At 40.7% G+C, this 66,871-nt stretch overlaps 1 protein-coding gene across 1 annotated transcript; it reads left to right on the top strand.

The window, feature by feature from the left end:
• Positions 1-7,590: 7,590 nt before the first annotated feature.
• ETNK1 (ethanolamine kinase 1) lies at positions 7,591-35,427 on the top strand. Its single transcript, XM_074168569.1, has 8 exons — positions 7,591-7,857; positions 19,365-19,624; positions 20,476-20,616; positions 22,157-22,299; positions 28,921-29,004; positions 31,327-31,487; positions 34,066-34,139; positions 35,355-35,427. The coding sequence occupies exons 1-8, from the start codon at positions 7,702-7,704 to the stop codon at positions 35,425-35,427; spliced, it is 1,092 nt and encodes a 363-aa protein (XP_074024670.1). The 5' UTR covers positions 7,591-7,701.
• The last annotated feature ends 31,444 nt before the right edge of the window (positions 35,428-66,871 follow it).

The following is a 66,871-nucleotide window of genomic DNA, read 5'->3' as shown; positions in this document are numbered from 1 at the left end:
CTGAATCTGCTGCACAAACCGAAATATTTGAAGGGAAGATGAGAAAGCAACAGAGTTTAAGGAAAGCTGGTAATGATTAAGAATGTGTTTGCTTACACTGCAGTGGGGCTTCCAGTTCTCTTTCAAGGTGTTTTGATAAAACTTAAACTCTGAATTCCACTTGCACTGGGAGCTCCTAGTAAGACACGATGTTCTTGCAGTAGCAACTTTGTAGTAACAGCTCTTGCAACCTTTCTCCTTGATGACCCTCCGGCTTGCTTGCTGCCTGGTGTCCAAGCTGGCAGGAGCCGGGGAAGGAACTCTCCTCCCCTGCAGTCCTCTGTGCTGCTGTGGCCGTTGAGCTCTACCACCCCATCGAGGGGAAGACAGAGACTTTGGCAAATGTTTGGCCCTTTACCCTTGGCATATTTGCAATTGGTTTATTATATTGTATTTATTTTTTATCGTATTACTGTTTTACTTTTCCGATGGGAACACATAGCTTTATTATCCCTAAACTTGAAACGTAATTTAATTAATGTTCCAAGCTCTTCCTTAACAAAAATACAAATGAAGCTGACTAATTCAGTAATTTCCCATGCTTAGCAACAGTTGCAAACAGAGAAGTCTGTAAAAGATATTTACAGGCTATGATTAAATATCAGGCTGTTCTGAGACGTTCTTCTCTTATGCCCACTGTACTTCTTATTGCATCTTAGGGGCCTTGCCAGTCTCGGGAGTAAACAAAATCAGTAGGATAAATAAGGAAATAAACAATATTGAAAACAATAAGATCTGTAGGAGTCTCAAAAGCAGCTTGAGATGGTGACCTACAGCTTGTGGGTTCAGAATGGAAATGTGAGTCTGCCCCTCTGGAAGTCAGCTTTGCTTTTCCTCTACCCCCTTGAGAGCAGGCTGGTCTGCTCCAGGGTGGAGGCAGGGGGGGGCTGCTGCCAGGCCCTGGGGCTCTCACGGGCTTTAATGGCCCTGCCCAGCTTCCCCAGGACCCCATTTCAACCAAGCCTGCCCTGCTCCTTGGCTGGGATGCTGGGTTGAGCCCTGCCCTGATGCCCCGGGGGGAGTCCCCATAGCCCCTGGGCCCCCAGGGCATCTCCGGCCAGGCTGCACCCCGAGGGGTGGGTGGAACGTGCACCCTCCCTGGGTGCAGGGTGATGGCAGCGAGGGAGCAGCGCTCCGCTCTGAACTTTAATCCGAGCTCATGTGACTGTACAGACGTACGTAGCCTGTTTCACTCCATTTGGCTCCTGATGGAGTGAGCTGTGGTTTTCCTGGTGACGGCAATGGAAGCTGAATGCGCTGCTCAAAGGTCTGCTCCTCCGGCGTAACTGAGTTTAACCAGGTCGGTATACAACCGAAGAAGACCACAAGGAAACAGGAATCGGCTAAAAACACCCCCCCACCCTCCCAACCCTGAAAAAAAAAAAAAAAAAAGAGCAAAAAGAAGCGTGTCTGTTATAGAACAAAAAGAGCAGCTCCAGAAAAGGAAACTTACCGCAGAGCCGTGGACTAATGTGGGGTGCCGATAGTTGTTCCTTGGATGCAGCGCAAGTGCCTCATTAAGGAGCTATGTACTTCACTCTACCAGCGGGAGAGGACCAAAGCATGAGGGTGCTAGATGAGAAACAAGGCAGGGGGATCAAAATAAAGAAAAAAGAGGCAAAGTCTGAGCAGGGGATACCAAACAACGTTATACTAGTCAATTTTAATCCAGAGAAACTGGGATTATGCACCTTTCAAAAGTGGAGGGACCTCTCCATCCCACCCAGCTGAGAGGTGGCAAATACAGGGACGTAAACCAAACGATTTACTTCATCGGCAGCAAGAAAATGGATAAAAGCTTAGCTCGACTGTCCTTTCTTTCAGTGAGAAACAGCAGTGATTCTTTCCACTTATTCAGTAATTCCCGGTTACAGGATTTAAAACTATCTTTGGGATTGAAAGTCCCAGTGAAATTCTAAAGTCGCTCCTCCTCACGTTATTGAGGGAGGGCAGACACAAAGTCTGGTCACGTTAACCTTAGTTCTGTAGGAAATATACCATAAACAAGGATGGAAGTAAGGCTTAGAGAAAAGATGCACACATGGGCATCAAAAGAAACCATCCAACTTGGAGCCTACCGGGCACACGGGGCTCGGAACACAAGCTCGAATACTTACAGAAAGGTTGCAAGGACGAGAGTCTTTCAGATTCTCTATCAACTTGATGTAAAGGAACTAGATATAAGCACGATAAAGCAGCAAAACTTCTATGGTTTTTTTCAGTCCTTGACTTCTTGAAACTACCAAGAAAGCTGTTGGGAATGGTGTTTTGTGAGGAAGATACTTACACCAGTTTAGTAATTTCTTCTCTCATTGACACAGAATGACGACCATTTCCTGTTCTTTCCTTCCCTTTCTCCCTCTCATCTCCCCTCTTTGCCAACCTTCTTTGCCTTTCCTCCTCCTTTATTATTGATTCACGTTGAATGTGAGTTGGCAGTCATTTATATGTGATAACCGTACTCTCAGTCTCTCAAGATAATTCTGTACATATTTTCTTAATTGTTTTAATTTAGTTCAGCTAACTCCCCCTCCATCCTTTTTATGCTATAAAATTGATTAGAGGTTTCACTGGAGAATAGAGAATGGCATAGTGCCTTAAAACCAAGGAAAAGTATTCTAGGCTTCTTTTACAAGCTTACATAACATTTAAATGCATATTTGATATTGTCTTTGTTCACAGAGAATGTTTCACATTGCTGAGGTTTATAACTTTTCTTCATAGGAGGACGTTTGATTAGTCACTAAAATGTTAGAAAAGCTTAAATTTCTAAAAGGTGTAAAAGCCGTTAAAATCCTCCTCTTATATTGCTGCAGGTGAATTTATTCTTGCATGCGAGGCATCCTAAACCTGCTTAAGTAGACGCTTTTTGGGTACTTATACAGTATGTGCATTTGTTGCCCTTGAGAAAAACACCAGGACGTGGTAAATCATTGGACGTGTGTACAGTTCAAGTTTAGTCAAGGATCAGTCAATTTGTAATTACTTTTCATATTTTAAAATACAGAAGTGTCTGTTAAAACAAACACAGGCGCTGACCTTAATTATGATTTTGTACTGCTTTATTTAACCTGTATTTTGAGTAGTTTAATTAGTACAAAGATTTTCTCTTCTTTCTTTATGCCCGGTAGCTATAACGTTTTATAAATAGCCCTAAACAAATGTACACCGGCATGGAGACATCACAGAATTCCTTGCTAAACTGCACATTTTGATTTAGCACCTGCTTACGCATAAGCCTGACTTAAGCAGCTTTTGTCTCTTCACTGAACTGAGATTAATTAACATGCATGTTTAATTGTTTTGCTTAGTTTGCTTAACTCTCCTGCAGGATGTTTGACAGGTAACTACTCATGGGCGTTCAGCCTACAGTTCGTGGGCTCGGAGCCAGCGACAGGCACATAGGCAAGATACCTGTGTGATCATCTGAGGGGGCCTTGGGGGCAACCAAACCCATTGTCACAGGTGGCCAGACTTCCACTAGAAACTTCTGAGGTTTCCAGGTGAAAGCCTGAAAAGCTGAAAGCCCTAAGCTATTCCACACGTAATCACATCTGTTATCACATTACATTACACACTGCACCTCTCCCGTCTTGGAAAAAATAGGGGCTGGTAGTCAGGATCTAGGTTATCACATGGAATGTATCCAATAAGTGTCGCTAATTGGTAGCCCACTAGAAAATTAAGCCATAATACTCCAGTGAGCATTGAGGCTTTTACTCTGCTACCATATGTAGCTTTCAAAACATACTTGAAAAAGCTATAACCTATTATTCTGTCAAGCAACTTGCACAAGAGAAGGGTTTTTACCATTTCAACAACGTACCAAGCAGTATCCATCTTAAGGAAATTTGTAACCTGTCAAGATTTTTATAAAATAACCTATTTCAAGCTAGTCTTCACCAAGATTAAAATTAGATCTGTTTATAGAGTACAATAAACAAGACAGAACTATCAACTTTGTGTGTTGAGAGTTGTTGCTGGCAAATCAATATGGATGCTAGGGCACCAGGCACTTTAAAAATCAATATAATAAATAAATAAATATAAGAGTTGAATTACAGTTTAACACTGTGTGTACAGAGATGTGATTCATCTTGACACAAATAATACATGCTGGATAATCAACAGAGATGACATTCTTTAAAGCACTGAAGAAAGCCCACGATCAAAGGACTAGACTGGAAGCCAAAAATTATTTCCAGGCTGACTGGTCTCACGGCAGGTTTAACCTTCTGGTGACTCAATTTTTGCCTTTGTGAGATTAGGACAATAGAAAGTATTTTGAGACTCTCCGCTATGCAAAATGTTATTAAAATGAATTATGGCTTGAAGGGGTACCTTTCCCATTTATAGTCACATTTGTGCACTGAGTTCTTCTGAAGCAATTACCGAGTTACTGGGTTTGGAAAGCGGCCAGGAGAACCGCACCTAGGAAGTTAAAACTGGTTCCGAGCCTGATGTTGCTCTTTCCTTTGCACTATTTTTTTTTTTTTTTTAGGAGCTTATAAAGCATCCAGCACTGACCTAAAGGCAAGGTGAAAAACATCTAAGAACGAACGAAATGTCACAACCTGGTTTCTGATTAGCAGAAGAAGGAAAAGAGAATGGCAGAAGAGTGAGGATGAGCGGGTCAGACAGGCTGTGTGTAGTCAGTACCCAGAACCGCCTGGGAGAGCAATAAAGCCCCCTGTTTTCTTCAATTCCACGTTGTACACATGTACGGTCAGCCTTAGGATGACTTTAATTTAGTATGGTGTACCTACCGTATATATCAGGCATTAAAACACATTCTCTTTATTCCTGAGCCCTTACGTCATGTAATATCAGGTCTAAGAACAAGTCTCCAGCTGAGCTGAACACTTTGTAGCCTGTCAGGAACCCAGTAGAGTTCTCATTAATGAATTTTACAGTTTTGTAGGGTGCAGGTGTCAGGAGGGTGGAAAGAAAAAGAAAAAGGAATTTTTCAAAAGGGAAAAAATATTATTCTTGGAAACTTGAGAAAGAGCCCCAGTCTTCAGAAGATATTTTCTGGGGTTTGATTTGAACACAGCAAATACTTGCAGGAAACAAAAGGTAAGAAGGAAAGGAAACAGGGTGAGTAGCTGGCTATAACTTTTATTGAACAAATATTCCTATTTATTAAAATAGGAATTAAGAATTCCCAATGCATCATGAGGACAATCAAAAAGTATGTGTCTTTATACCACAACCAGGAAAATGAAGGTGCTACTGCCTAAGTGTTCTTGGTTCTTTGATCTATTTGATAAATATTTAGTAGGCAGAAGTTCAGTTCCCTTAATTCCCAAACAATCTAAGCATGATGACTGCTCCAACTTCCCCACTTTTATGTTTAAAAGGTACTCACAGCCAGCTTCTGGAAATTTAATCAGACTTGGGTAAGTTAGCAAGGCTTCTCAGAGTTAACAACTGAAAGTTTCTGGTAGGAGTATTATGTTCAGCATTAGCGAGATTGAATCTCTGTTTAGACCAGTTCTTGTTGAACTTAACATACAGAAGCTGGGGCATTTAACCTTTGACATTTCATTTCAACAAAAATGTCACTTTGCCCTTAATCCATAAAGAAGTCTTAGTTTATCATCTACCAAACTACTGGAGCAGAAGCAGAGGGCACCGAGTATCACATGCTTGATCAGACAGAGCGATATCCTACTGCTATGGTAATACCAACCTACAGGACTCAACAATGTATAAAGCTGAGTGTGTTTAAAGAAATAGGTTTTCAAATAAAAAAAAAAAGGGTTTAACTTTCAAAGTGTCCTTACGTTAAAGGAAGAAAAAATGTAAATGGGCTAATGGAAATCAGGTGAGATGTAGAAAGCATTTAAGAAAGTGGTGTATATATAAAAGACAGACACAAAAAGAGGGTAATAAAACTTGAAACAGTTTCTTCTAGTGAGCAGATTTAAACAAAGGCAAGCCAAAGCGTATCACCACCAGAAATGTACTCAAGCTCATTACTCATTTAGATCCGGGAATTTTATGATATTTTAAAATTGGGTTCAGACTCCCATAGTCTTACCCTTTCAATCCTTGGTAGAAAAAGGCTATTAATGTAGAATAACATGTTTACACTAGTAACACCAACCCATAAACATTGAATTTTCACTTAAAATACAACAGAAGAAAATCGTGTTTATTGAACTCTCACAAAGGTAGATTCCTGGCTCTAAAGATTTTAAACACTTGGTCTGAACCAAAGTTAAATGGAAGAGAATACTAAGATTAATGATTATGACGAATAAGAGAAGAAAGATTTAGGAAGGAAATTACTTGAAAAATTGTTGATGGACTATTCCAAATGTTCAATCGTGTCTGAGGGGAAAGGCATACAGGTGAGCGAACGAAGAAGAAATACTGGGATAAGGTGAGGTGCTCAATGGAAATAACAGGAATGGAAGTGATGATGCGCTGATGTAGTGAGGTCACGCGAAACCCTTTGGTGACATGACAACAATTCTTGGTGAAAGACAAGACACATTCACAAGCAGATGGTGGTGGATGACACAGTGGAAAGGGTATTAATGCACTGCACTTTTAGAGAAGCACATCTATGAGATTAATGAGAACTGAATCTGTAGAACTAGCTGCTTCCCCCCTGACAGGGTTCATTTTGAGTGTAAATTATGTCCCTTTCCCCTGACCTGGCTCTGAATAGAGTAACAACTCCTCAGGGAAGAGACCGGCCACGATTCTGTTGGCGTGGTTTTTGTGTCTTGGGTTAACCCAATAAACTTGCTTTGTAACAGAGGAACTTCTTGAGTCTGCCACGTTTCCTATGTGGGAAGATCAGAGAGCATGACAGGAGGATGGTAGTTGTAGGAATATTAGGGATAGCATCAAAATATTTCTAAAAAAGGATCACTTCTTCCTTTTTGTTTTCGTGACTGGTAAAATGCACTGGTATAGACTGGGGTCTTTTTTTTTTTTGGCTGAAAATAGCTCAACTTCAAGGCAAGGTTTTCAGCATAAAACAGGAGAAAAAAAAAAAAGAAAAAAGGAACATAGCTGCTGATGAAAAGGGTAACCTTTATGAGATATTTAAGTCAGGGTGTAGCAGGGGCCGGTCCCTCCGGGCCCACAAAGGGCAGCAGGCGGCAGAGCGCACAGCCCGCGGGGCGAACAAAAAGGGGGTGTCGCGAAGGCTGGCACTGAAATTAAAGACAACAAAAAAAATTAACCGCAGCAAATAAACTCAAAAGCCTGATTAAAATCAGTCCTTTGCCCGGCCATTGACCGGGCGGCGGCGCCGCGGCCGCATTCCTTCACGCCCCGCTCGCCCGGGGGAGCGAGCGGCAGCCGGAGGGCGGGCGCTCTCCCGGCCGCCTTCGCGCCCTCCCCTCCGGGGCCGCCAGGAGGTTTCGCTGACACCCCCCCCACCCCAGCGCCTCAGGCGCGGCGGCCGCAGGGCGCTGAGGGGAGGCCGCGCGGGCAGGTGAGGGGCCCGCGGGAGGCGGCGGGGCGGGGCGGCAAGGCCCCTCCCGCTCTCCCAGGCTGCTCCGCGCAGCAGCTGGGGGGGGAGGGGGAGGAGGAGCCGCTTTATCGAGAGCCGAAGTGGAAATTTCCCCCCTCAGTTGCCGGCTCCGCCGCAGAGAAGAGCCCAGCCAGAGCCGCCCGCCCGCGTCCCACCCGCCGCCCGCCATGTCCAACTACATCCACGTCCCGCCCGGCTCCCCGGAGGTGCCCAAGCTGGACATCACCGTCAGCGAGCAGGAGGGGCCCGGCTGCCGCCAGGGCGCCCTGCAGCTCCTGCGCCGCCTGCGGCCCCACTGGAGACCCGAGGAGGTGACGCTGCAGGTACGAGGGAGGCTGGGGGCGTCGCGGGGCTTCGGGCCCGGGTCGCCGGCGGGGGATGCGGCACCCCCGCCGGGGCTCGGGGAGGGAGAGAGGAAGGAAGGGGGGGGTGGGGGAGGGCGGGCGGCCATTGTGCGGGGGATCTGCCGCCTCGCTTCCTTCCCCTCCCCTCCCCCCTCCCGGCTCTCCCAGCGCAGCCCCCTGCCTCCAGCCCCATTTGCCAGGCGGGCTGGCGGCGGGGCGTGTCGCCGCGGCAGCATCCCCGGCCCCCCTCCCGGCCTCCTTCCCTATCGCTCGCTTTCCTCTTCCTCCTTTACTACCCTTCCCGCTGAAACTTGCCCCCCCGCCCCCAGCTCCCCCCGTTAGCGGAGAGCTCTTCCACCCGCTCTCGGCCGGCGGGCACGACGCCTGCTGCCGGCCCGGGGGCTGAGGGCTGCGGTGCCGGTGAGGGAGGGGAAGGGAAGGGCCCCGGGAGGTTCCCTCTCGCCGGGTCCGCGCCGGGCGGGGCGTGTTCGTAAAGCGGTGGGGGGGCTTGCCCCCTCCCCGGGGCAGAGGAGGGAGCGGCCGCTGAGGTAACGGTCGCCGCGGCGCTGCCCTGCGCGCTACCGGCCCCGGAGCCTTTGGTGGGCTCCCCCCCCCCCCCCCCCCCGGCGCCATAATCAATAAATGTAAAGGGATGGCTTGGGTTCGTCACGGGGTCTGGTTTTCAGGCTGGCGGTGTCGCAGTAAGTGTCAGCCCCGTTAACGTCCTTGGCTCGCCTCGGCCGCCTGCAGGAGCCTCGGCGCTCGGTCGCTGGTATCCTCTAGGTGAGCAGTGGTTCGTGTTTGTGACGAGTCATCTGCTCGAGGATTGGCTGCTCCTGTGCTTCTAGAATATACTTAACCTGGCCCCCTACGAATATTCCTCGATTTACCTGCCTAGAATAGCCGGTCGGTTGCAGCCGGTGTGTAGTTGAGCGTTTTGTTATGTGCTCTTAAACTGTGTTATTCAGTGGTTATTAACGTGTGGAAGTGTCTGATTTCAGGGAAGTTCCTCTGAAGAGAGCTGGTGGAACTAATTTGTGTAGGAAAACCGAGCACGTTGGGGTAATAGCACGTAAATTGGCTGATATTTTCTGAGGTTCCTTTATAGGAAAAACAACTTGACATATGCTGGTCCACTTAGTATGAAAATAAAGCTAATAAGGTTTTCCTGAGTCACTCCTTTGAGGGCTGTAGCCATAAGTTAAGCACAGTCCCAACATCTTGAGGCGTCATGAAGATAGCTTTATAATATGTATTATTAAACAAGGTTGTTAGAGTTCATAGAGTATCTTGAGTTGGGAGGGACCTGGAAGGATTAAGTCCAACTCCTTGCAGACTACCTAAAATTAAACATGTTTTTGCTCTTCTCTCACGAGGGTGTTTCTCAACAGAATTTTTTTTTTTCTTTCATACAGGAATGCTAATAAATGAAACCAAAACACTTCCTTATTAAGGAGGATGACTCTAACCGTTTGATAAAGTTCTAGTAGGTTTAAGGAAAAAAAAAAAAGCTGCTTCCTTCCTCTGTGACCCTCTTCAGAAGATGCAATTAACGGAATAAAAACCGCCCTTACCATTGGTGTGGAACAGGGACTCATTTGACTGGTCACGCAATAGTAAAGTAATAGACTGCTGTCTGTGGTCAGAGGTTTCTGTCTAAAAATTGTCTGGGTTTTTTCTCAACCAAGTTACTATAAGACCAAAACTTCTCAACTCACTTGTTTCCTTTTCCTCCTTTTGAACAGCTGCAGAACATCCTATTCATGAAGCTCTTCAGTGGCCTTTTATTTTTAATGCTTTAGTCTGTTTGAACTGCCGTGTGTACATAACAAGCAAGAATGCATGTGGTTTGAAACTTAACTGTATTGCCACCATTGCTGCTGCAGTCTGTTACACATGCAAGTTACATGTGCATCACATACAGTAAGATGCTGAAATGAAAGATGACTTTGTGAAGAGGATGGAGTGAACAGAAGGTCTGCTTTGGAGTCCTCTCATTAGAGGGGCATATATTTAGGAGGGAGATGAAAATGAGAATCATGTATTGCATGGAAAATATGCTTGACTAATCTGAAACAGCAGCATCGTAGCCGAGTAGACAAAGAACATTGATGGGTGGAATGAGCTACTACTTCCTCTGCTGAACTCTGCTGTTAGCTACCTTTGCTCTTAGTACTTCTTGAGTCAGAACAATTAGTAAGAAGAGTCCAGAGTTTTACTTTAAAAATCAATTAACCTCTCTTGTAAAAATTTACTGTTGTGTGTCAAACTTAGTCAGCTAAACAATTTTGAAATGGTGGTTTAAAAATTTCAATGCTTAATCCTCACTTTCTGAAGATTTGCAAGTATCTAAAATCATGAATATATTTTAGCATTTTTAAATTTTTTTTGCCTCATAGCATAAAACATAATTGTAGGACAGAGAATGAAAATAGTGTAAATCTTCAGCGCTTAAATTATTTTATTGCGTTATTTATCAGAAGTCTATAGAAGGCATAAGCATTGCCAATTATCTGCTGAATCACAGGCAGTTCTACTGTAATGTATCCTCTGTCTCAAGTTATATGTGAATATTATCACTACAGACCAGTACAGTTATTCCAGTCCTTTTGCATTGGTAAGGAGAAAGAAAAGTTTTCTCTCTAAACACTGATCTTCATGTACATACTTTGTGCAGTTGTCATCTGAGGATGTACTAGGAGCTGTGTAGAGCTGGGTGTTATATTTTCTCTTAAATTCTTGGGGCTTGCTTTCTCTGCTTTACAGTAATACAAAGCAAAGTCATTAAAACAAAGCTGCGCTTTTTGCAGTAGTCACTTTTGATTCTGTAACGGCTGATTTCAGTAATAAAACCGTAGAGTAGTTCAGGTTGGAAGGGATCTCTGGAGGCCTCTCCCAACCTCCTGCTGAAAAGCTCACTGCTTGCTAAATGCAGAAATTGATTGCAGTGGACATAATAAATTTTTTTTTATTTCATAAACAAAAGTGCTCTTCAAAACTCAACCCTTCTTTGAATTAGTGAACAGCTTAAATTGTGACAGTGGATATTCCGATTTTTATATTTTAAGTAGTACTTTATACATGAAAGATAAGAACTTCATTGTTTTAACTATTTACCTTCTTAAAGAAGTTGTGTCACCCTAATGTAAAAATACAATCGCAGTTTGGAATCTGTTGCCCATATTAAGAATTGTTTTAGTTTTTCCTCTTTTATGGAGATTCATTTGTGTTAGTATTTGAAGGAGAATTTGGTTACAATATGGGAAGGTTAGTTACCACTTCAGTAAGTGCAGATTCAGGATTCCTTTCTCCCATAACCTACATCTTGTAGGTCTGGTGATAAAAATTCGGTAGATTAATGTAATGAAGTGTAATGTTATGGTACAGGAAAAAAAATGTTATTTCTTTCCTTTCTGAAGTAATTTTTAACATTGAGAATAAAAGCTGCTTGTTTTTACTGGTGGAGAGACTTATTAGTGATAGTGCTAGTTTACACCTTCATTATTTGGATAGACCAGCACAATATCTTATGTGCAAAAAAAAAAGCAGCTACAAAATCATTCAGGGATCTAGAATTATAAAAATGATATCCTAGCAAAGAGAGCTCTTGTCCTGGCCCAAACCTGGGGGTGGAGTGGGAAGAGATCAGTTTTCCAAAGGGGATCTGATTCGTCAATAAGACTTCCCCCACCTCATCCCCAGAATCCTGCAAGCTCCTCTCTGGAACTTAGTACCAAATCATCTCTGAATAAGTGGGGGTTTTGTTTTATTCTCTGAAATAATTGGACGTTGCTTGTTTTCTGGTACTGTGTCTTTGTTACCAATGTGTACGTGTTTTTTTGCATTTAGCAACACTTCGCATGACTTTACTGCTGCAGCATTTTATAATTCTTTGCAAAAATTTGCTTGTGTAGCTAAGGAATGAACAGGCGATACAGCCATGCTTGCAAAGACTTGTACTTTCACGATTGAAATAACACACACCCCACCTTAATTTTTTATTTTTTGTTATATAGGAGGTTAGCTTTTTCTCTGCATCTCTGCTTTTTCTTCCTGACTTGCGCTCAGTAGCTTTTCTTCAGGCGGTATTTTCTGGCTGCTACTCTCATTTCTTTGCTTGTGTCTATTTTGGTTTTTTCTTTATAACAAACCATGATTAGGTTCAGATTTCTGAACTACTTAAAATATTTCACAATTTATTTAAACAGACTGAATGAGGGTTTTAAAGCAGTGAAATAATTGAATGGAAACGGAAAACATTAGTCTGTGGGAAACAAAGCAAACTAACTAATTTTGTTTCATTACACTTTTTCAAGAGTATTTTTATTGCTTTGCTGTTTTTAGGACATTGGGCTCTTCAGCAGTTGTGACAGTAGTTGCCATTTAAAGAGGAAGGACTGAGTTCACAGATTTAACATCCTGAAGTGCTAATATCTCTAAACAGAAAAGGGATGAGTGAAGGAAACAATAAGAAAAGTTAGAGTTGCAGAAGGGGCTGCATTGCTGATGTGTTGTGGAAAAACGGTAACTTGAGGTGTGCCTCGAACACGATGGCACAGTTAAGTGGGAAAAGTAGGCAGTATTAGATGTCACTTGAGGCTAGGTTGTTTCTTCATTCTTACTGAGATTCTGATAAAGTGACAAGGCTTGATAATCTCAATCCCTTGTTGTAAAGGATTTTTTGTGGTATCAGTGGGTGAGGCAGCAGTTGTGCATGTGGTGACATTTTATGTCATTGGTGTGCCACATCATAGTGCATGATGTAATCCAGTTGTGCATGCTATAGGTGTGTTTGTATTGATGACTGGCTCTAATTACAGAGAGTGGATATTTGCTTAGCCACAGCTTGGATCTGGCTATGTAATGCCATATAACTTACACTATACACTCGTAACATCGGAAAGGAAGGCAGCTATCTTAAGACGTTTTGGTTCTTATTTTTTCCCCCGTATTATTACATGGCCATTTTATGTCAAAATCTTCCAGCAGGAGGAGCAGAAAATTAATTCTTTGAATTAGAATAAAATCTTACACTCCTTTTCTATTAGCGTATTTTTTTGGATTTATCTGTAACTGGTTTTGTCAGTGTCACAAAATCTGTAGAAAGATCTAAAATAATTCAACACTTTAGAAGTCTTAACTAGTTACCTGACGTTGACTGTTTTCAGGTAGGAGAATATTCTTCAGAGACAAGATAAAAAATATGTAACTTCTCTTTGGGGTTTTCTTGTGATGTAAATTTTGTGACACAAAAAGCTTCCTCATCTTGTCACATGTTTAGATTGGAACAAGCCCTTGCAATGGGTGACTTATCTATAGCATTTTATAATAGACTACTGAATGTAATTTTAAATGGTCTTTAGATTGAGAATATGGAGGATGTGAAACTTCAGTTAAAATATTAAAAAAAAAAAACCACTCCAAAACAACAAAACCAACGACCACCAAAACCACCACCCCACCTCCTGGGTCCTTCGTTGAAGCTGCTGCATTGATAGTTTGGTAGCAAAAAAAAAAAAAAAAGTTTGTAAGTGATATTATATAGCATAGGTATTGCTGGTGTTGCGTTCTCCGTGCTGCTGTCATGGATGAGCACCCCAAAAGTTCAGTGGAAAACTGCTAGTTGAGCATGTGACCAAACTGACCGTAGAATGGTGCCATTAGGTTAGTGACTCCCTGCTAGCTTTGGTACTTCTAACACCAAATGGCCACCGAAGTCGTATAGACAATGATTTTTGACCTGCCAAATGCAATGGTCTAGAGGATGTGTCTTAAGAGCCTGGAGACCTTTGAATTATGTTTCTCGTAAGCCCTGTTGAATATATAAGAATTCACCTAAGGCTTGCATTTTCCATTAGTTGTACTTTGTCCTTCTTTTAGGAACAGTTACACAAAGAAATGGAAAAATAACTAGCCTTGTTCCAAGAAATGAAATCCTTGAGAAATGTATACTTGTGGATGTGCCTGTATATACTTTTCCAGAAGAAGCAAAGTTACACCTTACAATACAAGCTTGGATGTTTTGTGACCCTTCAAGAAGCGCGTGTTGAAAGACTGTTCCTTTCTGGAGCCCTTAATGTGCAATATGGGGTTCAGCACCAGAATTGGGGGAATCCTTACTTGTTTTTGCTGAAACTTCTCATCACTATTCTGTTTCTACAGCAATATAATACTGTTTTCTATATTTCTCCTCCAATGGCTGTAACAACAGTCTAGAAGTAAAAAATATTGGTTTTGCATCTCTTCTGTGCATGATAAGTGCTTTCTACTTTGCCCCATGACACTTTATTTCTCCTTGTTATATTGCGTGTCAGTGTAATTTTATTCTCATTCTTTTGGACACCTGGAACAATAGGATCAGATATAAGCTTTTCTTGACCCACCTCCTTATGAGATGGGAACGTATCCATCATGTGCCCTTTTCGGGCATCTAATAACCTGATGGTTGCTGATAAGAGTGCTTTTAGGATAAACTCTGTCTCAAAGATACTTGGTGTCTTGGTTGAGTTTTCTCCGCTCTTCCTGGACTCGCTTGACCTGTCTTGTTTCTACCGTGTGCTGCTTTGTGTTTGGGTAACTCAAGCTTATTTGTAGCTTTCTCACCTTCACTCTGTATTTCATTCAGTAAGCAGTTCCTCTTTGTTCCCGAGAGCTACAAAGCCCTGACTTCAAGGTAGATCTCTGACTGTATTGTTGTCCAGTATAACAGCCAGTTCCAGAAATGTTTTCAAAATGTAGTTTTAGCTTTGTGTCATCTCACCTGAAAGTACTTACTGCGGTGGGAGAAGTATATCACAATAATTCTAATTCAATTATAATATTAATTAAATTGCAAGAGTAACAGAATCTTGCTGCTAGATTTTCTTGTGTTGCGTTGTGTTCTTGACTTCTGTTGGCTCTCTGTATTTCTTGATTTATTTCCAGAGTTTTCTACCTGCTATTCATAACGTTGTGTAGATTCCTTCCCTCATCTTCCATGTGGCCTTGAGAGTTTACTGATTTTTTTTGTTTGTTTGTTTTTTATCCATGTCATCACAATCCACTCTCTGTTTACGCTGCTCGGCTGATCCTTTTGTTACAGAATTCCTGTTTTATGTTGTGTCTCAGGTTATGTTTCAGGCAAGGCATTCTAAGCTGATTGTTTAAATGCTACAGTAAAGGCATTCTGAATAAAAGAATAAAGTGAGTATTATGTTTTTACTGGTAGAAAACATTAGATGTTCTCTTATGATGGAATATGGAAATTGTCTAGTCTGGATAATGTTATTAGAAAAGTAAGCAAACTTCTGCCTCTTTAAGAAGCGGTAACTAAAATGCTCCTGGGTGTAAATAATTACTTAGAGCAGCATGTTACAAATAAATGCTAATAAGAAATAGAGTTCCTAAATTATCAGTTGAAGGAGTCCAATTTCCTCGTTGTAGATTTCTTATTAACACTAATGAGACTTGTTTTAAGGGGATAATAGACCTGTGCAGTATGACAAAAGCTCTACAGTGGCCAGAAGTTTCTGTTTATCAGTATAAGCAAATAAAGTTCTTACTGTTTCTTTGCATCAGTACTACTTAACATCTGCTTTTTTGGTAGTATCACTCACTTCTGATGACCTTAGAGCCTTGTCTTTTATATTACAAGTGTGTTTGAAAAGAGAAGCTTCATTAGAGGCCTGTTTTCTGAGAAGTAGAAAACAGTAGCACAAATTCCAGTGATTTGAAGTAGTGCACTGTATGTTGGGAATTATTGCCTGTTTTGTTTGCCACCTTTGCCATTCGATAAAGACAATAGAATTTCTTCAGAGGGGATAGTGAATTTTATACTTAGTGTTTTTGATCCTTCTTAGTTCAACAGAACTTTCACTTTTCTTTTTGGTCCTGCAATGACAGGATAAGAGTTTTTCCTGTTACGTTTCAGAAGTTTTCATTTACATATGGCAGGCAAAGTACTTTTTAACTTGATCAACAGCTCAACACAAATTATTTCTGCAAAGTGATCTTTAAACTTTTTAATGAGTTAATTCTGTTTTTATACTAAAATTTATGAGAATCAGTACTTCTACTTTGATTTGCCATATTAGTGCTGTGTCCCATTCTTAGCTCCCCAATATGAGAAAGACACAGGCTCACTGGAGCAAGCCCAACAAAAGGGCCATGAAGATGTCTGAGGGACTGGAGCATCTTTCATATGAGGGGAGGCTGAGAGGCTTGGGGCTGTTTGGCCTGGAGAAAAGAGAGCTTAAAGGGGTTTTATCAATAAGTAAAATACCTGATGGGGGGAATGAAGAAGAGGGAGCCAGACTCTTCTCGGTGCCCAGTGACAGGTGAGGCAATAGGCACAAAATAAAACACATGTGAAATTCTATCTGAACACAAGAAAATGCTGCTTTTTTTTTTTTTTTTTCACTGTGAGCGTGGTCAAATACTGGGAACAGGTTGCCCATACAGATTGTAGAGTCTCCAGAATTCCTGGAGATTTCACTGGACGCGGTCCTGGGCAACTGGCTCTAGTTGGCCCTGCTTGAGCAGGGAGGTCAAACTAGATGATCACAAGAGCTCCCTTCTGATCTAAATAGTTCTGTGACATATACTCTAAAAGGGGGAAGGTTTTCATGAAGAAATACATTATAATATTATATTAAGGGTAACTTTTGATTGACAAGCCATACTTGAAATGCATTTAAGTACTCCCTATTCAAATTAGGTAACACTGCTCAAGCACATCATCCTTCTCTTGGTACAGCATGTGCATTGTTGCAACAATATGCTACGTACACAGAGGAGAACTTACAACGTCTGCGTAAGTGTTAAGCAGACACTTAGTGTTACAGTTAGAGTTGTTAGTCGTGTTAGAGTACAGTTGTGTTCATTTCAGTGTGAAAACCAGTATCTACAGTGCTAAATGGTATAGTTTTCTTAGTTGTGTTGATTAATGTAACATTTAGTTGCTGTTGAAGACTCTTTAAGACAAGATTCTTCATTGCTTATCTCCTATTCTGGGTTATTAAAATAATAGCTAGTAAGAAAACCTGTCCATAAATTGTAAAGTCTTAATTTTGAGTCCATCAAAGGAGGCTTTGCAAGCAGGTTTGTTTGAATTTATGGTTGCCCCCTGTAGATGAAAGGTGTATGATTTGCTGAACCTAGTTCTGCAAGATGAAGTGCTCATAACTGTTTTGTTTCTTTAGGAATTAAAAAAAAATGCTCCTGATGCTTGATTTCTCCAAATCCCTGAGGTTTGGAAATAAGCTGTTGCTTATGTTTGAAGGATATTACTTTACTTTTCAAAATAAAGGTTACCTCTTTGGAGGGGCATGGGGGAAGTCAAAAGTTTCTGAATTGCTTGGCTTTCAGGAAAAAAAAACCAAACCCAAACCAAGACTGTCCAAGGTTCTAAGGAATGATAAAGCCTGTAGAGAAGTTGCCTGTAATTGATGTGTATTTTAATAAAAGGAAAAAAAGTACTTTCACTTTAAACATTAATGTTTAATATAAGGTTTGAAATGCAACAGACCTCTCCATTTGTCAGTATTTTTGTTTAGGGCCTGACTTCGTGTTTGAGGGAGAAGAAATGTGGGATGATGTGTGAATAAGGCATTCAAACTGTTGTCATTGAACACTTAGTATTCTAATTCTGATAATTAGGTTTCAATTTTCAGCTGATTTTCTGACTTCTATTACAATTATGAATTAAAAAAAATTCTATCCGGAGCCTTCAGGGTTGTCTTTACATAAAGCTGCTTGCAGATTCAAGGACCTACATAGCTTGAAAAAGTTCTGATAAAAGTGATCAGACCGTATCTCCACTTAATTCTTCTGGCATGTGCCAGAGAATTAATGGTAAAGCAATTCCTAAAGAACGGTGTCGAACTAAACTTGCAAGATGTCCACCCAAGAGAAAATTGTGTATGTTAACCAATCTGAAGTTACTTCCTGCTGCTCGTCCTGAAAGAGGTTTTGTGCTTTGTGTGAGAGTTTATTTTTCATTTGAGTTTCAATTAGGATTTTGGGGGCAACAGTGAGAGAAGAGGCATGACTGTAACCACTAAAAAAATAATATACTTAAGTATAAATTGTAGTTGCTGTGAGAACCTTGACTTTAAATTGTTTACTGTTTTATGCTTAATACTGCAGGAGGCTGTTCAGTAGTAATGAAAACATCGGCGTTCTTGTTTGTGACGCTGCTTGTCACCTGAGAATGTTAATGTCTTGCCCTTCAGTCACTTACCTAACAGCCAGAGTTAATACGGGTAGTACTCATCTAGCTATTTCTTAAACACTCAGTCTCAATTGACAGTGCAAAGAGCTTGAAAGAACCAAGCATCTGTTTTCTGAGCTGTAAAACTGTCCCAGATTGTAGGAGGAGATCAAGAGCTGCTGTGCTGCTCTTGCAGGTATTGAGTGGGATTTCAAATGCTTGACTGCGTGCAACTGGGCAGATGCAGCCCAGTAACTCGGGATCTAGTCTGCTTGTCCGGTAGCATCTGCAAGAGTTCAGCCTGTATAATGACTATTTTAGGCCTCATCAAATGTGAAAGGAGAAGCATCAGTTAAGGAGCAGGGGTTTTTTGGTCTGTTACCCTCCTCCCTCCCTCCCCGCCTTTCCATAGCTTGGAACTTGTTGTTTCCTTACCTCCATCCTTATTTGAAAGGCAGTGGGTAGCTTGTCATAGAAAGTTACTTGCTTCATCTTCAGTATGTTCAGGCATTGATGAGTTAATATGGGTAGTACCCATCTAGCGACTGCAATGACCACCAGAGGGTCCTAGAAGACCACCACGACCACTGAGATGATAAACCAAATTTCTGCAAAGGGGAGGATCCTTAGGATAATGAGTTCTGAGGAAAAACCATGAATATATATACTCGTTCCTGGAAAAGTGATGAATATGTATAGATCGTACTAATATAAACAAAGTATTGAGCATCTTTGGGTGCACACACTAGGCGGAAATATCCCTTGTGCACTTGGCACCGAATAAAAGAATGCCTGGTTCTTAAAACTACGTTGTTGTTAAGGAGTTTATTCCTGATTTGTGGGAAGATGATAACCACTGAACTTGAACTGTTACTGACCTGAATTTTGTTTTTTAAAAGGAGTAGTTTAGAACTCGAGGAGTATCTTTTACTAGTTGTGCACTAATCAGCAAATACTGAAGTTCTGAAGTGCTTCTTTTTGTGCCACCTGTGTTGATGACTGTTTTCTTACTGGTTTAGTATTGCTGCCCTGTTGGGGCTGTTATTTCAGCCATTTTAATCCATCAGTTTCAGAGTGGTTACGTGGAAACTCATTTTGCAATATTGAGCTTTCAACTATTGCCTTTTACATGTAGCATTTCTGTAGTTCACTGCAGCGTGTTTTCACGTTTTCCTCTTTGTTGTATTATGGGGAAAAAATTCCTGTATCTTAAAGATTCCTTTTGTTAATGTTCATTGTAGTGAAAATTTGTGTTTTGTGAACTAAAGAATAACCCTGCGTTCTTTTTACTTTTCAGCTGTTCACTGATGGAATCACCAATAAACTAATCGGCTGCTACGTGGGTGACATAACAGACGATGTGGTTCTAGTTAGGATCTACGGGAATAAGACCGAGCTCTTAGTAGATCGAGATGAGGAAGTGAAGAGTTTCCGCGTGTTGCAGGCTCATGGCTGTGCACCTCAACTATACTGTACTTTCAATAATGGCCTGTGCTATGAGTTCATGCAGGGAGAAGCACTGGATCCAGAGCATGTATGCAATCCAGATATTTTCAGGTAAGTTGTTTTTTTTTTATTATTATCTCATTATTTAAGTATTATGATGCATTTACGGTGTTCTTTCAGGCCCAGAGGATCTCAAGCTTAGTTTATGGTGACAGAAACCAGGGCAGGCAGAAAAGAAATACTTCTGTAAGCTTTTACTAAGTTGATGTTCACACTCTTGACAGCTCACTGTCCTGTGTCTTAGTTATCATTGTATTTCAGTGCTGAACACATGATCCTTGCTGCCTCATCAGAAGACTTATCTACTCATTATAAGTCTGGTTATTGTGAGCATTTAACATATATATTACCATTAGGGAGATCATATAGCACGGTGGAGTTGTAAGGGGCTGGACTTGATTAAAGCAAGTACTCCTAGCTCTGTTTCTAATACGTTCCTTTTGTGTTCAGGATAGTCTTCCTTCCATTGAGACACACTTTTTTTTAAACTGAGCAGTGAACAGAAAGTGCTGGTATCTTAAGATCTTAGTTTTTTGTGTATGCACTGAAATGTATGTGCCTAACAATGGCAGCTATTTTGAGTCAATTCTCCTAAAGATAAGCAAGTTGAAGAGTGGACTGTAAATAGAGGTGAAGTATGTGTGCTGTAACTGAACTATAATCCCTCCTGCCTCCCTTCCCTTAAGTAGTGCTGCTAGTGACCTTTTGAGATGAGTCTTTAGAGATGCTACGCTGTAGCTGTGCTGTTCCTGTTTAAACTCTCTTTGGATTCCCTTGCAGCATTTTTTTTACAGTTTTTCTGTTAAACGTGTTGTAGCTGTCCTCTCTTGTTACGAGGAAAAATATGATAAAGACTGTAGATATATTGCAAATATAACATTAATTTAAACTATTTTTTTTAGACTCATTGCCAGACAGCTTGCTAAAATCCATACTATTCATGCACACAATGGATGGATCCCTAAATCTAATCTGTGGCTGAAGATGGGGAAATACTTCTCTCTCATACCCACAGAATTTACAGATGAGGAATTAAATAAAAGGTAGGTATTTCATTATGTGCTTTCCAGATTTCCCATTTTTTCTGATTGAGGAGCAGAAGAATGTTTAAAAAAAATTAGGTACCACATAATGTTGAAGTTTGTAAAATCTTGAGTTTTGTCATACTCTTGGATACTGAAATAGCTATACAAATGTCAAATATGATGAGGAGATACTTATAATTCATTTGGTACATGTAGAGTTCTGGCTTAGTTTGGTCACTTGAATGATGGTAGTTTTCTTTACTCTTTTTAAGGAACCGAAGCCAAATGAAGTATTTCTTCAGGTAGTTGTGTCTAAATAGCTTTTAAGAGATCCATCAGTCTCCCAAGCTGAGACCTGTGTTCTGGGGTGAATACTGGAAGCATGCTTCCTGGGGTTGCAGGAGTACTGCTTATTGTTCGTTCTAACCTGCACCTTTTAGCTGACCTGTATTTGTTCAGTTTATAAATTTGTCCAAAATTGAGTGGTATAGAAGCAAAGTTAATCAAAGACTGTTTTGGGCAATGGGATGAGTTCCCAAAGTTTTCCAGAGGAAGAAAAGGTATCCACACAGTCATTGTAGACTTGTGCTACCATGGAGTTTCACCTGAGTTTAAGGGTTTATTTACAATTTGTTTTTAGTATCCTAGTATAGCTTTGGACTTGTAAATCAAACTGTCTTTTCTTAGGAGCTTAACAAATTAAGAAAATACTTCTGAAGGGTTCTAGTGTCAGTCACTCTAAGATTGGGATGAGAGGAGGCAAAACTAGGAGCAATGTTTTACTTTTATGTTAAAAAATGTATAAAATATCTGTGATGTAATCTAAAGCTTGAGCTGAAGACAATGCTTCTCGGGGGTTCTATGATAGGAGATAAAGTTTTTAAGCTAAAACTGTAATTTGGAAGTGTTTGTACGATATTGCCAAACTTCGTATCACTCATAAAGCAAACTCCAGCTTAAAAACCCTCTTCGTAGAGCTTCTTTGAAATCACTGATGCCAGCTACACTTCTTGCTGCAGTGTAATTAAAGAATGATCTAGCAAAGTTGTTTAAATTGTTTCTTCTACATAACATTAAGAAAACTGAGAAAATTTGAGTAATTAATTGAAAGTCTAAAAGAAAATGCCTACTCAGGCATATTTATTGTGACTAGAACTAAAAATGAATCCTAATTTCCTCTGTATAGCTACATATAGTACTTTGTATTCTACCTGAAGGAAGTAACGTAATGTGCGCAAAAATGGAGTTAAATACATGCTATCACACTTTTAATCTTCACTCCTTTAAAAAATGTGCAGGATTGTGTTCCTGATTTTTGGACTACTGTCATTCTTATAGCACAGACAATTATTAGGTAATTGGTTTTGGGGAGGACAGAGGGAAATAATTGTCATAATTTGACTGCTGTAGTGGTGCCAGAGGAGAGGGCCGCTCTAGTTTGGGAGAAGGTCTATTGAATTATTTGAAATAGTAATAACTTAAGTTATTTCATCACAGATGCTTGGTATGGAACGTACAGTGCTAAATATTAACACTCACACTTCTTACATGTGAAAAGGTTTTTAAGTGACGTTCCAAGTCCTCAAGTTCTTCAAGAAGAGATGGCCTGGATGAAGGAAAGACTGTCAAATTTAGGATCACCAGTGGTACTCTGTCACAATGACCTGTTGTGTAAGAATATTATTTACAACAAGAAACGAGGTAGGTATTGAACTAAACAGTAAGTAGTAGCTTAGTTTGTTTATCCTGTAATTGCATTTGCTACACTAGTAGTGTCGTTTTACTGACTTTAACAAGCGCACTCAATTTGAGCTTTTAAGACTCAATGTAGTGATAATAATATCTCTGCAAATATTAAGTTGCTTAATTAGCTAATTCTCATCTATATGTTACTGTACAGAGGAAGAATGTTGGTGTTCCTTGCTTTACTTTAATGAATTTGTTAATAACTAGGCTTCAAAGTGTATAATTGTTTGTTAGTTCTATTCTAGTCATATAAAGCTTTTTTGGAGGAAAAAAAAACTGTATAAGCATAGAAAATAACCTGAAGACATTACCTCCTATAACGTGTATTGTTCTGGTTTGTGTTTGTGGGAAGACACCTTCATAACAAAGTACCTTAGTGATACTTAATACTTCATTCTGTGACTCAAATGTATTTCCTGCATAGGTGTCTTAAGCATTTTGTTTGTAAATATATCGTTTATTTAAACGGTTGTAGGCAGTACACATCTTAGCAAAGGTGAATTACATTTTTGGTTTTATTATAATAAAGTTAACTCATAATTCATGTTATGAAAGAATGCTTTAACTGAAATCGATAAAACCAGTATAAACTCACGGTTTCTTTTATTTCTGGATTTTAGTGGTTTGAGGTTCGGTTACTAAAACAATCAATTAAGCAGGATATTAAACAAAAAAGCCAAACTTGCAACACTAAAATGGCCACGGTGCAGTAAAAATGCATGACTTTCCTCCCATTTCAAATATCTGAGCTCAGCTGAGTGCAACAAATTCATCAGATCAAGATTTTATGTTGAAGTGAGGGTGACATGTTCCTTCTAGTAGCTTCAGATTTGTTTGTGACAATTTGATTAAATCAAAGACTTTTGGCATCTAAGCCAGAAGTGTGTGAAGTAAATGACTGAATGAAACTGAAGTATTATCAGTTGTCATTGGTCTTTGACCCTTTAAGCTTTTATGTGCCTTAATTTCTAAATAAAAACTAACAAAAGCACGTTGGGACTTGGTTCTAGTATGAAAACCAGCTGTGTGTGCGTAACCAATTTCTGCATCAAATATGCACTGAATGCATGTGCATTGAGAAAATAAAGTCTATTGGTGGCTTGTATACAAGTTCCCTCTGAGTAATACTATTTTGAAGGGAATTGCTAGTACTTCTAGTTCTATAGGTACAAACGTGTATACATACGATGCTATTAACAGCAGTTTTATATTCTAAGAATTCAGTTTGAAACTTCAGTGGCTTGACTTAATTTCAATGGTAGGTTATATAGCTCTGCTTTAAAAAAAAAAAAAAAAGGCGGGGGGGAAAGAGCATGGAAGGTATGCAAAAAAAAAATTAACTTGTGGTCTTGCACACATTGGAGTTGTGATGCTGTAGTACCAAAGATAAATCCATTCTTACTGTGTGTGTTTTATCAGTGTTGAAACCCTTGAGTTTCAGCATTCCCTGATGGACATAAAAGTAATTCTTATAGTCGCTTTTCATAGTAGAACCATGCTGAAAAAGAAAAACGGAGGAATTCCTTTAAAAGGCTCACTATCACAATCAATAGGCTTGAAGTTGTTACTTTTAAAACAAATACTATATGCTTTTCTTTTTGTAAACAGAATGGAGGAAAAAAACAATGCCAGCAGTGCATCACTTATGAGCAATCCTACAGTAACGAGTGTGTGAGTGCTTAGTGTTTGGGGACAGGGTGGGGAGGAGGGAGGCACGTAAAGCACTTTGGTTTACAGCTAGCTGTAAATATCTGGGGGGGGGGAAAGAGTTGGAAATATTAAATATTTTTATTAAACTTCTGCTTGAATGTTGCACACGTACTATGTTGTAAAACTTCCTCAATCTGGGTACAACAGGTACCGCTTTCATAGTAACCAAACCTCAATGCCATCTCTAGAATACTTGCCTGTTTGAAAGCTATTTCTTACTGTGTACTTCTTACAGAGCAAAACATATCAATCTGTCTGTTAGTACAACCTTAAGGTGAGGAACATGATTTTAGAAGTGGAAGCTCAGCTTTTAACTGTAAATAAACATGTATTGCTGGAATTCTATTTAGCAGAGCAAAAGCTCTTATTTGTATACAAATAATTTTGCAAGAGCACAAAATAGAATCTTTAAAGATGTACTTCATTAGGAATGACATCGAACTGTGTGAAGGTAGTTAACAACAGCTTTGATGCTGTAATCGTACTAAATTTACTCTTTCATCTAGAAAGGCTCCTCCTGTGTATCAAAAAGACCTTGGTCACTGTAAGCTGGAACTAAAGAGAGAGAATCAGTCTTCTGGATGAACTACTTTCTTTTTTTTTTTTTTTTTTTTTCTCCAGTAAAGTTTGAGCAAAGCTGGTAGTGTTTATCTGGCTTTTCAGAAGCTGATGCAAACAAAATAACTCATTTATTGGTTTTAGTGACACTGTATTTATTTGTTTGTGAAATGCTTAATTTGCAGATTTACTAGGCATGGGGTGGGTGCATCTATGTGGTTTTTAACCTACAGACTATCAACAGATACTAGGACTCCAGTGCAGTTAGAATGACTGTGGCTTGTCCCAGTGCTTTGCTTTAGACTTGTCCTCTGCGTTGAATCCATGTTAAATTTTCAGACTGAAAGAAAAATCATAGTTTGTGCAACATACTGCTTTCAAGAAAAATCAGTTTCATGTCCTTAAATTTTATTTGTGAGACTGGAATAGCATGTTGAGTGTTAGCTTCATTTAATGGAGTGTCACTCATTTAATTTGAATTTGTTCATACTGCGGCTGAGAGAACTCTGCCTCTTGCTGTTTTGTTAATGTCGTTTGCAATCACTCAGGATATGAAAATTTGCAAGTGTTACTTTACGTAACTTATAATTATCAGTGTGAACTACTGTTTGAAGGATATAACTCAAAGCTTCACATTGCTTTTAATTACAATTTGGGCATCAAGATAGTCAAAATATGCTTGATGCTTGGTACTGCTTATTTATAGACTGTGTTCTGATGCTCTTAAGGTTTGGTGTTTGTTTTTTTTTTTTCAACATGACCTGATAGTTTCTAAAAATACCTTATGTTTTAAGAGTATTCAAATACTTGCTATTCAGTAAGACCAAGTACCAGCATTCTTTTGTCTGTATTGGTATGTGCTTTTTTGAATGTATTAAAATCACTTGCCCAGAAGTTACGTGTGTAGGTAGATGGCTAGTTTTGTTCTGTTTATTCCCTCTGCCTACCCAATGTTTTCTATGATCTTTGGTAGGAGTCTGTGGGTGCTCAGTGCTTCTGAAGACTGAGGTATGTTTAAGGCTTCTGGTTTTGAACTAAAAAACTTTTTTTTTTTTTTTTTGCAAAGATACATTGGGTATTTATAGCTAAAATTATTCTTCGGACATCTGACCCATTTGTGAATTTTCGAGTACGTTCATAGCATAGATCATTGTCCTTACTGAAGCTGTCTTCTAGGGCTTGAGTGGCTCACCTGATGAGCAGGATGAGATGGAACTCGGGATACATCATTCTGCTGTGGTAACTACAGCTAGGACTTGCACATTGAAAGTGCTTACCTTATTGAAACATTGAAAGTGAAGAGCAGCTAGAAATAGAAGTGTTATCGCCCTCCTACCTTTCAGTTGCCTGAGGAGATCGAACAGATGTCCTCTTGACTACTACTTGATCTATTTAAAAATTTAATTTCTGGTATATGGAACACATTCCATTTTGTGTCTTTTATGTAGTTTTCATAAATTACATTGTGTGCTGTCTACACTAGTAGACCCCTTGATGAAAGGAGTATGTTTCAGCTTCAGATGCTCCATACTCTTGGTGTCTCTACTCTTGTTGATAACGGTAGCTTCTCCAGAGAGATGATAGAGCTTAGTTTTAAGTCATGTCTTGCATCAATAAAATACAAACGTGCTTAAACTAGTGTCTCTTGTTGGCCTGCCTCCAGTCCAGTGTTGGTCTGCTCCCACTGAAATCAGTGGGACGTGCAAATTCTCTGTACTTACTAAAAACCTCAAAATAAAAGCTAGCTGCTTTGACTACTAGTGTAAGCCATATCTTTTAGAAGTGGCGTTCCTGTATGAACTGCAGTAAATATTAAAAGTAACTTCTAATACTACAGTGATTTAAACAATTAATGCAAAGTTTCTTCTGCTTCTAAAGCAAGGTACCTGAGACATGTATGCGTTTATGAAGTGGCAAACTTCCGGGTTTTGCTTGTTCTCAATTTCACAGAAAGAACTGTGCATCTTTATTTTGAGCCTTTCATGCAAAAATTAAACTTACGGTTGAGTTCCACAGTGGCATAAGTCTGAAAGAGATCAGTAAAAATGCAAGATTTTTTTTTTACTTTAAACTTTTGTCTTACTGAATGCGAGTTTACCAGATTTTCTTCATCTGCTACAGATTAGGTATGCCATTGTTGCTGCCTTGTGGTGGCATGCACCTTGCTACTTGTGTCTGGAGGTTTATCCCATTGCTTGTTCACATGCATTTCAGCATAGGGGAGAGTGCCTGCTAACAGCCTCATGCCTATCTTGTACAGTAAGAAATTGAATCTAACATAGTATTATTTATATCTGGAAGTAAGTTTTAAATGTTGGCTGTACTTAAGGCTTAATTGCACATAGGTATATTCAACATTAAATTTGCATATGAAAGAAATTTAAAGTATTTCTTACGTTGATATTTTGCAAAGTAGACTTTTAACTGTCATGTTTATATTTTACCTGGGAGAGGAAGGAAAACCGCTGAATACAAGCAATGTCATCGAATGTTTGGGGTGGTGAGTGAAGGGGGCAAGTTCAGGAGGTCAGTTGTGTAACAGAATATTAACCAGGGTTGGGCTGTGCATTTTGACTGGTTTGTAACTTAAAGGTGTTTCTTCTAAAAAGTAGAACTACAGAACCAGTGGGTAATGCAGGCATATACAAGTATATGAATCTGCCAGTCAAGCAGTGGCAGAAGCTAATCTGTGACAATAATACAAGATCTTGGTTGCAGTTGCTGTAAAATTTCTTGTCCCTTCAGAGTTCTAGAGAACCTCAATTTTCCGTTGCCAACAAGATTTTCCTGGGAGGAGCTTGCCACTCTGCAGGCCACTTTCATGTTGGTTTGTCAGAACCTAAAAGGTTTAACCTCATAACCTTGGTAAGCAGTCCTCTCTTTCTGTGGAAGTAAAGGTTAGCTCTGACTTGGAGGATTGTGACAAAGTGATTTTGTTTGTGTTGTGGGGTTTAACTTCCATTATAAGGGCTTAGACAAGAAGATCTATCCATCTGGAAAACATTAATGTGTTAGTATTTCAAATATGGTAAACACAAACTGCATAGATAGAAGGAATGCTTCTCACAAAGATGTTCTGTGATGGCTTGGTTAGGACATTTATCTGGGAAAGTATTTGATATGTGCAATGTCTATCCATAAATCTTGAGGCAGTATCTTAAACACTTAAAATCCTTAGTCTAGGAAGTATATACATAACATACTTAATATGATTCTTAATTTACTTTTTTTTTTTGACCTGGAGTTCTGATAGTTAACTTTCGTGTCTGTAATATATTTTAAGTCATGCTAAGAAGGTTGTTCATTATAATAGAAGGAATATGTTTTTATTGAGTAAATGTGCAGCTAGCCATCAAAAAGAATAGATGTAAGAGGGAGCATAGCAGTAGGAAATGTAAGGTTTTAGATTTTAATGTTCTAGTGCGAACAGCTCTTAAGTTAACCCATTGCTTCCTTTTCTGATATTTAGTAACTTTGCAGGTTTCCCTTAAAATACAAGTGCTCTAGTTTTACCTAATCCATCTTGTTAATGTCTTGACTGTTGGATGTAGTGTAGACATTCTTGAACAGGTTCGATGCTGTATTGCCTGGAGTGAAGCATTTTCCCCAGCTTCACTGTAGGTAAATGTAATTTGGAAACATTTGGGGCTGTTTGCTGCTTTATCAGGCCTTGTTTACATAACATGATGTTATGTTATAACACTATCTTCCATAGTTTCGAGGATTTGAGGATTGTCTGATAGTTTCTTGAGACTAGTTGAAGCCAGTTAAAAAAAAAAAAAGCAACAATTAAGAATAGTCTTGCTTTGTAAGTGCAGCTGGAGGAAGCAGGACATATCGGTGTGTTAAAGGAAATAACTAACACACTGCAACATGTTGATCACTGTGTTTGCATGCTTGTGTGAGAATTAAACAGGGCTGTTCCTTCTTGGGGAAAAATTGATCTGCTGTTTCTATGTAAAGTTTAAATAAAGGATCCTCTCCTGCATTTCTTATTTTGAAGGTAAGGGATGCCCTCATGTGGTAGAAGTTAAAATTGAAATTCTGCTGTGCAGAATTTAAAAATAGAGAACTGTAAGCTCTAAGTAATTATTTAAGAGCTTCCTTGAAATGAATATTCAAGGAAATCTTATATCATAAAAATCATAGCCTTACCCTGGAATGTCTGAGTGCACACGATGGGGCACAAGTAAGATGGGTGTGTGGTTTTGTTTGTTTTTTCCCTAAACTTCAAAAGATGCCAAAGGATTAGGGCTGTGACTTCATTTGATATGGACTCTGATGTAGCTGCTGTTGTGTCTCACATAGGTGATGTGCAGTTCATAGACTACGAGTACTCTGGATACAACTACCTGGCTTATGACATTGGAAATCACTTCAATGAATTTGCAGGTAAAAAATTGCATTTCTGACGTAAAGCTAAACTGATTTTGTAAAAACTCATTCTAGTATATTCTCTTTCTCTGTCTGTATATCTAGATGCATGTATATAGCTGTTCATCTGATGGTATAAAAATGTGTCAACGCTTCATCTTGCAGGGCAGTTATGCCCTTCCTTTGCAGTTCTGCTAACCTGGAATTGGGAACGACATGTCCTAAGTTTTGGCAGAGTTAGATAAATGCAGAACTTCCAGCTTTCACAGTATCCTTCTGTGAAATGACACAGCAGAGACTCGGCTCACTGTAATGAAATACTGCCGATATATATTTTACAGCATAGGTGTATATTGAGAATATGCTGTGTGGTTCCACGGTACCGAGTGGCAGGCTTATGTGGCTCTTTGGTGGCTTTGTATGTGTGCGCTAAGTACTTGCCCTTGAGTCATGTCCTACAAAGAGAAGTAAAGGCTAAGACTGTTGTAGGAAAAAGGTGAGATTTTAGGAAAACGGTGTTGGTAGATTAATTTACTAGTTCAAATTTTTTTCAGTGAATGCTCATTCCATTTGCTCCACAAGAGAGAAATAACCTTGAGTATATGCTGTCTTTTTTCAGAAGATGGGGCAACAGGAAAAGCCTATGTAGTGATTAATATAGATGGAAAGTGCAGTTTGGTGGAATTAGGAGCCTTAATCTACCAGTTGTTTCACGACCTGAATGTTAAGTCTAGATAACTTAAAAACAAAAAAAAAAAAATCAGAGCGAATACTTGGTAATTTAAATATTTGGAAAGCAAGTGTCGTGGTTTAACCCCAGCTGGCAACTAGGACCATGCAGCCACTTGTTCACTTCACCATGTTGCCAGTAGGATGGGGAGACGAGTCAGAAACAATGAGGAAAACTCATAGGTTGAGATAAAGACAGTTTAAGTAAAGCAAAAGCTGTGCACACAATCAAAGCAAAGCAAGGAATTAATTCATACTGCCCGTCGACAGGCAGGTGTTCAGCCATTTCTAGGAAAGCAGGGCTCCATCATGTGTTACGGTGACTTGGGTAGACAAAATGCCATAATTCTGAACGTTATCCCCCTTCCTCCTTCTTCCCCCAGCTTTGTGCTGAGCATGGCATCACATGGTATGGAACAGCCCTTTGGTCAGTGGGGGTCAGCTGTCCCAGCTGTGTCCCCTCCCAGCTTCTTGTGCGCTTCCAGCCTGCTCGCTGGCGGGGTAGTGTGAGGAGCAGAAAAAGCCTTGGCTGCTCAGCAACAACTAAAAACATTAGTGTGTTATCAACGTTATTCTCATCCTAAATCCAAAACGTAGAACTGCACCAACTGCTAGTAAGAAAGTTAACTTTATCCCAGGCGAAACCAGGGCAGCAAGTTAAATTCTTTAAAAAATATATTTGAGAGTTTTTGTTTTTTCATCTTGAACTTCTTTTGGGAGTCTGACTACATCTTTAAGGAGCAAGTACAGTAAGAAGACTATACACACAGATAGTTTGGGTTTTGGTTTTTTTTGCCTATGGAGAACAGTTGTGCTTAACCTCTGCTATTTATTCTCTACCCATCCAGTAAAAATCTGATTTTATTTTTTTTGAAGCTAAATTTGAGTGGCTGTGACACAGGAAGGTGTTTAGTTGGTAGGGGATTGCAGCATTCATAAAGCAAGACTTACAGAGAATTCCCAAATCCTCTGTGAATGATAGCTAGTGGGAGTGAACTGTCATCCAGGTTTGGGATCCCTGGCTGACTCCCTATGGTCTGTGACTAAGCACCTCCAGTATAGGAAGAAAAATAGGACAAAAAAGGTTGGTTATGGAGGTAAAACTTCCAGTTCTGCCAATATGCTGTGGAGGAGAGAGGTAAACTTCTAGTAAACTTTTGATCTCAGAAATACGAGCTTAGTTGGTGACAATGTATAATACATCTGAATTCACCCTTCAATATTGTTGGATACAAGTCTCTTTTCCTTTTAAATGTGCAATATTTGATATGTGTGGCAGGGCCTTTGTTTCATAATGCAAATGCTTTTTATTGAGGCTTCTCTCGAATCCAAACTTGTTGAATTTCAAAATGCATGTAGAATATGTACGTGGCTGAAAACATATACAGGGTAAATCTTTCTACTATGTTGAACGCTCTGATTCGTGTGTGAGAAATTCTTGCCAATGTGTAACTGATAAAATCAGGTCAAAGTAAAACCGCTCACGTTTGTCCACATTAATTTGTGTATGTATGTCGAGGATAAGGAGGGGGGAAGTAGTCTGGTAATGTGATCCTAATAGTCTTTTTAGACACTGTAAGGTTCTAATAGGTATTTTTTTTCTTTTTCTAGGAGTGAATGAGGTAGACTACAGCCTTTATCCTAACAGAAAATTACAGGAACAATGGCTGAGATCTTACCTTGAGGCCTACAAAGAGTATAAAGGATTTGGCACAGAAGTCAGTGAAAAAGAAGTTGAAGTTCTATATGTCCAAGTCAATCAGTTTGCACTGGTAAATAACTGTTGATTAGAATATATTAAATGCTATAGAGAAGACTGCTACTCTGTGAACAAATGTAATTGCCAGTGTCTTTACTTTGAGTGCTGTGGTGTGTGAAGAAAATGTCTGTTCTATGGAGACTTTCTCTTATGTTTATCTCTTAAAAATTCTCTGTAAGAGTATTTCCTGCGAAAGAGGCATTGAACATCCAGAAAATGAGATGAGCTTTTAGCAGGTATTTCTGTTGGCTGTTCATTGGTCTGTCAAGTTCCTGAGTTTGCTAGAGCTTATGGTGGGTCTGTGTTGAATTTTTTCTTGTAACGGTTAGGAGACAGAAGAACAAGGTAGTGCTTATAAAGACCTATAAATCTTTTAAGTTAAAAGCCTTTTTAAAGTAAGATAATAATTTTGTTAGAGTAAAACTTGGATACTTTGGGGGTGTTTTGATATATTTTTTTTTAAACAGATGATTAGGTCACTCCAGTCTTTCAGTACTACCATAACTCTATCCTTGCCTGCAGCATATTGGCAAGGAGGGAGTTGCTTTCAGATTTGGCTTTGTTCACCTTGCTGGTTCAAGTTGTAACAAAGCGCACATGAAGTAGCGCCTGTCGTCTCCTGTGGTTCCCTGAAGTTCTGCCTCTGTAGAGTGTGAGGGCTGGCTGTATAAGCCTGCTCTCTGCTACTGCATCTTGTGCATTCTAAACTGTCTCCTGTCTGTCAGTCTGTCTTTCCCAGACTTTCAATGTAAAAACTTGGCTCTCTTGTTCTTTCCCTTTGAACGGGTGGACCATATTAAATTTTGATCTGCCTTCAGAAAAATCTACCTGGCTTTGGTGCCTTGTCCTTCAGGGAAAAAAAGCGCATCAAGTGGAATTCAAATAGGTGTTGCATTGAGTCCTTGAATGCCTCAATTATTATGTATACTGTGAGAAGTAGTTTGGAGATAAATGCCTCCCCCCTGACCCTCACCCCAGCTTTATCTCTCTGGGATTTCTGAAGATACTTTACAGGTTCACATAATTTTTGTCACGCTTTGCCACTGTCCCTGATATTTTTTTTTCTTATTTTTTTTTTTGCCTAGAGGATGTTACAGTAAAAGAGCCTTTTACCCAAAAGCTAGATAACTTTATTTTGTTTTCTCCTGAAGAATAACATGCCAAACTATTTGTAGGAGGACTAAGGCTAAGAAGCCGGTTTGGCTTTATTTCAGTCTTCTTTCTGACTAATCACCTCTGTTACTCTTAACACTTTTGGTTTTCTGGCAAAAAAACTAATGGTTGCAGTGAGGAAATGCAGTTCATTTTCTATGAAGATGATTGTTAAACAAGCCCTTAAAAAATGCCAGCTTGGTTGCGGTTATTCTTTTAAAATCTGTATCATCAACTGTTACTGTTAAATTCAGCTGTCCCGATCATTTAGGAAAGTTAGATCTGCAATTAAATAGGCTGGTGGTCTGCTTTAAAATATATGGCATTGTTTTGTCAGTTTTAAACTATGGCCATCCTGATGTCTAAGAGGATGGAGTTCTGTTTAGAGAACGGCTCGAGACCTGCCTATAGACCACACATGATGCACAAATACTGCCAGACACTTTTGTGTCAGTTAATGTGGGAAGCCTTGTTAAGAGCAAATGTGAACTCAAGTTAATGGATGCTCGTGCAAAATGCCAAAGTGCTCACTATCAGGCAAAGATACCTAAACGTGAGGTACAAGAAAGACTGACATGTACATACAGTAGTTGTCATTTTAACGTGTTTTCAGGAGTGTGTGCATGCACGTGTCTTCTACACTTCTGCTAAAGTGTTACGTACAAGCTTCAGGAAGCCATTTAGGTAGTTACTGCAAGCAGTTATTTACCGAACAGAAGTCTGAAGTGTATCGCTTGTAACCTGGGTGGTCCAGAAATGTCTTCCACGGGGACTATCAAGCTCATATATTTGTTCATTTAAAGTATGCTAACGATTGTATCGTAGTGTAATCCATAGTTTCAATCTGAAACTGAACATAGGCCTCCAGACTACTTATCTGGACTCGTAATGGAAGCAAGTAAGAAACAGATCAGAAATTTGTGTAAATGCTGATGAGGTAGAGGTTCTCTTACGTAGCTACAGATCATATCTGTTTGTCCAAGGCAGTAGTAAAAGTGCGTTGTAGTGATAATCACCTAAGGGTTGTAATATCAAAGATTAGAAAGGAATTTTGTATTTGCCCTAGAGTTGAATACATGTAGAATATTTTATTAGTAACACTGGTAACGAGTCATATTTCTGTGCATTTTTTAACATGGTATATATTGCTGGATAACAGTCTACTTAATAGATGCCTTATTTCATAAATGCAACATTATTTTTCTAAAAAGCAGCCCATGTAGAGTCAGGAGGCCAGTGGATTTACTCCTCTGCCAGTAATTAATTCTATAAAACTTGTTTACCAATCTCTTTGGTAAAGAGGTATCAAATAACTTCACAAAAAGATTGGGTTTTGAGAGTTCTCTTGTAGATAACTTTTTGTCTCAATGTGAGAATATGTTTACATGTTGGACTTTATATAATGTTAGTCTCCTGCTAATAATTTTTTTTTCTTTCAGGCTTCCCACTTCTTTTGGGGATTGTGGGCTCTAATTCAAGCCAAATATTCCACCATTGACTTTGATTTTCTAGGGTAAGTTTGTTTGCCACATATAATTGTGGGATACTTAAGGCTGGAAAGGACCAGTGGGGCCATCTAGTCCCAAACCCAGCTATCAGAAACTCTGAGGTCTGAGCAACAGACCTGATCTGTGTGATCATACTAAAACTCTTGATTTTCAAGAGAAAACAAGACAGTAAAAGCTATCTGTCTGCTTTTTGTTGCTGAAAGTTCTCTAAATTGGTACGTGCCCCTGGGTTAAAACACGTAGTATAACAAGGCAAGGAACATAACTAGAGGAGTAAATGTTTTGGGTCATTGAGTGTGGGGTGAGATTTTTTTGTTGCTGTTGGAAAGACTAGGGCATAAAAGCCAAGTTGGTCAGTGTGGTGTGCTACCTGTCAGACAGAAGATCTACATTTCCAGCTGTGCAAGAGTCAAGAAATGGGGGTCTTGCACAAAAGAGCTTGTTTACTTTTCATTGCATGGAGTGTTGATCTTGGAAATTCCTAATCTTTTTTTAAAAAGTCTTTGTAATGAATGTTAAGTTCTGTTTCCTGAGATGCTGGCCGATAGTGATGTGTTTCAGGTAGATGTGTGGTTTTGGCATTTTTTTAAATGGTCTTTCATCGCAACAAACAGAGGAATTCACCTCTCAATTGAGGACTGGGCAAGGTGATAAAATTAATCATTTTTCTTGGCAAAATATCCTATTTTAGACTTTTTTTTCACTGACTAAGCCAGTTTACTAGGCTTACTGGAGTCATTTTGTAAATGAGACAAATGTGAATGCCCTCAGGTGACTATTCTCAAGTAGAAGTACTTGTTAGTAACCGCTAGGTGGCACAAAAAGCCAAGTTAAAGCACAGGTGGCAGAATCCAAAAATGTGTCAGTTTGAATAAAATGTCATTCCTGCAATGATGAAGATCAGCTTTCTTTGGAATTATAGTTGTCAGTTGTTGGACAGTCTGTTAAGAGCTTTTGAACACAAAACCACCACCTTTGATAATCCCAGAACAGCACCTGTTTTGCAAACTGTAGCAAGCCGGGAGTGGGGGCAGTGATGAGGAAGTACCATGATATGGTGGTTCTGTTCTTAATTTCTTCCTTTGGCAGCTGCTAATGGTCAAGATTGGGAACAGGGTACCTGGGGTAGGTGGACTTTTGACTAGTTCTACCTACCATGGCTGTCTTTATGTAAGGAGTGACCTGCTCTTAACCTCAAATCTCTCTTTCCCTTTGAATAGGTATGCAATTGTACGGTTTAACCAGTATTTCAAAATGAAGCTGGAAGTCATGACGTTAACTCTTCCTGAGTAATGAAGAGGAAGAAACTTGCCAAGTGGATAGACAACCCCTGAATCTTTTCTGAGAACAGATACTGGAAAAAAGCTAAACATTTGTTGAAGTTCTATAATGCTCACTTGGTGGTTCTTGCTTTATAAATAATGCCTCTAAACAGTCCTTCAATGTTAAATTTAATATGAAGAGCATACATACTGCTGTTGATATAAAACGGATTAGAAACTTGCTAAATCTATAAAAAGTTGTAGAAATGGCAATTTAATCCTCCTTTGTAATTTAACATATGTTGTATGTGAATTATTTATTAACATGATTCCATTGCTGCTTTCATCCGTTTTTGTAAAAGTTGGGTGCAGACAGTGAAGTTGTTCCAAAGGATTTGTTTAACAACTTATTTTATTGAAGTTGCATTAACTTATATTAAAGAAAACATGTTCAGAGAATATTTTAGATGTATACAAGCAAAATATGAGTGATAATAGACTCGTGAGGTCACCAGTGTGCTGTAACTGGGGAAAAAGGTTATGATGATCTTTATGGTTTTTCCCCCCCCTTTTTTTTAAGAAAGAAAAAGGTAGCTTTCTATATGATGGTACTTTTATTTTGTGTAAGAACCAGACAGCTTGCTGAAATGATAAATAACATTTTGATTTTTTCCTTCTTGATGTGTTAAACTGTAGAAATGTGAAAGTTCTGTGGACACCAGATTCTTTGAGGATATGTACCATCATACTGTTAGATGGACAATGCACCATCTCTAACTTCTGTGGGAAAGCTGCTTGTTTATTTAGTGTGTTTTTAAAGCAAAAGACCACTATTCCAAATCTATATTCCTTTTTGAAACTTGAGTCTAAATTTGAACACTATTCTGGTCTCTGTATTTGATGTGCTTCAGCAGTATCTAGCAGACTGGACTATGGAACTGAAGATTGGTGAACAGAGATCCTGTTGCACTGGGGGAGCAAGACACTTAGGTTTACAGTTCATGTGTTGTTGACATTTTTCTGCTTTGTCATCTTCTAACCTTGGATTCTAGTCTTAAATGCTTGGTCTTGCAGTTGCAAACTCTGGTATGTCTTTTTTTTGTTTTGTTTTTCTGTGGCAGCAAATTACTTTTCAAAGTCTCCAGTTTGAAGGATAACATGGAAAAGTATATAACTTGAACAATGGGGCTTTGATCATCACACACATTTTCTTGTTTCTTAAGGCTATTATACCAAGAATGGTCTGGATTACAAAATGTGAATTGAAAAGAAAATGTTTACTTAACAAAACGATGTATAAGTCTGAGTGGAAAAGAGGCTTTAAATCTGAAGGGGGGCGAGGGGGGCAGGAGGGGAAGAAACCCACAAAAGAAAAATCAAAGCCAACGATGCAGTGTGGAGTTGGGCAGGCGTGTACTCAGCTCTGATCATACTCTGAAAAACTTTGCACTTTGGTCACATAAGTGCCCACATGTACAAAGTCTCTGTGTGTGCATATACACGTGCAAACACAAACTTACCTGAAAGAGTAAATATTATGGGGAGTCTGTTGTACAGACTCCAGCAAAGATATTTATTCAAAATTGCTTTATGGCACACTGTTGTGTGTGTATGTGTATATATACACACACACATATACATATGTGCTTTGCAAAAGCTTGGATTGATTCAGGACAAGGAAAATTGATGTGAATGAAAAATTTTCACCTTAAAAGACCATTTTGAATGGCATTCTGTTATTTTACAAAAGCAAGGTTTGGGATTTTTTCCTCTTAACTTGTTTATATTAATCTGTTTCTTTTTTTTTATTATTTCTGTCAATACCTTAAAAGTCCTAATACAAATGGGAGAACTGAGATTTTTTTTTTTTTTTTTTTTTTGTAACTTGAAATTAGATAACCATTTTCACTAGCATTTGTTAGCTGGAGGCTACTATACTGGACAAATTTTCTTGGTAGTTAAATAGAAACAAATAGCTAAAATAGACATATTTCCCTTTGTAGCAGTTTTCAAGGATGTTGCTAGAGCTCATGAAAGCACTGAAGACTTTTAATTTTCTGTACTTTCTCCCTGTTGATTTTATTGACATATGTGGAATAATACCCTGCTGTCTTGGTAGTCTCTTTAAGTTCAGTAAGATCTTCTTGGAAGTAAGATTGATAAAGATTTTTGAACTCTTACTACTATTTTCTTCAACCGATGGCTTTATTTCTGGCAGTGTCGCTTTCTGTTTGTGAAATATTTGAAAAAGGCTGTGAAGTTCATTTGGTCCAACACTTGACAGATCCTAACTTTCCCAACAGTTGGCAAAACACATTCCCTTTTCAGGTACCAGTACTATTTAAGTTTGGAGTTAGTGTAATTTTTCTCAGTAGTGTTTTTGTTTTTATAGCTCAAGTAGCAATAACTGTAGGAGTGGAAGCTTGCTTCTGCAGAACCAAAGCTCTTCACGAGTGCAGCTCAATCTCAGTCTTGTGGAGTGAAGCTCCACCGAACCCCATAAAAGCACTTTGAAGCAGATAGTAAATACTGCGAGCTTTTCCTGAGCCACTTCGAAGAAGCACAAGGATTATCACAGGTTCCAGTGGTTGACTTTGCAGTACTGGTAGAGGCTTTCATTTTGCATGTCGAAATTCGTTTTACACACTTCAATGCTGCTTTGCATCAGCTTTCTTTCAAGACAAGTGCAGATTAAAACAATTCCTGATAAGTTCTGAGGAAATACTGTAAAACTTTTTCTGAAATGAAACGCCAGTTACCTTGAGCCTTGTTCCACACCCATTTGAGCCAGTAGCACTCGGATATTCTCGCTTGCTGGGGAGTATCTACAGATGTGTTAAGTTTGAAGCCGTAGTTTGCGGTAGCATTGCAGATTATAAGGTAGCTTGAAACTGTGAATACAGGACATTCTGAATGTAAATCAGGTACTAGAGCAGCAAGCCGGACAACATGTGCTTGTTTCAATTAATTTATCTCAGTCTCTTTAGTAGCAAAGTTAAGGTATTTGAAGGAGGACAAAAAAATGACTGAGCTCTAGAAACATCCTGTAGTAGTTTTGACTGTGACTTGCCAAGAAGATACTCTGTTGCCTTTATGTTAAGCTAAAGGCATGAATGCCAAAATTAATAATTCTTACTGTAGTTAAACCTATATTGTAAATATAAAGAGGATTATTAGTAGTGGCATTCTTGCACAAATAGCATCAAGTCAATAGACCATAGTGGCCTGGTTGCTTTTGTAAAGCAGAATAGTGTGAATTTTTTTCTTCTCATTTCTGCAGTCAGATCTGGCTAATCCATTCCTGATTTCTTAGGTCACCTAAGCATTAAAGATTTCTGAATGATAACTAGTCTTTTCTCAAATAATTTTAAATTCCTTCATTTACAGTTCTTGTTTTGCATTTTAGAAGGACTTACCAAATTTGCATTAACCAGGTCTGACTGTGTATGTATATACAACAGTGTAAATAACCATTTGTAAATTAGTGTGAATTGTACTGTATCTTGCATTTATGGACTTGTGTATTGCATTGTATTCTCTCCTATTTTGTAGAAATTTTGATGTAAAGAAGAAATCTAACTCTGTGTGCGGACTTCTTTTGTTAACTTGGCCTGTAAGAGAGCATAATAGGTTTATGTTAAGGTATCCATTTATAGCCTTGGGCATCCAGCGTCTTTTTTTCCCATTAGCTTTTTTGACATCTTGCTCTTGGGAATGATTCTGGGAATAAAGGAATTTATACAGTACTAAGGTGAAGAGAACGTCTATTCTAATAATAGGGCAAACTATGTGTCAGAGGTACGTGTAGTACCTGTGGTATAGGGAAGGCTGTTAAAATTGGTTACTTAAAACTTCCAAAAATGTGCTATACATACTTGAATGCCGGTGACTTCTAAACATAAGCATGTTGAATTGAAGTACTCTTAAAGTGTGCGCTCCTGTGGTGACAGCAATTGAGTTTGTTGTGGTAGAAGTCCCCCAGTTTAAATGTTTTTTTGGTGGATATAGCCTTATAATAGGATTAGTTGCTAACTTGTAAATGCTTTTAATAAACGCCCACATCACTAAAATAGTTCTGCTGGTCATTTTCCTCAACATTAGAGCTATTGGTAGCCCCTTTAGACTATTTGAAAGGTACCTGAGATATTTGGCCTGAGTGCCATTCTCTCCCCCTCCTCCCTGTGCCCACAGCCCTACTTCATTAGGGGAAACAAGCATATGAAAAGCTTCCTTTCCATACTTAATCATCACTATTTCCTTTCTGACTAAAATTGTGTTTCATTTTGTCAGTACGTGACTTCTCGTCAGAATTTCTGTGTGTAGGAAGCCCCTTTTTGAAGAGGCCGCTAATCTTGGAAGCACAGACATAACGAAGCATAGTTTTGCCCAGATACCCAACTATATTTCGTTACGGTCGCCTTTCACTGTCTGTTTTGAACTCCACGGTGTCCTTTGGGCTGTTAGTTTATTCTTGTCACTGCTGCGTTTAATAACCCTGCTGGAAAATACTGGTGTGCAAATCTCATTGTCCATCTGGCAAACTGATCTTGAGACAGTCTGTCCATCCCGTCAGCTTTACCTGCAGCGGATGAAAAGTACACATGCTTATCAGCGGTGACGCTTTTAAGTGACTGGGGTCCTGGGAAGGGAGTTTATCAAAGAAGTAGTAGTCAAGAAGAGGGATGGGTTCAATAAATACTAGTGAAAGGAAATAATTCACCTGGAAACTCAAGCTTTCGAAGATATTGGATGTGCTTATTTGCTTGCGTGATTTAAGGACGAGCAAACTGTAGAGGGGGAAAGCGTCTTTCAAAGTGAAGTTCAGATTTCTTTTAAAGCCTTTGGTAGCTAACAAAATCTTACAAAACTGTTTTGTTACTCCTACCAAAAGAAATCTTACAACAAATTTGAGTAACTTTCCGAGTAACCTAAACTCTGGTTTATGTCACTGGAATATAATCTCTTTGTAACAAACAAAGCGTAGTCCTTCCTCTAGTTTGCAGAGGAGATTGACCACCTCTGTCTGCGTTGGAGGTGGCTGTCTATTCTTGATTTGGTTTCATATTTTTGTATTTACTGTGTTCTTCGATGCCTTCTAAGGTGTGCTAGATGACTAAACCACTGGGATTAGCTACTGTCTCCGATCATCTCTTCCAGGCCAGGCCAGCTGTAACTCGTAGAACAGGAAGCGTTTGATTAAACCTTCAGGTAACGCAAGGCTGAGGTTGAGCAGTCTTGCAGCTGATTCTTTTCTCCCCTTTTTATTACTGTGGGCTGCAAACTGATTGTTTTCAATAGTCGGGAAAGATGGTCATGTGCAACATGCGTGGCCGGCAAACAGAACACCTAACTTTGAAGGGGCTCTCAGCAGTGAGAAACCACATAGATCCAGACGGGACATGTCAGAAGTAACCAAACTTTATGGCTTGCAGACCTCTGGGGTGGAAAGGGAAACGTGCAAAACGTGCGGACGTGCCAGTTGTATGGGGCTGCTCCCTCTAAGTGGTGTGGTGAGACTGGAAGAAGCTTTGATTGGTTGGTTTTTAAAGTGATTTTTCCAGTTGGTTTGATCTGCAGAGATTAAGTTCCCGTGACTGGGAAACCCATCTTGGGGGGAGGGGGAAGAAGTCCGAAATTTTATTAAAGAATTAAATATTTAAAAATTTGGAAGAAATCCAAGAGATTACTAAAAAAACCTATGCGGTTGATTAGTTTGCAACGCTTAAGCGTGTGTTGGGCTCTTCTGTGTATTGAATAGTATAGGTGGTGTTCTGCACCAGATTCTTTAATAAAGGATTTTATTATTATTGTGAAAACTGACTGGAAGGGGCCTGAAGCCCATTTTGATCTTAGAACAGGTGGCCAGACTTCACCAGATTAATAAACTTCTGGTTCAAGGTTTTACGTTAGGTGTTCCTGTAGCCTTTTAGAATCATTGAGCTGCTGTCTTAGGTTCCCCGTGATGCGGAACTCTCAATTCACGGAGTTCTAAAATTTGTTTGATTTGATGCTTGTAGAGAGGTGACGTAGAGAAAACCTGGTGGAAATTAAAAGTTTTGTAAACGTTTAGAAAGCAAACGTGTTACGTGAAATCTAATGAACTTGGAAAAGAAGTGCTGAAATGACTTCAGGTACTGCACCAGCCTATTTTTGTGGTATCGCAACTATGTTTTTTCTATGTAAAGGTTGTTTTTTTTTTCCCACCTAGAGATCCATGCAAGACACAAGATGAAAGAGACCATGGAAGAGAAACATGAAAAATTTATACAGTGCCGTAAAATGCAGCATAAAGTGGGAAAAGGTGTATGTTTCTAAGCTTTTGGTGGTAGCAATTCATAAGTCTTATCAAAAAATGGTAGGTGTCAAGTCGTCGGTGTGTGAAAGAAATTTTTTTTTTTTTTTTGTAGAAATGTTCATTTTAACGTTTTGTATCTCAAATGCAGTCTGTGGTAGTTAATGCTGCTTTGTACACAAGTGCTTTGAATAGTCTCAGCACCGAGAACGTATCCAATCTTTCTTAAATATGGCTTAGTTAGGTTCATTGGTTCTGTCTCAAGCCTCTTAATCCAGTTATCCAAAACTCTTTAAACACTTGCAGAAGCAGGGCTGTAGCGTATTAGGGATATATTCCTTTTTGTGTCCTCTTTTTTTTTTTTTTTTTTTTTTACTGCATATTTCCTAGTGTTCCTTTAAACACGAGTCCGTTTGTCCTGTGAATAAAATAAGCTCAATTTACAAATAAGCCTTTGTCATCTTCCAGCACTGTCATCCCCCCAAAAAGTCCCCATGACCCTTCTTGTGTGTTGTGGAGTTTAGATGCATCATTTATCCATTGGAGTGAATTGTATTTCTTTTAAACTAAATGTTATTAAAGCTATTATAAGGCCTTCTACCACTGATTAACTGAAGTAATGTACCTTTCCGAGAGATTTATATTGTGTAAATAACTTCAAATGCAACAATAAAGTTTGTTTCTAACTGCGCTGTTAGCATATATTGTGATGGTTTTCTTTCCCCAGGTTTGAAAGCACTTGACAGGGAATACTTAAGAGCTCTTAAAGCTTTTTGACTCGTGTTCAAACGCATGCCTCTTCCTGCATTTAGCAACCCAGCTAAAAATAAATACTTTGAGCCGGTATTTGGCTTGCACAAAGTTAACTCTTTTAACAGTTTTGTATATTTTAGAGGCTTGGTCATTGAGCACTAAAATGCCGTATCTGGGAGGCAGGAATTAAATAGAGCATGGCCACCGGTAGGAATTGCTGCCATTGAGGAATTGGAGGAAAACATGCAAAGTTTGGGCTGCTCTGAAGTTTAATTTATGCACGATAAGGGCTATGTTAACTGCGTGGGACCCATTTTACAGCTTGATCTGTGACGCTGAAGAAAAGCTCCGCGTCCAGTGCCGGTGGCACAATGTTAGATACCGGCTTGGGGGTTAACTGGGGTGTCTTGATGTACATCAACAAAATTGCTTCCTCCATCCAGGTTGTGCACCCTGAGGAGAACGATTTCATCAAGGTACCGATTTTTGCCTGGGCTTGAGTTACCCTGTGCAGTTGCCTGCAGTGACTCTGTCCCAAGGAGGGACTTCTGTCCTCAATGAAGTCTGCGCTCCCTTACCTGCCTGCTGTTCTTGGCACTGAAAACGGGCATTTCCTGCATACGCTTCATAGGAAATTTTGGTCTTGGTCATGGTGGGCTTGATTAAGGCTTTATCGGAGTTTGTGTATATGTAAGAGGGGACACATGGAACAAACAAATAAAGGACAACCTTAAAAAAAAAAAAAAAAAAGTAGTTCTGAGTGCAAAAGTAGAGTAACCTTTGGGCAACAAAAAAGCATTGACTCGTTGCAGGAGATTGAAGCTCCATCCATCTTTGCTTAAGTAGTTTTTTGCATATAATAATTCCTTCTCAATTTGCCTCCACCTTTTAATTCTGATTGTTTCCTGGAAGTGTAATGGTCACAGAGTAACGCTCCAAACGTGCAACTGATGCAGCCCGAGGTTCTCAAACCCTCCAAGCGTTGCTGCCTCTTGTTGGCCTGAACATGTGGCCTGTTTCCATTGAGCTTTTTGATGCCGCGGTACCTTCTACCCCGGAACGGATGAGTTGAAGAATTGTTTTTCAATTTAATAGAAAATACTCAGACTATGACTGGGTATCTGGAGTTACTCGTCCCTTCCAAATTGCTGCTTAGAGCCAAGAGTTGGTGTTTCTCTGGCATCTGCTGCCCAAATCCTCAAAACTTTCCACAGGGTGAAGTTGCAGGTGGTCTTTGTTCACCGTCGTAATTGTAGTCATAAGGAGATGACTGTGCTGTTGAACTAATTCATCTTAACGTGATATCTTTCTTCCCCAGGCAAGATAAGATCTTCTTCATTCACAACTCGGCCAGAAAATGCAGGGCAAGCTCTTGCTGAGCTACAAGTTGTCCATGGGAAGTAATGAAGAGTTTTTTTGAAGCCACCCCAGAAAATACGGTCCTGAATGTGGAATTTATTTTCCTCAAGATAAAAAGCCAACTCCAGACATAAAATAGGAGGGGAAAAAGTGGCATACGTAGCAGACTCCAATATGTAATGTGTTTAAATGTCAACTATATAAAATGTGCATTCTTAGGAGTTTCTCTGGGTGAATTCAAAATAGGACGTTTATCCTTAATAAAAAGCTGCTTGGTGTTATATAGGATGTATAGAAGTTTATAGGTTAATAGATATATTAAATAGAAGGTTTTATTCCCATTAGCACTACAGAGTCAAGTACACTGGAATCTCTTACGCACATCCACAGTTGTGGCTGCCAACGGTCCCCTTTCGGAATCGGCACTTGCTACTGAACGAGTAGGTAAGGCTTTTATTTTATTTTATTTTATATTTTATTTTATTTTATTTTATATTTTATTTTATTTTATTTTATTTTATTTTATTTTATTTTTTAAAGCCCTTTAAAAAGGGGTGCTTTACTGCTGACATGTAGCGGGAATTCTTTCATCAGGAACTGGTATTGAGACAGGAGTGTGACCCTGTTGTTGCACACTCTTTTGGAAGCCCTCCTTGAGACTCCAGACTTCAGCTGCTAACCGTCACTTGTTTCCTTCCCGTTCCCTGTTAATATTCCGTACAATTAATCTGCAGTTCACCCTCATCCTGGCCTCTTGCCGTGCTATTTAGAATAAAGCAGCTTGTCTGTTTTTAGGAGCGATACGTAGAATTGTTCAAACGGTAGCAGTCACCTGAGAGGCCAAAGGTGGTGCCTACTTAAAATGACTTTATGACTGACTGGGGCAAGTCAGAAGCACGGCCCTTTATCCCAGTTAATTTCGGTTGTGCCCTGGGAAAAAGAGTGGGATGACAGACTCCAGCACTTACCCGCAGGTGGCAATGGAGCTGCAGACTGAGTCTCGTTGTTGAAGAAGCTTTTTCAAGACAGTTTATTTCTGTAGTACAGCATGTCATACATTGAGTTAAACAGGAAAAAGGGTATTCTTTTATCTCTCAATGAGTTGCAGCCAAGATCTGTAATTGCCTTGCTCTTAATGTTGCGTAACTGTTAGCAAGACTCAAGCCAAGCATTAATGAATTTCATCAGAACTTCATTTTTTAATGAGCATCATTAATCGTTAGTCATGCGTGCTACAACCTACACTTCTCGAAAGTGGGGGTTTGCCAATTGTGTCGCACTATAAAAACAGCAGCATATTTTCCCTGGATTTTACCAGTAAAATAACAACAAGAAAAGACCGTGGAGGGAGTGAGACCAAAAGACCTCATTTATTTGACCTTTTAAGTGCTTAAGATGCTCTCTGAAAGTTGGTCTGATGCTTTGGCTTGTGAGCAGCTGCTGCCCCTGCTTTTCTCCGGGCTGTGGTAGTGCTGCCGGAGCTTGTGAGAGCTGGTGGGGACTGAAATGGATCTCACCTACCAAACGGAGTTGCTCCAAGGTACAGTGTTGCTCTGGCCTCTTAAGACGGACTCATCGGGCTTCCTCTGGCTCGTTACAAAATTCAGTTAAGCTTTTAAGGTGAAACTTATTTTCAGGCTTGGAAAAGCAATGACTAGTGGTCTACCGGCTGATCTTTACTGGTTTGGATCGTGCAACTGAAAATGTCTAAAAGCTGGAGAAGGAATGTCGGGTTCCTGACCGTCCCGGCGCACTTGTCCAGATTTAGCAATTCTGGTTAACGAGTCAGTGGTGATGTTTTATCTACACCAAATTGTCTTGCAGCTCATTCATACTTCCTCTATACAAAGTGGAGCTGACTAATTTGCAGACGTGGGTGAATTAATTCATCACGCAGGTGTCAGACGGGTAGAGAGAAACAAAAGCTTTTCCCTGTTGTGTGTACTGGAGATGCACGACTACTCGCAGCTCTGGCCCAAACAGTGCAGTCTCTCCCTGCAGATGCTAATTAGTACCAAGATTTCAGAGAGAGGTTAAAACAAAGCTAATCAAATTTTATCTAATAATGCTGCACAGCAATGAAAAATTATTTTCTGTACCTTATGTACTAGACCAAGAAACTGTTTTACCCTAATCTTAACCTATGTGAATACTAATGTTTGTGGTTAAAACGCAGGAGTTGTCTAAGTTGGTGGTATATAGGGGGAAGAGTAAAAAGAAGGGATCTTCATTTGCAGGGATCAGAAAGAAGAGTGTGCCTCTGATGAGAGGAGAAGGAAGAGCTAGCACCATGGAGGCGAAAGGTGAGGAAAGGATTATGGAAAGACAGAATGGAAAAAACGGTGATTAATGAAAAGTTGTACTGACATGAGGGACAGGGGAGGGCTAAAAAATGGGGATGTGAAATAAAGCGAGCACCCGCTATGAGGAGGAGAAGATATTGAATAGAGTGGCAAGAATAAATCAAAGGTTTGCTGCAAATAATCAGTTTGCAGCTGAGGAAAAAAAAAGGAAACCTCCTTATGAAGGTGTCACAGTTAATTTACTTTATTGTTTCTCTGGCATATAGTATCAAAAGCAGTAGTGATTTTGGATGATTTTGTTTGAGTGTCTTAATTGGAAATCCAGCAGTGTTCAGGGCAGCTTACTACACTGTCCAAAAACCGAGTCTACTTGCAAGTTCTGAGCTTCATGTTTTGGAAGTGTGTTTATTTGTTAGATGTGGGTTCATTTCAACTGATTAGGCCAAAAAATTGAGAGGAAAAAATAGAAATGCGTGCAGGAGATAATCCTCCAGTGTGAGTACACATTTAGTCCCAGAACCACTCTTTCAATAAAACTCAACTGCTGCTATTTATGTTGCGCTAACATGAATCTGAAGATCTGTGCCCAACCTTTACCTAGCCCAGCTGATTATGCTAAAATTTGAGGAGGAAATAGAAAGGCAAAAAGTAACCTCGTAGGTCACCTGAAATAAAACAAGAATCACAGAATCATCATGGTTGGAAAGGACCTCTGAGATCAATGAGTCCAACCACACACACACACAAAAACCCCCTACAGTCTTGGCCACTAGAGCGTGCCCTGAAGTGCCACGTCTACACGTTTCTTAGATACCTCCAGGAATGGTGACTCCACCACCTCCCTGGGCAGGCTGTTCCAGTGCCTGACCACTCTCTCAGGAAAGTCATTCTTCCTGATATCTAATCTAAACCTCCCCTGCCCCAACTTCAGACCATTTCCTCTGGTGCTGTCATTATTCCCTTGGGAGAAGAGGCCAACACCCACCTCTCTACACCCTCCTTTCAGGGAGCTGTAGAGGGCAATGAGGTCCCCCCTCAGCCTCCTCTTCTCCAAACTAAACATGCCCAGTTGCCTCAGCCTCTCCTCCTATGACTTGTTCTCCAGACCCCTCACCAGCTTGGTGGCTCTCCTCTGGACACGCTCCAGCAGCTCCATGTCCTTCCTGTAGTGAGGGGCCCAGAACTGAACACAGCACTCGAGGTGAGGCCTCACCAGTGCCCAGTCCAGAGGCACCATCACTGCCCTGCTCCTGCTGGCCACACTGTTCCTGATACAGGCCAGGATGCCGTTGGCCTTCTTGGCCACCTGGGCACACTGCTGGCTCATGTTCAGCCCACAGTCCACCAACACCCCCAGGTCCTTTTCTGCTGGGCAGCTTTCCAGCCACTCTTCCCCGAGCCTGTAGCGTTGCCTGGGGTTGGTGTGACTGAAATGCAGGACCCGGCACTTGGCCTAATTAAACCCCAGGTTCATTAAGGTTCAATATTTGAGGTAACAGGGTTTCTCTCCATGTTTAGCTGGTTTTGGCTTGAGGTGCAGGGTAACATTTCAGAATTCCTCCTAGCCTACTTCCTATGGCTAAGATTAGCAAAACCTGCTGCAGTTGGCATTACGTGTTGGGAATAAGAATAAGAAAGACTGAGATTTCAATAAATTGCTGGTTAATACATATTCCGGGGGCTGTGTGTGGTGAGAGCACTGTAAATATTACCTTGTGCTTTGTACAACCTGGTCCTCAGCAAGGGAGGCCAGAGAAAACTGGCAGGGGAAGATGGCTGAGAAATTCAGCTTATGAGAAATAATATATGGATTACATCAATGAATTGGTGAGACGAAGAGCACTGAGATCACTTCTGTGTACCAAAGTTTTGTAAGTAGTGTCATTCAGTATTCTGCTTTATGGCTGCTCCACTTGAGAAGCACACGCTTGTGTTAGGATATTGCAGGTGGAGAATTACTTTGAGTGGCAAAAATAAGTGCTATTTTAAACTTTGCCACCGAGTACTGCTATTGTTCCCATGTTGTGCTTCATGTTGCTGGACCAAATAGCGTACTGCTGCTGCTTCAGATCTTCCTGTGGGCTGTGAATGGATGTACGTATTAACAGCTGGGTTCGCTGGCAGCGGTGTGTATCTGTCTGGGCAACTGCTTCAGTTTAATACCTTGCTCTGCTACTAACCTGTTAACTAACCTGGTTTGGATCAATCTTGTTTTCTCTGCTTCTCTTTTCCTGTCGGATTTGGCAGATTTAGATTGCCAAAGTCCTAGATTTGTCCCAGATACTGATAAACAATGGCAGGAGTCCCCTGGGTCAGAGATACAAACAGCTATCATTGTCCCAATTAAAGCAACCAAATATCTTTCTTTATAAATAATTCTGTATAACAAAATTAATACAACTAATGTCAACTAATATAGCTATAACTATATTAAATATTATTAAACCTATGAATATATATAATAGAATACATATCCTGTATGCTACTACTATGCGTTACATTCTATGTATTGTGTAATGCGTTATGATAACATATAATTAAATAAATTCATTAAAAGCCATCCTACTCTAGAAGCAGAACAAAGACTTCTAAAACTGAAAAGCATGATTAGGTTTTGAGAGCTCAAAATACCAGAAGCTGATACATGATTTTCTATGATTGTATCAGTTATTAAACTTAGTTGTGAACAACATTCTACTAAAAACATCAGTCCTAACCAGTATCTATCACGTGCACATTAAATGGAGCAAAAAACCCAGCCGGCTGGCAAATATAATTTCCTTGCTATGGGAAATGATCTGAAATTGCAAAATGTTATCTTACTGTCATATTGTTCTGCAAAGAAACACATGGCATAAAATAATTCCATTCCTTCAGATAATTCAATATTTTATTTAAATATATAATATTTGAATCCTCGATGGAAGATAATATCTCTGAGTTGCACTTTCTAAATGTTGACTATATTTTTTAAATAGAGCAGTAGAAGAACAAACATTACCTCTGCTACAAATGAGCTTAGACACAGAAAGCTGTTTTGTTTTTTACTTTGTCTGTAAATATACACACGCGAGGAAGGAGACAGTCTTCTGCCCAAGGACCTTACAATGGAAATAAAGGTAAGAGAAGGTCATATTCCCATTTTAAAAGTAGAGAAGAACAGAATAGAAATATAAATTACAAACCTAGCTTCACACAATGAGTTTTGTAGCATGAACAGGAATTAAACACAGATATTAAATTGATCAAGCTTTTCAAATACATCTTTTTCTTTTTTTTTTTTTTTTTTCCTGAGAAAACAGTGCTTGCAGAGACTGAAATATTTTTACAATTATGTTTTGTTTGCTGAAAATTTCCTGAAATCTTGGGTAATGTATGAGGCACTGATGAAGCTTTGGATCAGGAAGGAAAGCAGGTATCTCTCTTGCATCTGTTTGAGTCTCCCTGCCATCGGGGCAGTGATTCTAGACCCGCTCTCTTCTTCCTCCCCCTAAATGAAGGTTAAAAACTCAGTCTCATTAGAGTTAGTACTAAAATTCAGAAAGTTGGAATTACTTTTGTCAAATGATGTCTAGGACAGTATTTTAAATCCAAACATCCACCTTCAACTGTTGACAATGTTGACGATAAATTCATGATTTTCAGCATAATTTAAGATTCACTGACAATTTCCCTGGATATCTTGAGATCATTTGCCACATGCAAATAATTAATGTGTAGGTTCACATGGATTTTAAATGTAGTGGATATTAATAGAATACTTACTCTGATCATTTCTGTAATTCAGGTCATATAATTTGAATGAAGCACACAAGCTCAGCTTATAAATACTTTCTTCATTGCACTTTTCCGTGCTTACAGTTTACACTGCTGATACCGGAGTGGGACACCGTGTTTCATAGATTCATAGATTCATAGACTGGTCCAGGCCGGAAGGGACCTCCAAAGGTCATCTAGTCCGACCTCCCCGCAGTCAGCAGGGACACCCCCAACTAGACCAGGTTGCCCAGGGCCTCGTCGAGCTTCACCTTGAATATCTCAAGGGAAGGGGCCTCAACCACCTCCCTGGGCAACCTCTTCCAGTGTTCCACCACCCTCATGGTAAAGAATTTTTTCCTAATATTCAATCTAAATTTCCCCTTCTCCAGCTTAAAACCGTTGCCCCTCGTCCTGTCACTGCAGGCCTTTGTAAACAGACCCTCCCCAGCCTTCCTGTAGGCCCCCCTCAGGTACTGGAAGGCCGCTATGAGGTCTCCCCGGAGCCTCCTTTTCTCCAAGCTAAACAACCCCAGATCCCTCAGTCTGTCCTCATAGGAGAGGTGCTCCAGCCCCCTGATCATTTTGGTGGCCCTCCTCTGGACCCGCTCCATCAGGTCCATGTCCTTTCTATATTGAGGGCTCCAGACCTGCACACAGCACTCCAGGTGAGGTCTCACCAGAGCAGAGTAAAGTGGCAGAATCACCTCTCTGGATCTGCTGGCAACACTTCTTTTGATGCAGCCCAGGATGGGATTGGCCTTTTGGGCTGCGAGAGCACATTGCCTGCTCATGTCCAGCTTCTCGTCCATCAGCACCCCCAAGCCCCTTTCCTCAGGGCTGCTTTCTAATACCTCATCCCCCAGGCTGGATTTATACTGAGGATTGTTTCTTCCCAGGTGCAGAATCCAGCACTCGCTTTTGTTGAACCTCATGAGGTTCATCTGGGCCCACCTCTCCACCCTGTCCAGGTCCCTCTGAATGACATCCCGTCCCTCCGGTGTATCAACAACACCACACAGCTTGGTGTCATCTGCAAACTTGCTGATGGTGCTCTCAATCCCTCTGTCTATGTCTTTGATAAAAATGTTAAACAGTACTGGTCCCAGGACGGACCCTTGAGGGACACCACTTGTCACTGCTCTCCATCTGGACTTAAAGCCATTGAGTACCACCCTCTGGGTGCGACCATTCAGCAAATTCCTTATCCACCGAACCGTCCACCCATCAAATCCGTATCCCCCCAATTTGGCAAGTAGAATGTTGTGAGGAACTGTGTCAAAGGCCTTACAGAAGTCCAGATAGATTACATCCATAGGTCGCCCTTTGTCTACTGACCTAGTCACTTCATCATAGAAGGCCACTAGGTTAGTCAGGCAGGACTTGCCCCTAGTAAAGCCATGTTGGCTGTCCTGAATCATCCCCCTGTCCCTATCACTATTGGTCCCTATCACTATCCTACTTGTTTCTTCCCCGCTTTCATTTACTGCTTAGTTATTTATCAATTAAAACTCATCGATCCCTTCCTGCCAAGACAGAGTTCCTGTCAGGCAGCAGAGTTGGCATCTTTGTTCAGGGGGCCAAGGTCTAGATTTTCCTGATTGGAAACGCTTGACACTCGAGTCTCCCAAGGTGATCCCCATCACACTTCGATGGCCCTGGCCACTCTGCCAGACTCCTTATTACCTGAAAATTTGTCAAAAGTGTTTTTATGTTCATTTCAGGATCTCAGTTGGTAATATTAAATAGAGTGGGCCGTAAACTGATCTCTTTCACCATTTACCTGATTCACAGTAATAACGCACGACTGACAACTTTTTTTTGAGATCTGTGAGTTATCCAGTTTTTAATTAGAGCTCAGTGAAACAATTCTTCTGTAGAAGAGAATTCTGTTTGTCAAAATCCAAATGTTTTCCATGAATGTGTCAATTCTGACAAATATTTCTAACAAGAAAATGTCAAAACATTTCATTTTTACTTTCTTGATTTATTTTAATAATATCAAAACATTTTGTTTTGATATAAGATAAAATTGTTTTGACTTTATCGTGTTTTCATTTCATTTTCTTTCTATATTAAAAAATCTTTAACATGCTTCGTATTAAATATACCAGCTAACACATCATATTTAACATGAGAGAAGCTCAAATGAGATGGATAAACATTATCCAAATGAATTACTGGAAATATGTTGGTTGTTCTAAATCAATTTTGGGGCAATTTTTAATCCACCGCTGATCTTGAAGTCACAAAATTTTGCTTTGATTTGGAAACCTTTCAGCCCCTCTCCATAGCTCTGAGTTTTCTGCAAGGTAAGTTTGCATTTTGGATCCATTTAATGTCCACTCTATGACTGATAAACAGTATCTGTTTTAATTGTAATGGTGGTATCGTTGCTCCATCTATTAAAATGAACTCATCTTGTCACTTTCTAAAAGGAAAAATATATATTTTAAAGGGTTTTGGTGAACATCAGGTTAAACATCAGGTTAAGCCTCTTGCAGAATAGCTGACTTCCCACATAAGGCCCCACAGGTGCGGAAAAGTGTGGCGAGGAGAGAAGAGACAGTCCAATACTTGCCTTTCTGGAGTAAATGGCATTTTAAGTGACCAAGTAGAGTTAGGAACTGAGTGAAGATGTTGCTCGTGCAGAGGAGCTGAAGGCATCTTCTCGCTAACAACTGTGGGAAGGAAGCAGTGGCTTTTATCGAGCTGGGGTGGAAGAAAGCTTGCTTTAAAACCAGTGAGTCATAAATAAGTTTCAAGTGAAGCCTTTTTATTTTCAGCAACTAGCAGGCAGGTGCTGAAACCCAGCGGGATGGGGGGCAGCTAGGTGCGCTGTAACCCCAGCCCAAGGTGGGCATAACATAAAGAGCAAGAAAATTCAACCAGGCCAAGTGCAAGGTCCTGCACCGGGGACGTGGCAATCCCAGGCACAAATACAGGTTGGGCGGAGAATGGCGGGAGAGCAGCCCTGAGGAGAAGGACTTGGGGGTGTTGGTGGATGAGAAGCTCAACATGAGCCGGCAATGTGCACTGGCAGCCCAGAAAGCCAACCACATCCTGGGCTGCATCAAGAGAAGTGTGGCCAGCAGGTCGCAGGAGGTGATTCTACCCCTCTACTCTGCGCTCGTGAGACCCCACCTGGAATACTGTGTCCAGCTTTGGAGTCCTCAACACAAGAAGGACATGGACCTGTTGGAACGGGTCCAGCGGAGGGCCACGAAGATGATCAGAGGGATGGAGCACCTCCCCTATGGAGACAGGCTGAGAGAACTGGGGTTGTTCAGCCTGGAGAAGAGAAGGCTCCGGGGAGACCTCAGAGCAGCCTTCCAATATCTGAAGGGAGCCTACAGGAGAGCCGGAGAGGGACTCTTTGTCAGGAGAGGTAGTGACAGGACAAGGGGTAATGGTTTTAAATTGGAAGAGGGGAGATTTAGATTAGATCTTAGGAGGAAATTCTTCCCTGTGAGGGTGGTGAGGCACTGGAACAGGTTGCCCAGGGAAGTTGCGGATGCCCCATCCCTGGAAGTGTTTAAGGCCAGGCTGGATGGGGCTTTGAGCAACCTGCTCTGGTGAGAGGTGTCCCTGCCCATGGCAGGGGGGTTGGAACTCGATGATCTTTAAGGTCCCTTCCAACTCTGACCATTCTATGATTCTATGATTCTATGCAATTATAATAGAGCTAACGGGCAAACTGGTCATAAAACTCCTCCCCCATCTTGTGTGTAAAAAACCAACAGCTTGGTCAAAACGGAAAATGTGATGAAATGGACATTCCTAGGGGAAATGTCTGTTTTCAATTCTGTATCACACACAAAGACTTAAATCTGATACTGTTTTGGTTTTCTCAACAAAAAATATTTTCTTAAGAAAGTGCTTTTTTTAAAAAAGCGATTTCTTTCCAAAGTACAGCTAAACTTTAAAACTTTTTAATAATAGCCATTAAGTATCCAAGCCAGTGAAGTATTTGGCTAAAAAATGACACATGCTATTTTCAGCTTCAGTGTTTTAGTTTCCGCATGTCCAAACCTTTATTGTTTGAGATTTTGGACAAAATAAAATTTAAGAAAATACGTTGCAACAAGATTATCTTCCCTGTCAACACTTTTCTTAAAAAAAATAATAAAGCTTTTACCACCTCTATGCAACTGCAGTCCCTGTGTAGCAGGAAGTAACATTATACCTAAAAATGTACTTTCCTTACTGTACAGTGGTGATGTTACTGGCAATGACTAATCTCGCTAGAACTCAAAGTCCTCTCTCCATCTGTAAAATTGAGATGTCACCTCTTAAGGAGAAAGAATCTTAACCTGGGCTACTTGTGAAATACAAACACTCACAGTGTTCCTAAACTCTTTGCAGGCTTAGATACTTAAAGTGCCATTTTACTTCATTAAGTAACTTCTTAATTAAATGAACAAACCCCCCCTTTCCTAATCAGTAGGTCTTCTGTCTCTAATTCTGAGTCATATTCCGAGTGACAAAAATTTGTTGCTTTTTCTCTCATTAACGCTGCAAAGAAATAGTAGCAATGGCTGACCTAGTTGCTCTTTTGCATCAGGAAGATAATTTTACTAAACTTTATTCTATTTCTCCCATGCAAATTCAATAAAACACATTCTTAATAGAGAACCTAATTTTGCTTGAAGAACCTTTGATGTTAGTGATGCATATGGAAGATGCTTTACTTACGGCACTCGGTCAGTAAAGAACACTGATAGGACAGGAGAAGTGGTTAGATTTTGTTGAGATAGGTGCCTAAATTCTTGATCCCTTTTGTTTATGATAACATCTTTAGGGCTGCTAGCAGTACGCAGGAGCTTACTGACTGACTTGGTGCTGTTTATAAATACACAATACTATTTCTTTCTTTGATTGCTTTACAAAAGAGAAATAATTTTAGTACAAATTATTCATAGAATCATAGAATCATCCAGGTTGGAAGAGACCCTTGGGATCATCGAGTCCAACCATCTACCCTACACTACAAAGTTCTTCCCTATATCATATCCCCCAACACCACATCTAAACGGCTCTTAAACACATCCAGGGATGGTGATTCAAAAGACAAAGGTGAAAAAGATTTTGCTACAATGTTCATGCAGGGTACATATGTGGAAAATGGTACTGTATGGAGGTATGGAAAAAGTCATGTACATAGTTTTTTGGATGCATACTACAGTATATATAGTATGGATGTTATGCAAATAAGATGATTAGTCTCTACAAAATATTTACAACTTTGGTTATTTTTTTGTTTTTCTGGTAGGTATTTTACGACCAGTCTGGAAGATCTAGAAGTATTTTTCTGGCTTGTATTCAGGTTCAATAAAATATTGACTAAGAATTTTTCATTCCTTTGATCAAATGAAGTTTGTACCCAGAACTCTCCAGGTCTTGGAGTTTTTTAACAAGTAACTCCTATATCTGAAAAAGACACGAGATCTGCTTTTCAAGCTACATTTTACAGAAATAGATAAAAAGCTACCTCACAATATTTCCTGCTTAATTTGTGTCCCATAGAGCAACACCTAACATAAATTAAAAAAAAAAAAAAAAGGAGAAAAAGAGAATTTTAAAAAAATCCAACCGAAACAAAACCAGCCATTTACGTAACAATAGATACTGAAGAAATATATAAGAAACAAAGTGCAAGCAGCAAGATGACATCAACATCTGGAAGCATGTATGAAACTCATGTCCATTACCCAGTTTGTGCTTTATCTTCACTATAACATGAGCACGTAAATACCATTTCCTCTTTTACTCAGCAAAAGAATCTAAAGTGGATGCTGTTCTATAACAAGATCTTCACAGGTGACCATAATACCATTCAGTTCATTACTTCATCAGAGAAGATCCAACAGACAGCCTGTGGTGACCGCTGTTATCTCTCAGTTGTATTTTTAGAAATAGTGCTTCTGCTGCCTTTAAGCCTGTTGAGCCTGTCCTAGAAGAGCAAAAACGTTCGAAACAGTAATATAAAATTAATTCTGAACAGAAACTCTGCCAGATGCTCCCTGAGTTGTCTGGGTAGTTTAAGAACAGAATCAGTGTTTTCAGATGGACAGAGAAGAGAGGAGCTCCAAATCAGAGGATGTTTTCAGTTTAATCCATCTGAAATGTTGACTGTGCCTGTATACAGGACCCTGCGATTATGGGAGACATGAATACGCATGGAGAGCTGGGTGGGCATAGCAGCTCGTTTCAGAAAGGGCGTGCTTGCATACGCCGAGGGCTGCACCCAAGAACTGGGTCTTTCTGGCTTGGGCACAGCGTGTTGTCTGCTGCATTACCAACGTTGTGCTGACCTCACCTGGTTCCAGCAATACTCGCCAGGTGTAAGAGATGAGTGAGCGGCAAACTCAGCAAAGGAAATATTCATTTACTGTACAGTGTGTCCACCCCTCTTCTTAGCCTCCACTGAATGTGGCTTGTCCACTAGAGAAAATGGGTTTGACACCCTTGAATGAGAAGACCGGTTGCATCTGTCTGAGGTAGGGTTGAAAACTTGGCTTCACCTATAACCCCTTTGTTTCAAATGTCTCTAACTTTATCAGACTTTCACTGTTTGTACTGGATTCTGCATCCAAAGGTGATTACGTATTTTTAAAGATTGTTACAATCAAAGAAAGGAGGAGGTTTTTCTGTTTGTGGGTTTGTTGTTGTTTTTTTTTTTTTTTTTTTTTTTTTAAGAGAGACAAGGTTACTTGTGCTTTTTAAGTGGTATCTCTGCTCTCTGGAGGAAAACACTGCATTTTTTCTTCTCTCCGTGCAGACTTTTCTGGACTTAGGTTTTTCACAGTTGCTCACTGCGAGAGCTTGTTCAATGGGATGATGAGTTCAGCATGCTCTCAGAGAAAACAGGACTAACACCTGAGATGGACTGGCTGTCACCCCCGAACTTCTGCAACTTTTAGACAGGAATCTTTCTACCTACCTAATTTAGGTTGTGACTTTGAACATGCTCTTCAAACTAATCTTTTATTTTACTCCACATATAATCTAATAATGGTTTGTGTCCTGCAGTGGCTTGAACAGCACGTAGGAGGACTGTGCTGGGCTAATACTCAACTATATTCATTTGCTTATGTGGCTTATTCATGTTTCTTACCTACCATCCACATGTCTTTTAACTGGAAGCCTCCAGGGCGGGCTGAGCTTATTGTATGTTTAGCAAGCTGCACAGCAAGGTCCCTTCCTAATTATTCCTTTGCATCTTAGCCGTTGTGGATGAAAGTTATACACAAACACAACCAGAAATATAATGGTCCGATGTCTTTCCGTAGTAGCTTGTGCTAGGTGTTAACTAATTGCTGTTGTCACATGTGCATTTTTGACAAGTCCATTCTCTCTGTGAGTTCCAGTGCAGCCATCTCAGTGACTTTTTGACCAGTGTCACAATATTGATAGTAGATTTGTTCATGACACAACATCAAATGTGTAACCCCTCCTCTTCAGTTACTATGCTATTTAATAGACTTTATTGTTCCTCTGATCTATCAAGCTCTGCGCTAGATTGCTTCAGAGTGGGTCTGATTATCACTATTTTATAAAAAGTGTTTTAGAGATCTATAGCAAAAATCTATTTAGTCAGATTGTCACATTAAAAATTCACTGCCTGAGTCTGATAATTAAAATTCATTGCAAAATTTCTGAAAAATTATTTTATGATTATTTTATGATGCAAAATACAACCGTAGAAAAATTAGAAAAAAAGTAATATCGCAAAAGAGAGTGAAAAAAACCCAAATCTGGTTTTCGCTGATTTGATCCAAGCAGAAATAGTTAATGCATAACACTTTACTAGACTTACAAAGAACATTTAATTTTCATCCTGCAATAAAACACTAAACTACATTTCATAGAACCATAGAATCATAGAATCAGGGACACCTCCCACCAGCCCAGGTTGCTCAAAGCCCCATCCAGCCTGGCCTTAAACACTTCCAGGGATGGGGCATCCGCAACTTCCCTGGGCAACCTGTTCCAGTGCCTCACCACCCTCACAGGAAAGAATTTCCTCCTAAGATCTAATCTAAATCTCCCCTCTTCCAATTTAAAACCATTACCCCTTGTCCTGTCACTACCTCTCCTGACAAAGAGTTCCTCTCCGGCTCTCCTGTAGGCTCCCTTCAGATATTGGAAGGCTGCTCTGAGGTTTCCCTGGAGCCTTCTCTTCTCCAGGCTGAACAACCCCACCGAGCTTGGTGTCGTCGGCAAACTTGCTGAGGGTGCACTGTATCCCACCATCCATGTCTCCGATAAAGATGTTGAACAGCACTGGTCCTGGTACCGACCCCTGAGGAACTCCACTTGTCACTGGCCGCCAATTGGACATTGAACACAATCCTTTGAGCGCGGCCATTCAGCCAGTTCCTTATCCACCGAGTGGTCCATTCACCAAACCCATGACTTTCCAATTTTGAGACCAGGATGTCATGCGGGACAGTGTCAAATGCTTTGCATAAGTCCAGGTAGATGACGTCTGTTGCTCTGCCCTTGTCCACCAAGCCTGTGGCAGTATCGTAAAAGGCCACCAAATTTGTCAGGCATGATTTGCCCTTGGTGAAGCCATGCTGGCTGTCTCCAATCACCTCTTTATTTTCCATGTGCCTTAGCAGAGATTCCAGGAGGATCTGCTCCATGATCTTGCCAGGCACAGAGGTGAGGCTGACTGGCCAATAGTTCCCTGGGTCTTCCTTTTTTCCTTTTTTGAATATTGGGGTTATGTTCCCCTTTTTCCAGTCAGCGGGAACTTCGCCATATTGCCACGATTTCTCAAATATGATGGAAAGCGTATTTGAGAAATATTATTTCCATGAGAAATATGAGAAATCATATTTCCATGAAAGAATTTCTCTTTTAGCACATTGTTTTATTGAGACATTTGGGCTCTCTTCTGTGTTATGAGCAAGGCTCCCTAGAAGACCACATCTCCTTCTCCCACAACATAATGAATGCTTTCCTGTGACCAAGCCAGCTGTTGGTCTGGACAGCAGGTAAACCCCATGAGGAAAACAGAGGCACTGGGCTCCTGAACGACTGTCACGGAGACACTATGCTGAAGAAGGCAAGTACTGAGCACCCTGATCTGTCTCAGAATGATGCCTGATGGATCAGCTTAACACACTGAAATGAAACAATTGATTTGGAGAATATCAGAACAACTATGATTTGTTTCTGAAGACACATAAAACCACTGGAATTTCCTTGGGTATTCGTACTATGTAACCATCCGCTCTGCTCTGATGCCTTTTCTTTGGACTCAGGTCCTAAGAAGTGCAACTCAGCGTTGTTCAACCAATGTCTCCAATTCCTTTGCTCTGATAGACACGTTCCCAGTAGCCTTTATTCTCGAACTCCATGTAACTACTTTCTCAGGCTTGGTAGACATGACTTTTCCTGTGTTTTCCCTTGTGTTACTTCAGATTATGAGTCAGAGTTTTCAATAGGGATTTTAATTTGTTTTTATTGCAAAGCTCTTTTTCTCACAGTAATTTCTTGTTTGCTATTCCCTGTAACAGTGTGAGCAGCCCTCCTCATTAAACACTTACAAAAATCCTTGTATAGCTGAGATATAAAAGACACACAGCATACCCTTAAGAGCAATGGGGAGACGTAGTTCTGGGGGTGAGTTGTGAATAGGAAATATGAATTTTTCCCCAACAGGTCCCACAGGGTACAGCCAGTCATACAGCTGGGTCTTAGGACAGCCCAGTGACTGCAGCCTGGGCTGGCCAATTTAGGTACACTGGGACAGCAGTATGGTGTCAGACTAGATGACTCTTTCTGCCTCCTGTGGAAGTTTATAAAAAGAATGCAGGATGGGGTCTAATGTGTCATGATGTGTCCCTGTTGCTCAGGGACTTTCTGAGTTGGAAACTTGTGGCTTTGTGTTCAACAGCCCTTGATAGATTTTCCTCCATGAATTTGTCAAATTGCGTTTTAAACCAATTTATACTTTTGGCTTCCAGACTTATCTGTACTTGGGCTTAATTATGTGCCACATGGAAAAGTGCTTCCTCCACTCATTCCAGTTCTGTTACAAGATAATTCATTTCGTGTCCTTAGGTCTTAGATGCTGAGAAGTAGCCACAAATCTTCCCCGCCTGCCCTTCGCTGCAGTCACCAGCACTTTGAAGACCAAGTTCTCTCTTGTCCCAGCTGGAGAGTCCCGGGGTACCTGTCTGTACCCTGCACAAATGCTGCTCTGTAACTGTGATCATGGCTGTTGCCCTATTGTTTCTATACCCTCTGTGTCATTTTTGAGAGGAACACAGGGACTTAAAGCAGACGCGGGCACAGTGTGCGATTCTCCTTTCTCTTCTGTTCATTCTTGCTTTCTTTATGTTTCCTGGTGTCCTATTTGTCTTTTTGGCCATTGTGAAGCATGGGCTCGACGTTCCTATGGCACTATCCACAGTGACGCCAAGCTCTTTCCTGAGTGATAATTAGTGACTCCATGCCTGAGTGCAGTTCTTTGCTTTTCTTGGTGTTTATGTGCTTTTCCTGGCTACCTTATCACCTACTCACCCAATAACTTTCTCCCACAGATGGACCTTTGGATTTCCGAGACACTGCTTGTGCCAAATAGTTGTGCTGCTGGCTTGTGTCACAGTCCCAGCGTGGGAGCTGCATTTGAAATGTTTGGGAGCTCAACTTGGCTACCACTGCCCTACAAGAAGTTTCCACTCTGTTTTCACTCTTCGTTTTGAAATGGTTCTCAAATGTTTCTTAAAACCCCTCAGTACCAAGTGAGTTTTTGTGTGTGTGCCTCCCCCCTGCTTCCTCCCTCCCAGCTCTCCTCCTGCTCTGGTAAGATTCTTTCACAGACTTCTGTATTGTCTCTTTCAAAAAACCATGGCTGTTTGTTTTGTATTTGCTTCAGTAAGCTGACTTACATTCCTTGATTGGCTAGTTAAGCTTAGCCAAGGTTCAAAACCCAGTCTTGAACAGAACTAAACTTTGACATTTTCTTTTCCAGCTGCTTCTCTGAGTTCAAAATGCCACACTACCATGAAGAAGAGTTCCAGAATAGAGCTGCTTTCTTCTAACACTGAACAAGACACTTTACCAATACAGGAAAAAACTGCACTATTTGTAAAGTTCCTCTTTCCATCCTCCAGGGTAAAAAGCTCCTCAGACCCCTCTGCTCAGCAGAGGGCTACGTTTCCGGGCAAACAGCGTGTACGCCCTTAGGGCTGCTCAAGCAGAGGGAGCAGAAGTCATTGCAGCCACATGTGAAAGATTATGTCTGACCTCTCCCTATCTGTTAGTCTTCCCAAATACACAGAATCACTTGCACTGTAAAACCACAGTAGCATATTCTCTAGTTGTCTTGCCCCATGGCATGATGTCTGAAAGGAAGGCACTGGGGCACTGCTGGGCCTGGACTCAGCGATGAAGAGATCTTTTCCAGGTTGTTTGCTGTTACTACCCACCATCACATCTCATTGGGACATACAGATAGGACTATTTTATGCTGTGGCCTCCTTTTCTTTTTTTTTTTTTTCTTTTAATTAAAAAAAAAGCAGCACCCATAGAGTTGTTTTTGTTTTGATCAGTAAAAACTTAGACTTACTGGTACTCTTGCTGCATGCCTACAACATGGCAAAGAAGGCAAAGTGTACAAATTACTGGGGTCTTACACTTCTTTGTTTTTTTTTTTTTAACCTATGTTAAACCAGACTCCCTGAAAGAACAAAAAAATCCCAACAATTAATTCACTGCAGCTGGTAATGTTAAAAATCCTACTCTATGCGTTAAGCTCGTGATGTGCCTCTGCTATTGCTAGTTTCCCACATTCCAAAAACAATGTAGCAGTCTGTCTACATGTTAAGCACAATAAGGGTGAAACGTTGCCATGACTAGGAGCAATTGTTAAACAGATCTCCTTATTATATATAATTACCTCACTGTCTAAGCAAGCAGCCACACAGAGCAGCTTAATTTTTCTTAAATTTAATTGAAATCTGACAGTATTGCAAACTCTCAGAACACTGTAACAAAAGGGCTCGGTATTCATAAAGTAATTTGTTGCTAATTTTGTTCAGTGCTTTAAAAGGTTGCTGGAAGTAGGGGACCACAAAAGCGAATATACTGCTCTAAGCTGGGATTTTTATCACTTTCTAAATGACACAGTGAATGACAGGGAAAAGCTGCACGATAGTGGCTGAGTGGGTATTGATGGCTGCTGCAGTGCTAAATGATGCATTGGCACTGAAATATAGTGAAAGAACAAATCATCAGTGACTTTTATATTTTATTCTTTCAGGAAGAAAAACCCACATCAAGAATTGCAAAACTTGAATTAGATTTGTTAAAAAAAAATAGCTAAAGGAAACACAGGAAACGCAGCAAAGAAGCCTGGTTTTGTGCCCACGCTCTCTCACCCATAGCTGCAGCAGCACAATAGACCAGGGTATCTGAAAAGTGCAAGTTTTGAGGAGATCCAGGTTGTGCTTTTCACAAATCTGACAAGCTCTGGAGCATGGCTGGCAAACTGCTGGAAGGAAAAAAAAAGCCAAAAAAACATTTATGGATAGAGGACGGTGTTCCTTCTGCCCTCCTTTGTACACCCAGCTCTGGAGCCTGTATAAAAAAAAAATAGTCTTCCTCTTCTGTGGGTGGGCACAAACTCTTCCAGGTGCTTATGCAGAGCAGGCAGGAAAAATAGCTCCCTCTGATCTCTGTCCAAACCAGACTGAATGCAACGCATGATGCATAATAAGCATAATACATGTTACTTTGTCTAATAGTAGGGCAGTGAACTGGGGACCTTCCAGAACATGACACAAGTATTTCTCCATTTCATATTAATACATTTGGGGTCTGAGAAGTGTGACCAATTTACTTGTCCTGTGGTTTAGGCACCCAGAGACACATAACCCGTGCCAACCAGGCGCTACGAGTACGTGTACTGGTGTTTTGTGGGGCAGGTTCCTGGGCTGGCCAAGTTCAGCTCTGCGATGCATCAACAGCACAAAATGTGCACAGAGTAGGTGGATCTAGATTTCTCTTTAAGCAGAAAGGGTCCAGGGACTTATAAACAACATCAGCTGGGGGGGCAGGCTGGACCGATGAGTGGTCTGGAAATTCCTGACACTCCGCACCCCTTGGCTGGCAAGGGCTGAGCTCAGTTCCTGCTAAAACCACAGTGGTTGTGCTCCAAAAGTACGAAGAGTGTAGGATTAGAGAGGAGATGACCTCATTGATGAGATCTGGACTCCACCCTCCTTTCTCCATGGGGGGTGATAGCTGCTGTGCGAATGACTGCAAGTTCCTTGCATCCCGATGTGGTCTGGACATGATCAGTGACCTCATGGGTTTATTATTGCTTCTTACTTCACTTGCATTTTTTCACTTGCATTTTTCATTTACCCTTCCAATATTTTAATTCTCTCAGTATTTCTTAAGCTACCCTTGGGTCCTATTATTAGAAAAAAAAAAGGAGAACTAACAATAATTTTGCTTACACTACTAGGGCAGAGGTCAGCCTTTGGCAGAAATGATGTTTGTAGTCCTACTAATCAAAAATTTTTTTTTTTTGGTTAAAAAAAAAAAAGCAAACAATCAGATCTTGTACGTCCTGAACAAAATAAGAGTTCACCTGCAACACCCCCTGTCTAAATAGGTCTGTTTCCTGGCAGACCTTTGAGGGGACATCACAGTTCGCTGTGAGAGTGGTCGTAGACCACATGTAGGGAAGGGAAGAGCCAAAAAAAAATCCCAGCAGTGCCCATATACTAGACTGTTCCTTGGGGCAGCAGCTAGAGGGATGCATCTGAAGGAGTCCAAGGAACAACACTGATGCAACGCCTACGCTGTTAGTAGCAGCAGGCTGAGAGATGGAAATGAATATGTTCAAGCAGCACTGGAGCTGCTGCCCATGCTCTGTGGAGTAGGACCACTTGGGCAACCTTGGAGCACACTCAGCCAACAGAATGCATGGAAACTATACATGGAGAGAAAAGGAGCCACCTTTGTGGCACAGCTGTGACCAGAGAAAAGGCTTTTAGAAGTCGGTTGCTTCTATAGGGTATCCTGTTTTAGTTTGCCTCAGTTAACCAATGTTCTCACAATGGGAGTTATGGGTACATGTCAATAAAAGTGAATGAGCATCTACAACTTAGGTAGGTCTATAAACCTTTCATAAATAAATCGCTAGAGTTCCCTCAATAGCACGTAACAGCTCAGAAATTACATGCTTTGCTTTTAAGAGCTACACAGTTAAGGAAGCCATTGACAACCCAGGGATGCATGAACCAACTGCATTAATAAAGAAATCCTTAGCATACTTAGTCAAGTCAGCACAGATCAGAGCGACGTACCTAAAGTCCGTCCTTTCACATCTCTCCTCAGGTTGTGGGGAGACCAGAGCTCTGCAACTGTGAGACCAGTATGCCTGGATGAAAAACTAGGCATGCATTCTTGTGAAATGTCTGTCTTTTTCTAGTTTTACTTTTTTTTTTTTTTTTTTTTTTTTTAAATGCTGTATACCTTCTCGGTCAAGCACTAAAAGGGAGGCAGTGGCAGATTTGCCCTGAAAGTGAGGTGAGTTTTGTGCCCCACAGGCAGCACCTGGCAGGCAGAGGGTCAGCCTGTGAGTGGCTGCAACACCCTGCCTACAGCCACCAAGGGGTACCGCAGGGACGAGAAGCAGAGCATTTAGCAACAACGAGCCTGCCTCCTTTTCTCATTTCCTAGAGAATTCATCATCGCAGGAATCTGTAACCAGCAAGCTGATTCAGTAGGCAAAACAAAAATGAGTCAAAGCTGTTGGATGGCAGCACCACCATCTTGGCTCCAACTTGAGGAAGCCTTGACTCAAAAAAAACCTCCAAAAACACCCCTCACTTTGCAGAAAAGAAAATTAAAAAAATAAAAAGTAACACGTAAATTGGAACACAAATGCTCCCACACCGCAGACATGTATTTGTGGGGCTCAGAACCTGACAGAACCCCTGACCTTGGGCATCTGCGCTGAGAGGGACCGTGGGGGTGAGGTAGGGCAGCGAGAGGCCGCGTCAGGGAGCAGGAGAGGTTTTACATCGGTTATGGTGTGGTGTCCCAGCCACCCTCCCACCAGTCAGGTCTCTCAGGGTTTCCACCTGCAGCCTCCCTCAGAAAAGCCTGTGCGTGGCTGCTTGGAGCAATTCTCAGGGCTGGTGAGGGCCTGGCTGCTGTTCTGCTCCCAGAGAGGGTGGTGTGTGAGGCCAGGCCGGACCGGCCCAGGTGCCGGGGAGGGAGAAGCAGCCGCAGGAGGCAGGCGTGTGTCAATCAGCGGCTGGCGTCGCAGTATCATTAGGCAGAAGAGGTTAAAAATAGGATTTTGCAATCTAGTGAGCGGAAATATCAACCAGATGGCAGAGGAAGGAAAGAGACGCTATTCCCACCCTCTAGGTAAGGATTTTTGTTGAATCATTAAGTATCAGAAAGCTGTCGAGGAAGAAGGTGCCATGCAGCCCTGTGCCAGCAGGGCACGGGGGGTGGTAAGGTCTGCGAGCCAGAGCTCTGTCAGGGGCTTGGTGTCTGTCTGTCTGTCCCCTGTGGTGTGGCTCACAAGGGCTACCTTGGTCCTACTAAGTGTTGTGATAGAGGTGTGAGATGCAACTTCTAACCGCTGGGGTGGGATGTTGTGCCCACTGTGAGCGGCGGCTGAGTGGAGCCGTGCCAAGGGAGGCAAATGGTATCCTTCTGCTTGCTTGGTGTCCACGGGTGTTGTGCTCAGGCGTGAAGCTCTGGCTTTCACCTGAAGTGTGTGGGCAGCTTCTTAGCCGGATACTGACAGGTTCAAGGTTGCTCAGGTTGGGTGCCTTTCATGTTGTGTAAGTGGTACGTCACGGAGAAAGGCTTGGCCGGGGAGACCTAGCGCCGGGTCTCATCCTCCTGGTTGGGATGAGCCTGTGGCCAACCGAACGTGTGCGAGAGGAAGCGGAGGTTGGTCAAGCTTTGTGTTGCCAAGTTGAGAGCAGCTTATCCTGTGGCAAAGGTGGTGACGGAGTCTCAGGGGGATGTCCCCTCTCACCGGGAGGAGCATAGTCTGGCCTGCTCCGTGCCCCAGCTAGGACAGCCTGCTGGTTTGCACTGGGCTGAATGGGTGTGTGGCGGCCTGACCGCCTGGCTGAATGAAATTAAACCTGCACCCGCTGCCACGGGGAGGGACAGGCCTTCTGTCCCCACCGCCCCCTCTCCTGCCCCAAGGCCCCACCGTCTCAGCTGCAGTGCTTTTTGTGAAGCAGACAGTGAGTAGATCCAAAAAACCGTTGTGGGACGAGGGTCATTTTCTTATCAAGTCTAATTTGCGCTTTAAATTATAAATTTGAAAATTTGGACCTAGCTTTTAACTAAAATAAATCCTTGGAATAAGGATGCGCTTTATGTAATAGGAAGAGGTGAAAAAGGAAATTACTACATGTTAACTCCCTTGTAACTTGTTGTATCTCTACATCATTCAAACGCTTCCCCCACCATCCCCCCAGTATGAAATAACATACATTGTCATGATGTGAACTGATGAAATGGTGGGGGATGAGGCTGTTCTGGGGCTCGCTAGTTGTGCAGAAGGGTCACAGTCAGAAACAGCACGATAAATTAGCTTATATTTTGAACACACTTCTTACAGCTTTCTTTCTCTTATTTTATAATGGATTCGCTCTATACGAGTAAAGCTGTATAGCTGTGTGTGACAAGGTGCTCTGATGAAATGAGTGTTGCCTAATGGAATCAATACAAAAATATCTGATACTAATTTTCCAGCTACTATGACAGAAAATTGTGGAAGGAGGAGGGATCCTCTTGCAGATGGGCAAACCCTATGACTCCCTCAGTTATCCCCCACTTAAAAGCTATCAATTTAGAGCTGTCCTGTGTATTGCCCTGTGAATTGAACAAGCCTTTTCAGTCTTTAATTAAGGGTGACAAACTCTTTGAACATCACAGCATTCATCTGTTCATGTGTGGAAAGCCTGGTGTAACAAAAGAATTTAATCAAACTACAAGCCTAA

Source organism: Numenius arquata, chromosome 2, assembly GCF_964106895.1.
Source record: "Numenius arquata chromosome 2, bNumArq3.hap1.1, whole genome shotgun sequence".
Classification (NCBI taxonomy): domain Eukaryota; kingdom Metazoa; phylum Chordata; class Aves; order Charadriiformes; family Scolopacidae; genus Numenius; species Numenius arquata.
This window is presented reverse-complemented; position numbering and strand designations above follow the sequence as displayed.

Excerpts from the sequence above, each read along its gene's own strand:
- ETNK1 (XM_074168569.1), top strand. The coding sequence starts at position 7,702 with ATGTCCAACTACATCCACGTCCCGCCCGGCTCCCCGGAGGTGCCCAAG. Across the intron at positions 7,858-19,364 it reads CCGAGGAGGTGACGCTGCAG|CTGTTCACTGATGGAATCAC; the intron begins GTACGAGGGAGG and ends TTTACTTTTCAG. Across the intron at positions 34,140-35,354 it reads ATTGACTTTGATTTTCTAGG|GTATGCAATTGTACGGTTTA; the intron begins GTAAGTTTGTTT and ends CCCTTTGAATAG.